This window comes from Onychomys torridus, chromosome 10 (genome assembly GCF_903995425.1).
Source record: "Onychomys torridus chromosome 10, mOncTor1.1, whole genome shotgun sequence".
Taxonomy (NCBI): domain Eukaryota; kingdom Metazoa; phylum Chordata; class Mammalia; order Rodentia; family Cricetidae; genus Onychomys; species Onychomys torridus.
Window position 1 is genome coordinate 33055317 of NC_050452.1, and position 72089 is coordinate 33127405.

Sequence of the window (72089 nt, forward strand, 5' to 3'; positions counted from 1 at the left end):
GAAACCACCTAGATGCCCTTCAACTGAAGAATGGATAAAGCAAATGTGGTACATATACACAATGGAGTACTACTCAGCAGAAAAAACAATGACATCATGAGGTTTGCAGGCAAATGGATGGATCTAGAAAAAATCATCCTGAGTGAGGTAACCTGCCGAGACCACGTTGACCAGCAAGGAAGAAGCAACACCGAGCTCTTCTTTCAGCAGTTTACTCAGGAACCTTGAACAATCTTCTGACTTCTGACCCGGGGGAAACCCGCTCACAGCCTTAAGTAATCACTGAGTAGCTAACCCTGATACGCCACGTGGGCACTACCAATAGGTCCAGGTGCGCGGAAGCAAGCCAGATTCTCAGCCTTAGCCAATTAAGGAGTTGTTTATCACAGAGAGAGCTCACCTTCTGGAAGGTGGAAGGCGGAAGCCGGCGCCATCTTTCGAGGCACGGCTGTATGCAGCTCTCTATAGTAACCCAGACTCAAAAAGACAAACATGGTATGTACTCACTCATAGGAGGATACTAGATGTAAAACAAAGATGACTAGACTGCTACTCACAACTCCAGGGAGGCTACCTAGAAAACAGGACCCTAAGAAAGACACAGGGATAGCCCAATGACAAAGAAATGGATGACATCTATATGAACAACCTGGATGACAGTGGGAGTAATGAAGGGCAAGGTTTGAGGGGAAGAGAGCTTAGGGGAGCAGGAGATCCCAGCTGGATCAAGAACAGAAAGGGAAAACAAGGAATAACAGACCATGATAAATGATGACCACATAAGAACAGGAATAGGCAGAGTGCTAGAGAGGTCCTCAGAAATCCATAATGATACCTCCACTGTAGACTACTGGCAATGGTCGAGAGAAAGCCTGATCTGACCTAGTATGGTGATCAGATGACTAAACACCCTAACTGTCATGCTGGAACTCTCATCCAATAACTGATGGAAAGTGGATGCAGACATCCTCGGCCAGGCCCCAGGTAGAGCTCCAGGTGTCCAATTGTCGAGAAAGAGGAGGGACTGTAAGTGTGTGAATTGTTGAGACCAAGATTGGAAAAAACACAGGGACAAATAGCCAATCGAATGGAAACACATGAATTATGAACCAAAAGCTGTGGAGTCCCCAAGTGGATCAGACCCTTTGGATAAGTGAGACAATTGAATAGCTTGAACTGTTTGGGAGGCACCCAGGCAGTGGGACCTGGACCTGTCCTTAGTGCATGAGCTGGCTGTTTGGAACCTGGAGCTTATGAGGGGACACTTAGCTCATCCTGGGAGGAGGAGACTGGACCTGCCTGTACTGAATCTACAAGGTTGAGCTGAATCCCCAGGGAAGTCTTTGCCCTGAAGGAGATGGGGATGGGGAGGAGGGGATGGGGGGGAAGGTGGGGGCAGGAGGGGGGAGGACAGTGGAACCCATGGCTGATATGTAAAATTAAAGCACTAATATCCGTATAAAAATAAAATTTGAAATAAAATTTTTAAAAATGAAAGAAAGGGCTGGAGAGATGGCTCAGAGGTTAAGAGCACTGACTGCTCTTCCAGAGGTCCTGAGTTCAACTCCCAGCAACCACATGGTGGCTCACAACCTTCTGTAATGAGATCTGGCGCCCTCTTCTGGCCTGTGGGGATGTGTGCAGACAGAACACTGTATACATAATAAATCAATTAATCTTTAAAAAAAATGAAAGAAAGAAAAGTGATCATCAAAAGTACCCAGTAATGAACCCTGTGAAGTGCAATAATGACAGACCCAGAAGTACATGGTGCAATAGAGGCATACAGATAGCACGAATTTCTAAAATGTCTTACTAATAAAAACAAACCTGGAGCCAGATACTGGGATGAATGCTGCATGATCAGAACAACAGAACAAGTTATATCCAACCTGACCTTGCCAATTCCTTAGCTGATCTTGTTTCCTCAGACTGAAAGCCTCTGAATCCTCATCCAAATGAACTACTGCTAAAAGCTAAAAGCTTAAAAAGCCTATATAGTTCCTGGTCCTCACGCCTTATATACCATTCTGCTTCCTGCTATCACTTCCTGGGATTAAAGGTGTGTATCACCATGCCTGGCTGTTTCCAGTGTGGCTTTGAACTCACAGAGATCCAGAATGCTAGGACTAAAGGCATGTGCTACCACTGCCTAAACCTGTGTTTAATATAGTGGCTGTTCTGTTCTTTGACCTCCAGATAAGTTTATTGGGGTGCATGATATACCAATCAACCACACATGTCCAACCACTTTTTTGATTGGATTTAAATTCCACTGCACAAGATAAAAACCATACCTGGCACTATCACTAGTTTAAAAAACTATGGTTAAAAATAGTCATAGATGCTAGGGGAGAACCTGTTAACATTATTCAGATAATTGAACTAAGAATTAAATGAACAGAAATGGCTTATCCACACATCAATGCATCTCTCATCTTTCAGTTGAGAAGCTTCTGTTTACAATATATGGTTATTAACACAGTGACATGCAACGGATCAAGATATATAGAAAAAGCGACTTCAGAATTTTTTTTTCAGCCTGAGAGATAACATAGATTTATTTTTCCCATTCCAAGGCTCAGGGATCATTTTGGAAGAGGAAGCAGAAAGAATGTAAGGCCTAAGGTGGTGGATTGCTATAAGAAAACTGACTGTTGGACACAACAAGGCAGCTGCATATATGAATTCAAAGTGCTTACAATAGCATGCACAAAACCTATGCAAAGTCAATCCAGAGGATATCCCAGGCACAAAGGCTGGAGATAGACACACAAACCCTCCCCAAGCTGTGGAACTATTGGAAATTGTTAGCTTCTGGTAGAAAGAGAGGCAGTTTTCTTTTTTGTTTGTTTGTTTGTTTGTTTGTTTGTTTGTTCTGGGGCTGAGGACCAAACTCAGAGCCTTAGGGCTTGCTAGGCAAGCACTCTACCACTGAGCCAAATCCCTAACCGGTTTTCTTTAATAGTGTAGTCCTTGGTAAGTCAACCACTTTTCAGTGGAAGACCACATATCCAAGAATGTTTGGATGGCACAAATTAGTCTTGAAGTACTTAAAAAATAAAGATAGTTTGGTGGGTAAGGAAGGGGTGAATTTGGAAAAATAAAATAAGATTTACAAAAGAAACATAATACAAGGAAATACTATAGAATGTTCACAGGATAATATAATGAAATAGTTGAAAAGTCCATAAAGATCAACATACACTGGGATTGTAGCATCAATAAAGTATTTCTCTTAGAAGCATGAGGACCAAAATTTTGATTCCCAGACCCTACATAAAAGTGCTAAGTATGGCAGTACAAACATATAATCTCATCTCCAGGAAGACAGAGACAAGTGGATTCCTGGGAGTCACTGTTAGGACAGCATATTTTCCTTCATGAGTGTCAGGTCAATGAGATTCCTTGTGTCACAAACACAAAACAAAGATAGATGTCACCTGGAGAATGACACCCAATCTTGTCTTCTGCCCTGTGCACATGTGCACATACAGAGAGAAAGAGACAGAGACATAGACAGAGAGAGACAGAGAGAGAAAGAGAGAGAGAGAGAGATCAACATAAGTTGGCATGGCTTCTAACACAGGCCACCTAATTTTTATTTCAGTATTATCTAAGAATTTACAGGTAGTCTTTACTTGTTAATTAGGTTATAGCAACCCAATTCAGAGAGATGGCAAGAGCAAGTAAATAATAAGAATAATTTGACAACACAACCATTAAGTAAAATAGCAATAGCAAGTACCTTAGGGTTTATGACTACCCTAAATATGGGCTTTTATCCAGAATTGCAGTACTGGGTCTGAAACCCTCTACTGTGAAACAGGCCTTAATTCCAATCAGAGAGTAGCTAGTTACTCAATAACAGCTTTGCTACTATTCCATCAGTGTGCATACTTTGCCTGGCATGTCATTAATGCATCATTCTGAGTTCAGTGCTGGGTAAGACCATTGATGACATTTCTCCCCCAGCAGCTTATATAATAATTTCTGGTACCATGGCAGCTAGTCAGCAGGGAAGAACTTTCCATGTTGGTATGGGATTTATTTCCCCATGTCCTGCAACCAAAATATGTGGTATCTTAGGTAAGAGGGTCTTACTATAAAGTTCTGGGAGATAACCAAGGGCATTTACATTAGCCCACCCTATTTTGGAGAGCTTTGGGGCCTCCCTCATCAGGAAGTCACAGGGAACAATCTGATGATTTGCACTGAGATTTCCCTTTAATAACTACTGCATTTGAGGATGGTATCGAACCCAAATGTAGGGTAATTCTCTTCCAGTTCTGTTTATTTTAAAGTAGTATTTTAAAATTAGCACACTGACTTAAGGTTTCCACAAAGCTTTTTCATATATCCTTAAGTTCGGCTAATGGACCTTCTAGCTCTTCCTTTCTCCCATCCCCCATACCATTCTCACTCAAACTTTTAATCTCCCAATATTCCTTACTGTGTTCCATTTTTCCTGTATTATATATTTTTACTTTTCAATATTGTTTTTGCCTTTGGCTTATACCTTTCCTCATAAATATTGTGGTAACCGTCTACATCTACAAAAATCTTTAGTAGTGTTGATAGTAGTTTCATTAAGATACTCTATCATTCTTGCAAGTGTATGTTTTTTACATATGTGCATATTGTCTATATACATTCTAACATTCTAAATCTAATCTGTATATGTCTCAAAGTATATATCCAAATACATATGCACATGTACTTTTCATATCCATATATACACATATGTATTTGCAGTGGTTTGTCTTGCTTAATGCCTGCAATAAGACAATATTTTAGTGCACTACATTGTGTTTCTCTCTTAGATTCCAAGCTCTCCTTCTTGTGGTGATATTTTATTTGTGTACCCCAATAAAGCTTATGTGGGGATCAGAGTACAGAGCCAGCCACCATATTAAACATAGAGATTAGGCAGTGGTAGGGCATGCCATTAATCCTAGCATTCGGGGGTGGGAGGTAGACATTCATCTGGAGCTCTGTGAATTCAAGGCCATACTGGGAACAGAGCCAGGCATGGTGGCTCAGGCCTTTAATCCCAGCATTGGTTAACCGTAAAGGTCTGGAAGTCTGTACAGACAGACAGGAAGTGATAAAGGTAGGTAGAAAGAGGAAGTGATGTAGCTGGGTAGAGAGAGGAAGTAAGATGGCAGGGCACAGAAAAGTATATAGGTGTGAGTATGCAGGAAGTAGTTCTCTCTTGGGCTGAGGATTTCCTAGCGGTAAGAACTTGTGGCTTGGCTTGTTCTATTCCTGTGATCTCTCAGTCTTCACCCCAATATTTGGTTCTATTTTTTTTAATTAATAAGACCATTTAGCAATTTGTCTTATACCTTCTTTACCAATAAACACTGGCAGACACAATAATCTTTTTGGCTATCCTACAACTTCTCCCAAATGCACCCACCCAAATGTGTGTCCTTTATTTTTTTTAAACATCAAGATCAGTTTATCATGTCTGCATGTTCTGGGATGTATGGCCTTCTACTGGAAAATGGTTATCCTACTAGAGGCCTTAGTCTTAAAGATAACTGATTCTTCCTCTCCCAGCAGCTGTCAATTGCCAATAGTTCCTTATCTAGCCATTGGACTTTATGCCCACCTCTTCTCTCCATGCTGGGATCTGTTCTGACTTGAGATTTTTCAGGTATTATGTATGCTATCACAAACTGCTATGAGTTTGTATGTACAACTTCTCTTCTGTACCCTGAAAACACTATTTCCTTATATTTATCAAATGTTTCTCACTCTTTATATAAATCTTTATGCTTCATCTTCTCTGATGATACATGAACCTGGAAAGGGAGGCATGCTATATAGATTTCATATGTACTCTGCACTTTCTTTTTCTCTGCATTGACAAGTTATATGTCACTGTTTTAATCTCCATGCTCTGCAAGCAGAAGCTTCTCTGTTGAGGGAGAGGAGATGTACTAATCTGAGTGTAGTGATTAAGTCATTAAGAGTTTGCTTGATACTGTGGCCATTTAGCAGTTAAATAGATGCAATACCAGGTATGTTTTTCATGCTGTGGAACTGAGCTTGAACCCAATCAGAAAGTGGTTGGTTACTTCTGTGATGTTTGTTCCACTATTGCACCAGTAAACAGGTCTTTTCAAACACGTTTCTATTGTAGTCTGTAGGGCTTAAAGCTGGATAAAACTGTTTACTTTTGTCTGCTGGTAGCCAGCATAGTACTTTCCTGCACCATGAGAACCAATCTGTAAGAATGAAGCTTCCGTATTTGTACCAACCAATCTCTCCTTGTTCTGAACTAAGATAGGTAGTTTCTTCAGCAAGAGGATCTTACACCAAATTCTAGAAGATAAATGTGATACTTGTCAATTAGATTACTTCTGGAATCAACTAAAACCCAAATATTTGGAAACGTCTGTGAAGGATTTTCTTGACTGGATCATTTGAGGTGAGAAGACCTGACCTAAATCTCAGCTACAGTTTCTGGTAGCAGTCTACATAAAAGGACATGGAAGAAGAAAGATTTTTACTTTGTGCTTGCTTTCTCTCACGCTCATTGGCAAGTTCATCTCTCCTGGTGCTGACATGGCTTCACTGCATTAGAACCTACGTCTTCAGGATTCCAACATAGACTGAAGACCAGTTGTGACATCCAACTTCATGGGCTGGTTTATTGACCTTTCCATCAGAAGGCAGTCATTATTGAATTGGCTAGACCATAGCATGTAAAACCACTCTACTAAATCCCATATTTATATATTAACTGATTCCAGGCATCGGGCTTTTCATTTACTGGCATGAGGTGTTTAATTGTGTGTTTTCTCCATGTTGTATTGTAACTCCATTCATACTCTTTCCTATGTGTGTGTTTATATATTGTAGGAAGATTCTACAGGAATAGGTTTCCCTATGTCTTTTTCCAAATGTTCAACATTATTCATCCTTTCCAGTATTACTTCTAATATGCTGTCCTCTCTTCTCCACCCCATTTAATAGATACTGCTCTTTTATTTCCTTTTTTAAACTGTAGGTACTGCTTTATTTGAGCTATACATGTATACATATATGTAAAATGGTAGAATATATGTATAATTTATACACATATATGTAGACAAATCTCAAAAGGTATTATTAATTAAAAAAAACCCTTGATGCCAGGTATTGAGGTGAATGCTAAGAGATCAGAGAAACAGAACAAGCCTCACCTTGCCAATTCCTCAGCTGATCTTGTTTCCTCAGACTGAAAGCCTCCGAGTCCCCATCCAAATGGATCTCAGCTGAACTGCTACTAAAAGCTAAAAGCTTAAAAAGCCTCTAGTTCCTGGTCCTCACTCCTTATATACCTTTCTGTTTCCTGCCATCAATTTCTGGGATCTCATGTGTCTTTCCCAAGCACATGAGATTAAAGGTATATGCCACCATGCCCGACTATTTCCAGTGTGGCCTTGAACTCACAGTGATCCAGATGGATTTCTGCCTCAGAATGCTAGGATTAAAGGCATGTACTACCACTGCCTAACCTCTATATTTAATATAGTGACTCTTCTGTTCTCTGACCCCCAGATAAGTTTATTGGGGTGCACAATATATCAACCACATTTCCCTTTTTTTGTTTAAAATAAAAAATATAACTAGTGTAAGAAAAAGTATATACAATATATATAGTCAAGTATTACATTAACAATGTCTAGTCCATTAACTCAGAGATCCACCTGCCTCTGCCTCCCCAGTACTGGGGTTAAAGGTGTATGCAACCACTGCCCAGCTGCAATTTTTTTGTGTGTGTGTGTGAATATATTTCAGGGGGGATTTTGAAATGGGGTTTCTCTGTGTAGACTTGGCTGTCCTAAAACTATCTCTCTAGACTAGGCTGGTTTCAAACTCCAGAGATCCATCTGCCTCTGATTTCCAAGTGCTGTGATTCAAGGCATGTGCTACCATCACCCAAAACAAAATTCTTAATAAATCTATTTTCTCATGTTAAATTTTCAGAAGAAGAAATGGTAACTAATCAAAAGTCAATTGCAGTTATACAACTTCTGTGAAACACTAAATATAAACAAAATAAATTTGTTTAACTGCACATATAGAGAACACATACTGTGATTATTGAGAGCATTTACATGCAACAACTATATAGATATTGTCAGAATTTAAAACAGAACCCCTTATGCCCATCCACTGAAATTTTATTGAAGGAATTCTGTTGTCCAAATTATGTATGCATGTTAATTTTCAAGATAAAAGTCCCATATTGTAAAGAACACTATAATTGCAATCAAAAGAGAGACATCAATTCTGCATCAACAATAGTATAAAAAACTATTAATTTCAATTTCCTGAACTTAGAAATTTGATTTAACTAAGCTTGTCCACTTCCAAACCTTAATTTAAAATCAAGAATATAGGCTGGGCAGTGGTGGCACATGCCTTTAGTCCCAGCACTTAGGAGGCAGAGGCAGGTGGGTCTCGGTGAGTTCAAAGCCAGCCTGGTCTCCAAAGCGAGTTCCAGGAAAGGCACAAAGCTACACAGAAAAACCCTGTCTCAAAAAACCCAAAAATAATAAATAAATAAATAAATAAATAAATAAATAAATAAATAAATAAAAAAAATCAAGAATATGTCAAAAATACATATCACTAGTATAAACAGTAGTTCATGGTGAGACATAGAAATACCTAAAGAATTTGAAATTTTCTATATTATTAGGTTCAATAGATTCATTCTATAATTCAAAACTAACCTTGATTTGCTAGATGTTAGGCACAGAGTGAACTGTCTTCTAATTTGGTATTTTGGCCTTAAAAGGATTTCATTGATTTCCCTCACCTCCCCCACCCCCACTCCACAATATGGGATTTTGCATCCATCTCTCTCTCACACCAATCATTTGACTGTTGACATTATATATGAAAAAAAAATTAAAGAGGTTCAGGATATCTTCAGATGAATGTGTTTGCTATATTTTATATTTGGTGATGGTGACCCAATACAAGGGGTTATTATTTTTATACTTTTCATTGATTGAGGATTTCATACAAGCATAAAATATATTTTGCTCAAGTCTAACCCCTATTCCTCACATCCAGTCCTCCCCTATCTCCATCACCACTATCTTACTCCATAATTTCATAGCTTTTCCTCCTATTGTTATTAACCCACAGGCTCTATATTACGTTGCCCTTATGGACATGTGTGCAGAGCCCTCTGCTGTAGCATGGGTAGCCTCTCAAGGGCCTTGTTCCTGAAGAAAACTAACTTCTTTTCCAGCTGTCACAAGCTGCAAAGAGCTGACAGCTGAAGATGAGAATTCATGACCTTTCCCTCAAGGATTTTGAGATGGTATTTGGCTTGATCTTAGGTAGATCTTTTACATGCTATCACAGATGGTGTCAGTTCTTTTACTGTTAATAATTAATTTTCCCAGCCTGATCACGGTTTTTTCTTTCTTCTCCCAGTCCCTCTAGCAACCTCCCGCTTCCCCCTCATCCACTCCTCCTTTCTCTTCAGAAAACTGCAATTCTCCCATGTAGAGTATCAGTTCTTATGTGCAACTACCCAGTAATGTTGAGAAACCAGTTTTACTACAGTCATGCACTGATTTTGGCTCTTCTCTGATGATGTCTGAGGGAAGAGGCTGCCTTCAGGGATGAGCACACTGGTTTTCTCAATCTCTGGGTCATGTCTTAATCCCCATTTACCAAAAAAAGGAACTTTCATAATGAGCAAGAGAGACACTAATACATGAGGTATAAAGACAAGTACTTAGAGTTTAATACTACATCAATTTAGCAGAATAAAAGTGATAGATTATAGCCGGGCTGTGGTGGTGCACGCCTTTAATCCCAGCACTGGGAGGCAGAGCCAGGTGGATCTCTGTGAGTTCAAGGCCAGCCTGGGCTACCAAGGGAGTTCCAGGAAAGGGGCAAAGCTACACAGGGAAACCCTGTCTCAAAAAAACCAAAAAAAAAAAAAAAAAAAAAAAAAAAAAGATAAGATTTTCCACTAGGGCCTATGACCTATCCTGCAATAGATTCTTGATCCTGTTAACAACGCAGACATGAATAGTTCCATCTGGAATAGTTTACTATTCAAGAAGCCAATTAGAAAGTGCTTTTTATCACCACGGATAGCATTTGTGTCACTATCACATCAGTGGGTATATCTTGACAAGCCCTTCATTATTTTAGATTGCAGAGTTCATAGATGGAAGAGACACCTGGTGAGTTTACTTCCTCGATAGCTTGTAAAGCATTTTCTAGCACTCTGAAATCTATCCAATGGCGATGAAGCTTCTAGGCTGGTGTCAATTATTTATCTTCAAGTCTTTTGTCTCAAGCATGTATTTAAGATGAGTCTACAGCAATAGGTTTCAATTTGGCTTTCTCAAAATGCTTTAGTGTTAGTTATCTTCCCCACACACCTTCTCCAACTCTGCCCTCCCATTCTACCCAGTCAACCTTTGCTTCATTTTTCTCCATTCTTCCTTCATACTACCCTGTTCTGTCTTGCTTCTATTGAACTCTTTTCTTATCCCTTACTGGTTTTCTGACCTCTATCTACAATTCAATTTAAATTCATATATGATTCAAAATTAGCTTTACCATACAAAAGAGAAAATGCTGTCTTTCTGGGTCTTGGTTACCTTACTCAATCTGATTGTTTGTAGATCCATACAGTTACCTGCGAGTTTGTTTTTCATAAAACCTGACTAATATTCCATTGTGTAAATGTGCCACCTCTGGACTTTCAATTTATCAGTTAATGAACTTCTAGGCTGTTTCCATTTCCTGGCTATTGTGAATAAAGCATCAGTGAATATAGATAGGTGTATCTACTTCTAGCATTTGAGAACACTCTGTGCTGGTTAGTTTTTACAACCTAGCACAAACAAAAGCCACTTGGGAATAGGTAATCTTAAGGGAGGAATTGCCTTCATCAGCTTGGCCTGTGGGCATGACTATGGAGCATTTCCTTAATTTTATCTGACATAGGAGGACCCAGGCCACTGTGGACATTGTCATCCCTAGGCAGATGTGTTTGGGCTGCACAGGAAAAGTATCTGAGCAGGCCAGAAAACGTAATGCAATAATCAAGGTTCCTCCATGGGAATTGTTTCAGTTCCTTCCTCTACATTCCTGCTATCCGGTTTTTCCTTATCTTCCCTTGATGGACTATACCTGTAAATAAATCCTTTCCTCATGAAGTTGTTTTTGCTTAGTGTTTTGTCACAGGGATAGGGAAGCAACATATGACAGAATTTGTTACCAGAGAGTGGGATAGAGCTGTAATGTATCTGAATATGTTGTTTTGGTGGAAGACTGTAGATGAGTTTTGGAGCTTTGGGCTAGAAAAGGGCATTGAATTCTTAGAGCATAATGAGCTATTATGGGAGCTCAGAATGTAAGGACCTTGAGAGAGGTTTATACAATGTGAAGTTTCAGAGGGACACAAAGAATAGTGGGCAAATAATCTGTGGAAGTGAAACATTCTGTACTTTACTGTGAAATGGATGCTCATTAAATGCAGCTAAAGAATCTACTTTGATTAATGGAATCAGCATCATTTAGGTGAAATACGCTGGGAAATATTTCCTCAGGGTCAGTATACAGAAGCTATGGTCCAGAGGGGGACAAAGCTTGGAAATACTGTTTTCGACAAATACTCCAAACTTACGGGAGAACTTTGCAATGTGTAAAAATCTCTCATGTAGTACTGATTTTGAATGCATGAGTGGATAATGGGTCAGTACCTGAGGCTTGGCATGGTGAGAGGGCAGGAGCATCTGTTAGTGAAGGTGAAACCTCGGTTGCAGTGGAGATTCTAGGACTGAGGGTGTCATAAAGAGAAGCTGAGACTTGGCACCATGATGCAGCCTCAGTTGCAGAGAAGAACAGAGCATATTTGGATGTCAGGAACACGGGATGACCACAAAGGACCACAGCACCTGAATAATTGATTCTGCCTGAGCCCATGAGACTAGCTGTATGTGTTGGTTTGCACACGTTTTCTGCCTTGGGTTCCAGTTTTGGCTTTCCTAGATAATGGACTATAAGCTAAATAAACCCCTTACTCCCAAAGTTGTTTTTAGTCAGTGTACTAGCTAGTTTTGTGTGTCAAATTGACACAAGCTAGAGTCATCAGAGAAAGGAGATCCATAAGATCCAGCTGTAAAGCATTTTCTCATTTAGTGATCAAAGGGGGAGGGCCCAGTCCACAGTGGGAGGTGCCATTCCTGGGATGGGTTCTATAAAAAAGCAGGCTGAGCAAGCCATGGGAAGCAAGTCAGTAAGCAGCTCCCCTCCATGGCCTCTGTCTGCATCATCTCCTGCCTCTATGATCCTTATCTGTTTGAGTTCCTGTCCTGACTTCCTTCAGTGATGAGCAGCCATGCTGATGTGTCAGCCAAATAAACCCTTTCCTCCTCAGCTTTCTTTTTGGTCATAGTGTCTTGACATAGCAATAGAAACCTTAACTAACACAGTCAGTGTTTCATCACAGAACACAGAAGAAAACAATTTCAAACCTCCATTCTGATTTCCATACTCCTGCACCAGTTTGCACTCCCTTAAAGGACGGGTGTGTGTTGCCTTTCACTGTATCGTGCCACCATATTCTTTCCCTTTTGACGTTAGCTATTCTAACTTGGATAAGATGAAATCTTAAAATAGTATTAATGGCATCTCTCTGATGGCTAAGGATTTTGAACATCTTTTTAAACACTTCTCATCCGTTTGTGTTTCTATTTTCTTTCTTTCCTATGTTGAGAACTCTATTTAGTTCCATTTCCCAATTTTTAATGATGTTATTTCCTTTGTGTTTAGTTTTGTAAGTTATTTGTATTATAGATAATAACTGTCACATTTATGCCTGGTAAAGATTTCTTTCCTATTTTGTATTCTCTCTCCACCCCAGTGATAGTCCCTTACTCTACAGAAGCTTTTAAGTTTCATGATGTCCCATTTGCCAATTTTTGATACTAATGCCTGTGCTACCAAGGTTAAGAAAATCGTTTCCTGTGCCTTTAAGTTGAATTATATTTCTTGTTTCTTCTCTAGTAGTTTCAGGGTATTTGACTTCATGTTGGTATACATTATCCATTTGGAACTGAGTTTCTTACAGGTTGAGAGACATGAACCTAGTCACATTCTTGAGCATGTAACTATCCAGTTTCACAAGCATTATTGGTTGTCGATGCTATCTTTTCTTCAATGTGTATTTTAGGCAGTCTTGTAAAAATCAGGAGTGTTGGAGCATGGACTTGTATCAACTTACTCAACATCAACTTACTCAACTTTATTCCATTGATTGGTATATCTGTTTTAATAATATTACCTGTTGTTTTTTTTACTATTATATGAATTGGTAGTATAACTTGATACCAGACAGACAGACAGACAGACAGATAGATAGATAGATAGTGTGTGTGTGTGTGTGTGTGTGTGTGTGTGTGTGTGTGTGTGAATGAATATGGGTAAATATCACCCTTTTACTATATCCATGCCTTCTTGTCTTATTTGGCTTTTAATCTCAGTCATTCTAGCTGGCATAACTGCCACCATGGCACCTTTAGGAATATTGTAGCATGCTGGTTATTGATTCAGTTCATAAGCATCACGTCTGATTAGGGTTATTGATTTCAACCCTCACTTCAAGGCTTGCATGGCACCTTCTACTACCATAAAAGCTAGTCCTCAGGGAGGAGGATTTCAGGTCAGATCCAGTTCAGGGATCTCTGAGTCCTGTGACTGAAGTACATGGTGTCTTCAGCAATAAGGTCTTCTTAAACCCAACATCTGAGAGGCAAGCAAGGGCAACAACAATAGCCTATACATTTTGGCAATTTCTTGGGCAACAACTCAACAGAGAATTTTCCCTGCCTGCAATTGGGGGCTTTTTTAGACTAGCTCAGGCTCTTGTAGGGAACATTGTCAGTCAGAATGTGAAACTGTTTTTGTTTGTACCATAAATGTGTATATAAACACAGACTAATATATATTACATAGTAATTATAGGTAGAGAGACAGTATGATTCATTATGACTTTTTCAAACATCCTCACTGTTATTTTTATGGAATAATTGAGTATTGGTATTAGTTACTATTTGAAGGCCTTGTAGAATACTGCACCAAAAAAAATAACCAAACAAACAACAACAACAAAAATACTGGCCATAGGCTTTGATTTTTAAGTTAGAAAAAATGAAATAAACCCTATCTTATTTGTTTTTACAGGTGTGTTTCAATTATTTACTTCATTTTAATTTAACTTGGGTAGATCATATGCATATAGAAAATCATGCTTTTCTTTCAGATTTTCCAGTTTAGTGTGTATATATATATATATATATATATATATATATATATATATATGTCATTATGATTCTCTGAATTTTCTCACTGTTGATTATAATGTCTCCACTTTCCTGTCTCATTAATTTATTTCTTCTTTAGCCTGGAGGTAGCGCACACCTTTAAGCCTAGCACCCAGCACTTGGGAGGCAGAGGTAGGCAAATCTCCGCCTTTGAGGCCATCCTGTGTGTACTCAACTCACAGACTGCGTTCCAGGATAGTCAGGGCTGCACAGAGACACCTTTCCTCAAAAAAATTATTTATTTCTTTTTGAGGGTAATTTGGCCAAAAGTTCTCAATCTTGTTAATCCTTTCAAAGAACAAAATTTTCATTAGATTGATTCTTGGTGTTAAATGTTTCTCATTTCTATTAAGTGAATTTCAACTCTGATTTTTATGATCTCTTTCTGCTTATAAACTTTATTGTTTCTTTACATCTTCCAAAAGCCATCAAGTGAATTCTTGTATTATAATTTGAGATAGTTCAAATTATTTTTTGTAGATATGTATTTCTATAAACATTCCTCTTAGAGCTGTGTCAATTGTGTCCAACAGATTTAGATATGAAGTGTTTTAATTTTAAATCAAGTCTGGGAAATTTTAATTTTATTTCTTCATTTCTTCTTAGACCCATTTATCTTTCAGTAGTATGGTTTAGGTTCCATTAATTTGTGTATTTTCTGTAGATTCTATTGCTGTTTTTATATGGTTTTATTCCACTAATGTTAGACCGAATTCAGGGTGATATTATTATTTTACTATGTTTCTTGAGGCTTTCTTGAAGTCTTACCACATGGTTGATTTAAGAGAAGGTTTCCTGGGCAGCTAAGAAGATTGTGTATTCTTTATTGTTTGGGTAGAATGTTCTGTGGATGTCTGATAGGTCCATTTGGTTTATGACATCATTTAATACTGGTGATTTTTTTTTTTTTCTAACTAACATTCCTATTAATGAGAGTGGGATATTGAAGTAAACAACTATCACTGTGTCATGGTTAGTCTGTGGATTTAGGTTTAATTGGTTTCCTTTATGAAATTTAGTGTACCTGTGACTGGTGTGTACATATTTAGCATTATAATATCCCATTAGTGGAGTTTTTCTTAATGAGTATGAAATAACCCTCCTGAATACTTCCTACTCTTTTTTATTTGATTTAAAGTTTATTTTGTCCAATATGAGGGTAGCCACATGTGATATTTTTTTAGTTCCATTTGCTTGGAATACCTTTGCCCATACTTTCACCTAAATGCAGTGTCTATCATGGATAGTGATATGTGTTAATTAGAACCTAAAAAAGGTACATCTTATTTCTTAATCCAATCTGATAGCTTGGATGTTTTATTGGTGAATTGATTTTTTTAATATTAAAAGTTATTTTGAAATACATATGTTTGTAAATGTATGCAAATATAATATAGATGCACAGATAAATGGTAGATAGATAGATAGATAGATAGATAGATAGATAGATAGATAGATTTCTGTCATTTTGATGATTTTATGGTGTTTTTTTAGACCTCTTAAAATAGTTCTGGCAGTATTTTGTCCCTGTTCCCCCTTGGTTGTCTTTATCCTTCTCTATAGACTAAAGAATTCCTTCTAGTATCCTCTGTGAATCTTCTCTAAAGGTCTTAACTTCAATTAATTTATTTGTACCATGGAAATTTTAAAGTTCTCTTTCAATTTTAATGGACACTTTTACTAGGAATAATATCCTGGGTTTACAATTGCCATCACTGAGGACTTACAACACACCTTTCCATGCCTTTATGACTATAATCATTTTTGTTGAAATATCGGGTGTCATTTTTGTGGACTTGCTTTAACAAGGAACATGACCATTTTCTCTTGAAGCTTTCAGTACACTTTCTTTAAACCTTTTGTTCATGCTTTAACTCTAATATATGTGGTAGAAATCCAGTTTTTCTTTAAACCTGGATATTTTGTGTTTTGCAAGACCCTTGAACTTGTATGGGTTTCTCATTTTGTAAGTTTGGCAATTTTATAACGTGATTCAATTTAATATGTTCTCTGTGTTTTCACTGTGGTATTCTTCTTCTTCTATGCCCATAATCTTAGGTCTTCTCATGGTGTCCTAACTCTCTCTCTCATGTTGTTTGTATTTTTTTTCACTTCTCTTTAAACTTTACTGAGGGGTATGATTTCTCTACTATGTCTTCTAACTCCAAATCTGTTTTCCATGCAATCCATTTTGTTGATTGAGATTTTCCAGTTTTTTGTTTTGTTTTGTTTTTTTCTAGAAAAGAAGCGCGTTGGGGGCATCACTGATTTTTTCTGGCCTCTTTTCACTTTGGCTTTTTTCATCAATTCCATCAATTCCATCAACGTTTATTGAATTCAATTTTCATGTCTTTCAATTTTTGCTTGATTAAACTATTTTTGTCTTTGAATTATTTGACTTTCTTCTGAATTATTTATCTGTACCATCATTGGGATCATTCTTGTTGGTGTTCACTACTACAGCATTTGTAAGTTTTGAGATGTCTTGATTTTTTTCATAATAGTTTTGTTTGTGCAATGGGACTTAGGTATATTATTCAGTAGGGAATTAAGTTGTAAGAGTGTAAAGATATGTTTTCTTTTTTGACTGTTTTCTTTTTGTTTCGTTTCTTTGTTTTGAGGATTACAGGTTCTGGCTCTGGCTTTTTGGAAGTCTGCTCTTAGTAGTCTGCCTGAACTGAAGCTATCCAAGGGTAAGCATTACCTCATTGGTCCTATCCTCTGCTGCCTTCATTTGTGGTTCTCCAAGTCTAATTGCTCTGTTATATAAAATCTGAACACCCCAAGGATGGGAAGAGCATATATTAAAAAACCAGGTTTGCAGTAAAGATGTTTGTTGAAGGTATGTGACTGAATGTTTCCTGAATATATAAGTTACTAGGGATGAGCATTCAGTATTGGGTAACTAATATGGGTGCTCATCCCTATGGAAGATTTATCCTCTTTCTTTCAGTAGGTATTAGTTTCCTATAACTCTGTATCTTGTGGTAGGGAAATTTGATATTTCTCCCATCTTTCCTCTAGTAAGAAAAATAGAAAATTTATGAAATGTTTAGTTTGTATGAACTGAATCTAAATTTATATACAGTGATATAGTTGAACATATACAGACTCTTTAAATTCTGTTCTTGTAAATCCAGTAGATAAGTGACACATTTTAGTAATTATTTTCATATATTCAAGGAAATATAGAAAATTATCCTTTGTTATTATACTTAATAAAATTCACACTGACTAAAGGATATATTTCATATTTACCTTTCCATAACATTTCCTCAAAGTCAGTTGAAAAGATTTCTAATTAAAATAGATTCACAAATGCAGATGTTGGTCTGCTCTGGTTGTGAGAGTTCACTGGGTAAAGCTTTATTACTATGCAGCGTCATAGTTTGAATGCTTCCCTCCTTAATGGTGCCTGGAAAATATATTTAGAACATAAGCTGCTTTCACCATTTTTCCTGAGGCATTATGATCTATATTATCAGGAAAAGAAGTGGCAAAGATTGCTAGTTTTTATGGTTGACAAAAAGAAGTACCAGAGAATAGAATTAAACACAAACATATCTTACCTACAGACAAAATAGTGTGAAGAAAAATTTCATGACCGTTTTTGACTACACAATGTGAGAAGCTTACAAACAGGTGAAATATTCCCCTACTATTTTAAGAAATCTTGTTGAGCAAGTCACTTTGCTTAGAAAACATGAGTTTCTGTATCAGATATACTTACACATTTTAAGGAATTTAGAAAGTAAGAGATCATGCGGTACCCATGTGGCTTAAGACAGAATTCCCATTCTGCATTTTTGTTTGCCCTTAGGGTTTCATTAGAATTTATTTCAAAATGAATTCATTTAATTCTAAGGGTGACAACTTAAAAAAATGAAGAGAAATCACTTATGTGGTTCAAAACCAAGAAGTACCATCAATGAATCTAAATATCATTTCCCTTTCTTTATAGCCATGACATTTGACATATAAATCAGTTATATTGTCATCTCTGATTTGCATTAAGTAAACCAATAGTCAATCATACCCAGTGTTGTAGTGGGTAGGAAACATCATCACAACATTGAAAAGATGAGTGACCAAGAAAAATGAGGGTTTTCTTTAGTTATTAAAAGAGGACACACCAAATTATAAAGAATTTAAATTTGTTTGGTAACTACTAAGAGTACATAGTGGCAGAAAATACAAATAGAGACTAACTTCAGCCACTTATATAATAATTACACATGAATGAAAGATATAATTATGAATATCATGAAATATTATGGTCATATAAATATTAAAAGTTATATGACTATTTCAGAAGATGCATTTTTTTATTCCCAGTGGTAAGAATTGTTTAAACCCAGAGGCCTATACTCCACCACTGAGATAGATCTCTGAACCGTGTATCTGAGAATATTTTTAAACATGACATTTGCTTTTAAGTTGTGGGAATATTCATATGTAGCACTATAAAGAAAAAGAGGACTTGTGCAGCCAGACAAAAATTGCTACAGCCATAAATGAAAATAGAATTGATTTCATAAATAGTTCCATGTTGCAAAACACGGCACAATTCTCACCAAGATAAATGGTAATTGGATATAGAATGATGACAGCACACAGAGGATTTTCACTATAACTATCAGTTGCAATACACAATGACAAATATCTACAATATATCATGAATTAAACAACCTCATGGAAAATAGGGAGAATATATATAAGCAATTCATAGTAGAGGAGATGAAGACAGTAAATACATAAAAATGTTAAATAGCTCTAATATTAAGCAGGGAAAATAAAAGTATAAAATCATTTACATACCAGGCTGGTAAAAGCATCAAATTATTGACATAAAAGGATAGACTAATGCAAAACTGAATAGATTTAAATAATAACTCCATTACTGGGTAGCTGACTTACCCTGGGCCAGTCAACAAAACTATATGCCTTACTTAATGTCTTTATGTATAAAAAGTAAAAATGCTGTTTCTTATATTGCAAGATTATTTTTATGTTGACTATATCATTATAAACGATTTGGGAATATAGTATGGCCTATGTGTCAGCTACTATTATTACTATCATGATTATTAACAATGTTGATAGGATAATATTTCTCCATATATTTTGAAAGTCATTGAGGTATTTTAAATTTTAATTCCCTTTGATCTATTAGTGCCACATTCCAGAATATATCTGTAGTAAAATTGACCTCTTAGAATATTCCTTGACTATAGGATTTACTTCTGTGTACTTTGTCAGATTTGGAGTTCCATGAGATCCTGGGCTACATCAAGGGACTGTCTCAAAAATGAAACAAATATGAAAATGAATTTTAAAAAAACAAGAATTCCTGTGGTATTTGTGAAGTGAATTCAAATTAGTTCTCTTAAAAGATTTGAGATAACAACATCATATGTTTATAAATCACAAGTGGTTATTTATGAATACTGTTTTTAACCAGGAAATGTACAGAGTAAAATATATGTAGGTTTTACAATATAAATTCATGGGGTAGGTGTATATGGTAAAGATGAACAAGAATCTATGGGTTTTAATTTAGATATGTGGACATTTACATCTCAAATATCAGTTACACGAGAGCAACACATTTTGTGTTATTCACTGCTATGTTTTAATACCACAATATATTTTGTATTGAGTAAAGAATCATGTTTTGACTGTTATAGAGGTGTACATAAGTTTTGTAATATAAGTTCTCCTTTCTTATTTCATAATCCAGATGGAATGAAAATAAATATGCTATCAAACCTATAAGATTTATACTACTGTAGCTGAGCGGTGTTGACGCACGCCTTTAGTCCCAGCACTCAGGAGGCAGAGGCAGGCGGATCTCTGTGAGTTTGAGGCCAGCCTGGACTACAGAGTGAGATCCACAAAAGGTGCAAAGCTACACAGAGAAACTCTGTCTTGAAAAAAAAAAAAAAAAAAAAAAAAAGATTTATACTATTATAATTTAATCTGCCTTTATAAATGGAAAGGCTGAAAATTTGAAAATGTGAAAAATGTTGTACTCAAAGCCTCAATTTCTCCAACTGTTCTCAAAAGTGTAGTTTAGTGGGTCATCAGTGAAACTTCTTGTCTATTGTAATTTCCTGTTTAGAAGGCCTTGAAATGATGTGTTGTTTGTAACATAATATGATTTAGCAATGCTTTTTTTTTACTTTGTTTTGTTAAAATAGAGTAAAATAAAACTAGCAGGCAGCAATCTGACATCAATTTAAATAAGTCATGGAAGCAGGAACAGCACAGAATGGTGGTGCTGACTTCATTCCTGTAGAAACATCAAAAAGTGAAAGTCTTTGCAATACAGTTATGGTTAATGCAATTCAAAATATATTTTCACAAGGGGATTTTTCTCATACCATGACATAAAACTCTGTTCATCAAATATTTGTTCTATTACAGAGAGAGTCTGTGACCATTCATGTAAGTCAGAACAGTGTATTAAATATCTGTTTACACAGCTGTTGAATAAAACTAAAAAGAATCACAACCTCTAGGCACTGGGAACCACATACATTTTCAACACATTCAGTGTTCTCTACTTGTTACATCTGCCTTTCCCGTTTTCAGACAAAGGGGTACCTGAAAGAAGATTGTCTTTACTTCCTGGAAATATAACAATACCTGAATAACATAGGTAACAGACATCACTGCCAAGTATTTCAAAAGTTCTGATTATACCTAAAGCTATGTTCTGTTTCATAACAATGACAATAACTATCTGGGATGTGGGGGGATATTTTATTCTTTTTAGATATTTGAAATTAGCATTGAAGATGGAATTTATTATATAGAACTTCCTGACACACATGCACTCATACACAAATACACACTTATGTACACATCAAAGCATGTATGTGCACAAAGTCATATATGCACACATTTTTTTATAGGGAAGGAAGGAGAGATTGAAAGAATTAACTTTTACTATCAAGTTAAGATTTAGACATCAAAATGAAACACTTTAGCAGTTTAACTCAATATAGCTTTTAAATAAATAAAAAGGAATAACCACATTTTTCAAAGAGTTAACTATATGTTTCTGTGTCCGGGACTCACAGTTGAGACATACAGATCAATGTGAATAATACCTCTAATGTTATGATTTCTCACCATACAAAAGCATCTATATTTAAATGAGGAATTAAATAATCAAATATTCCTTAGTCATTTTTAAGTGAGGTTTACAGAAACTTTATATTTTCTTTTTATGTATTTAAACACCTTTCATTTTGACATGCATGTTACTTAGAGTTAAATTAATCAGAAACTTACATTTCATATTATATGTGAAATATGATTACAGGCTTTATATTCATTAAGATAACCCCAAAGGCTTTGAAACTATCCACACCACTACAAAAACTCATTTTGTTATGGTTATGAGCAGATTTTCAGACGGAATACGTACTTTTTTCAGTCGTTGTCATTTCCAAGTTTTGCATGTGTACATGTGTTTAAAGGACGCTTGGGAAAGATAAAGCACATAAACATTATTTCACTCCTTTTCAGGAGACAGGAAGATGTCTAGCTACTTTACTGGAAAGAGAAATAGGGGAAGTCCAGCAGAACTACCGTTATGTGACATGTGAAGAGGTTTACATTCATGTTAGTTCATGTTTGCATCTCAATTGCTTTCTGGGCTTTGAATGTTTTCAGGTAATTTCAGGAGAGCAATTAAATCTTCCAAGTTGTTCAATGACAACTGTCTAAGACTCTTTTATCTCAATCTCAGATAGATGACTTAATGTAACTCCCTTTAAAATTTAAGTGTTGAAACATATTTTGTTTCACATATATGTTTCTAGGGTTATGGAAAACACATGGTATTGTGATTTGAGTGTACTGGCAATTTATTAATCATGATAGTGTTGAGATATTTGGCAAGTGTAGGATTGAGGCACAATTTGGTCTTCTGAGATGTGGGGTAGAACTACTTACTGCATGGTCTATCAGAGATCATCCTAAAAATAGCCAGGGAAGCATAACAGAAAACAATGTGAAATAAGAATCAGTTTTTGGAATGAAATTCTTACTGTACCATTTATAATCAAGGTAGCCTTGAAGAATTTATTAGATCTTCATTCTTTCAGATTTCTCACATTTATAACATAAAACGTAAGTGTCTCATAGAGAATCACCTCCCCTGTGTCCAAAGCCCTTGCTTGATTCACAATATCATGCTGGTATAAATTATACGAAAGTCATTGGTTTGGACAGATTAATAAGAATCAAAACTGTTTGCATTTGCATTATGACTAAACTATTTGTAATCAGAATAGTGAATAAATAAATCATTGTTAAAGAGCATTTAAAAATACATCTTGTGGGGTTGGGAATTTAGCTCAGTGGTAGAGAGCTTGCCAAGGCCCTGAGTTTTTGATCCTCAGCTCCACATACAGAAAAACAAAAACAAAAACAAAAAAAAACTTGTCACACAACTAAGATGATTCAGCACTTTCAAAAGAGCTCTTGTTTAAAACTTCTGTTTAAACCTGAAAAACAAAAGTGAGTGTCTGTCAAATCATGGCAGGCAGAAAATGCCAAAGACGTTGACCTTCCCCTGGAAACACATGGCTTCCATCGTTGGCAGTGCAAATCTGGAAACCTGTATAGGAAGGACATGTGAGTATCTTAGCTATCATGAGGCTCCATAAGTATCCAGGTTTAAATCATCTGACACTTCACAGAGGACTCCTTATTTGCAAGATTGCTCAAGTAAATTATAAAGCGATTAAACATTTGTTTCTAGTATTTGATCTACATACTGAGGTTACAAGGAGGTCTGTGCAAAAATAATAAAGTTTAATTTCAGAAGATCTATTTTTCCTGTCAAATAAGTGAGGAAAATACTCTTGAAACTTTGAGGAAAGACTTGCTCTTTATGAAACATGATGGTAACTTTTTATCAGAGTAAGCAAAAACTGAACCCACAATCTAGGACAAGTATCAGATCAATGGGGGTGCTAGGTGCTTCAAGCAGTCCTCCATCTAACCTGATAAGACACCTAATTCACCTTCCTCTTTGGCCAGTCTCCTAGGTGATCTCATTCATTTTCTGTTTTGTTTTGTTTTAAATAGCTGTAGGTTCAAGATATCCAACCATGTGGGTGTAGCCTCAGTCCCCACTTATTACTGTATGAATTTTCCTGGCTTGCTGGGAACCTTCCTTATTGCCAGAGAGCTTGCCAAGTACCACGGACAGAGCACAAGGCTGAGATGCTAACAGAAAATCCTGATCAAATTAGATACACAGGAAATAGGAAAGGAAAAACCCAAATGCCACGAAAGAGCCAGGCCCAAGTCAGCAAGCTTTGCACTCAACCCCTCCCTCCCTGAAAGCGTCCTGACTGCTGGGATTACCTCGCCCCACAAATCTGTGACTGTTCATGACCTCGTTTACTTGGAATTCAATCTGTGACTGTTAATGACTTCATTTACTTGGAATTCAAATAACCTTAGAAACCCAACTGTCTATCTGGCTCCTTTGTTGGGTTTTGTTTTTCAAGACAGGGTTTCTCTGTGTAACAGCTCTGGCTGTCCTGGAACACTCTGTTAGACCAGGATAGCCTCGACTCAGAGATGGGTCTGCCTCTGCCATTAAAGGAGTGCACCACCTCCTGGCTATCTGGTTTGTTTAAATGACTGGTTCTACTTTTATAGCACTCATCCAGATTCCTGGCCCTTGAAACATCTTAGTTCCACTAAGGAAAAAAAAAAAAAAAAAAAATCATTGTACTTGACTTCTAATGAGGACTCATCAAGAGGTCATGAATTCATCTGTAAGTAACCAGTATCTAACATTCCTTTAACCATTATCTACCATTCTTTCTTTCTCATGATTTGGGGTCTCAGATTACTAACTGCGTTGAGACATTTTTCTTTTCCTTGATACATTTTTCTTTTCCTTGATACTTTACAAAATCGTGTTTCTCCACTCATTCCCCTCTCTAAACTACAAAAACCTAAGCCCTGTTTAACACGTGGCTCCACTGCTCACATGGGAGTGGCAAACCTCACTCACAGAACTGAATACTAACCTTTGCAGCCCTATTAAATACAGTGGGAACTCATCCTCCCTTCAGGAAACCGTTTAACAGCCAACCAAAATCCGCTCGTCTCAGGCCCAGCTACTAGAAAAGGATACGCACACTTCAGGCTAATTAAACTGTGTGGAAAGAAACCACTGAGTAAAACTGACTTGTTAGTTTCTGTGGGGGTCCACAGAGACTCCATAGTGAGACCTTATTCCATCTTTACTCCGAGTCAGAGTCCCAGTTTCCTCTGCCCCACAAGGCTGCGTAATAGGATGTTTTGGCCAAAGGTGTGGTTACAGGTGTCTTATATACTTAAAAGGCCTAAATACAAGATGCTTTGTTATAAGGCTTGGTTACCAGGTGTTTTGATAATTAAGGGTCTACACTTGTTTGTACCTTGACCTTGAAAGGGGGAGGTCTTTTGCCTCTCCCCTAGCTGGTGTATAAAAAGCCCATGAGGAATAAACAATGGCGACTGTGGTATTGACCCAGAACTATCTTGTGTCTTTTTCTTTGTCTACATCTATATTTTCCGTATCTATTACTTCTCAACCCACACTCCCCATGCAAAGGTCGGGCTGGACCTGTCAAGTTTCTCCCCAACCTCTACCTCTTCCAAGATAACACACTTGAAGAGAAGCCTTGGGATGCTACCCACTGCACAGCAATGCCATCCCTGCTGAAGGAGAAAAATCAAGCAGCTTAATGGTATAAAGAATATTAAGTCACACAATAGCTAGCATCGTTGAAGCAGCACTGCCTGGGGTGGGCAGTTCAAAGAAGGTGACTGCTTCCAAGTATCCCTTAGGCTCTATTCTCTTAAGGGGGCCTGACTCTACCAGGCAGCTGAGGAGCCGAAGCTGGCTGACAGTCACTCATTAAGCCTCGTACCTCTGGGCTACCCAGAAAAAAAACAGTCCTGGTCTGTCTCCAGATTAACTGTGACAATATGTATACATTGTAAATTTCCTCCATTTATCCAAAAACCAAACTCCCGGTTTCTGTCTCTGTAAAACATGTTTAATTGCTCTAAGTGTCTGGGACCTTAAGAGATCTGCAGATGAGAAAGCATGTGTAAAATTTATAGCTTGCCAGGCGGTGGTGGCGCAAGCCTTTAATCCCAGCACTCAGGAGGCAGAGGCAGGCAGATCTCTGAAAGTTTGAGGCCAGCCTGGTCTACAGAGCAAGTTCCAGGACAGCCTCCAAAGCTAAAGAGAAACCCTGTCTCGAAGGAAAAACAAAAATAAAAAAAAAAAAAAACCTGTTATAGCTCAAACATCAACTGTGTGTCTGTTCAGGGTCAGTTCTCTCAGCCAGTCTGCACTGGCATTAGGAGCACTTCCTTTATTAAGCTCTCTCTCACTGTGAAGGTTTCATACCATAACACTAACACTCAGTGTCACTCCCAACCCCCAACCATGAATATCCATGCTATCCACTAACTACCCACTACCATCCTCACAGCTAACCTTAGAAATTTTAGATACACTGCTGGAGACAAAGCTCAGTGACAGAGCCTACAACACACAAGATCTGGGTTTGATCCTCAGCACTGGGGGGGGGGGGGGGGGAGACACACTCAAGGTATAATTTACTCACAGTTACAGAAAAACGTTGATCTTGGTTTCTTTAATACACCAATAATAAACAAAGGCCTGGTGCTTTTTAGAACTTTATTTCAATGTAACTATATGCATAAGAAATACACTCATATTGGTTAATAGAATGCAATTATGCTTAACTTATCCTACACAATCTTGACCAGAAACTTGGTACATGGTTTAAATTTTCAAAAAAAAGAAAAACAAAAACTGCAATCTGGTTTATTTCTATCTATTACAAATGTATAAAAGATCCTCCATCAATGCTGCTGCAGCAGCAGAACCTTGAGAAATACACCTTTGGTTTGCCTCAGAAAGGAACACATATTGCACTGTAAAGTTTATAAAATTGGCGCAAAACATGGTGGTAATGTTACAATACCAGTTTTAAGAGTTCAGTAACCAATGGGGAGCCTATGGGATACATGCAGAACTGTAAAAGCTATCTCACTTAGCTAGCTGTACGCTGTAAATCTACATTCAGATCATTCTGAACTAAGACTATCAGCTCAGTTTATCTGGTGAGGTCAACCAGGAAACCCTAGAATATACCTTGATTTTTGCAAAAGCAAAAATGGGGGAGGGGTTTCTTCAGCATTTCAGTCTACGAGTAACAGTATACTAACAGGCAAAGTGTTCTTTCACTGTCAACATAGAATGAACTGCTCAAGGTCAACTTGGGCTTGAATTTGCATTAGCACTTACATGCATGCTAGTCCAAGTTGTTGACCTCATGACTTTAAAAAGTAACTCTAAAAAAGTAACATGGCCCTTCTTGGAAGACTAGAGAAAGACATCAGACTAGAGAAAGACATCCAGCCACAGTTGTAAAAAGTCTCATCAAAACAATGTACCCTTCTATGAATTACGCCTCAATTTAAAAAGTAGCCCCAAATAAGAAGCAGCTCTGAAAAAGAAAATATAACTTAAGATATTTGAAAAAAACAAGGTGAATACAGGTTCAAAAACATTTAAGATACATTTTCCTAAGGCTACCTAGAACTAGGCTTTAAAGAATGCTACCATTTCAAGTTTACCACTAGTTACTAGATACCAATTTACAAACAAGATGTTCACTTTTTTTGATCCTTTATCAGGAGAAAAATCTACCTTCCGACTATGAGGGTGGTGATGGGGAGGTACTAGAAAACAAGACCCAAACAATCCCATGCAAATATCACATTTTTCAAATGGAAGAACTCCTGACTGCACTAGAAGTCCCAACCACTAAGACACTTTCCATTGCAATGATTTAAGTACAAATACAAGCCACCAAAGGTTTAGGCCTAATATAGGCCTAACAACCAAGTCCTTGTTTTCTGGAAGAAAGGCCTCAAAAGTCCCACTCAATTCCATGTAACAATGCTTCAAAGATCAAGTAGGTTTTAATTTCCTTTATATTTTTGTTTTTTACTTCTAATCTTAAAGACTAGATTAAAACTTAGCTCAATTCCCAGAAGGCATTGCTTTCCTCTGCTCTGTGAAAGAGTCCACAAAGTCCTCTTCCTCAAAACCAGCTAGCCCCCAGCCTCCAGCCTGTGCTTGTGATGCGTCTTTCTCAACATCTTGGCAAGGTAATGTAGGTAAAATATGCTCATGAACATTAAAACTAGTTGTTAGAAAGACGTAACTAGCTTTATAATTTAAGTTTTAAAACATAAATACTTGCAGCTTGATCTGCACTGACAATGATTGTCGGAGCCTAGAATTCAACATTTACAAATTCTCATTCACACACACACAAAACACACTATCATCACACAACTTGTGTCTTGAGAGAATCTTCTGCTTTTTAAATCTTTGGCCTCCCAGTCAATCCCAAGTTCAACCAACTTTAACTAAAACTTCACTCAGAATTTCAGCAAGCTTTTCACCCACACATTAATGCTTGTCGGATCTTTCGTCAACTGTCAAAATCTGAAGCCTGCTCAGAGATCGCCAGGTAAAAGAAAATAAATGAACATGACCATCACAACGTCACAATTCCCGATTGGGATCATACTTTGTTTACTACCAGCAAGAGAAATCCCACGTTGGACTATTTCACACTCCGGTGTTGGCCAAAGGACACAGAGAGCTGGTTCTGGAGCATGCGGTTTCTCACACAGGAACACAAGTCACTTGCAGCCTCTCCCGTACAGAGGCTGTCTCACAGGGGCAGCGAGGACACCCACTAGTTTGTGGAGATCCCTGAGAAAGTACAATTCTTGAAATCTGGACTGCACGTAATGCACATGAGCCCTGTTCAGGTACTCATTGGAAGAAAGATGTGGCTGTTACCAGAACTCAGCACTCCACTCTAGATTAGCCATGTGGCCATGATGGCTTTCTCACAATTGATATTCTCTAGTTTAAAGGATAATTACGTTGGGCTACAGATTTGCTGTTTCCAAGGATGACTTGGAGTTAGTCAGTCACTCATCACTTGATTTGAGTAACCATCCCAACATTAACCATCTATTGAAAAAAGAAACTCTTCAAAGAATGACTTCTCACTCTCTAAGAAATAAGCTAGAAACAGCAAAATAACAAACTCTAATGGCTGATATCTGAGATTAAATTTTGTTCAGTATGGGATCTATTGGCTTACTGCAAAAACCAGACCTGGAGAGCTGTGGAATTACACATATGCTCGCCATTCAAAATAACTTACATGAAACTGCTTCTGGTATAGATAAGAGGTGAAAATTAAAAAAATAAAAATAAAAATAAAAGACAATGGATTGAACCTGCATGTTCCATTGCTCATAAACTTGCACACTATTGTTCTGCAAAAAAAGACAATTGCAGCAAAGAAAAACGGCCCTTTTGCAAACAAGCCTAAAAGTACCCCCCAAAAAGAAAAAAAATAACATGCATATATGTATAAAGTGTTACTATTAAACACAATGCTATTTCTAGGGGGGGAATTAACTGCATAGGTTAAAAAACAAAAACAAAAACCATGTGCAACATCTTAAGCCAGTAAAGCACCAAAATAAAAAAAAAATTAAAAAAAAACACCAAAAATCACTTTTTATAATGATTAACATAGAAGCACAAAATATTGACCATAAGTCAGGAAGCAATTACCTGGACAGATACAATGTCCACTGTTGAAAGAATTTTTCTTCAATTTAAATGTCTTTTCTCATCTCTAAAGAAACCTTAAAGTGCTAACTTTACTTATATAAAGCAGGCAAATTCTTCAAGTAATTTGCTACGCCAATTTTTATCAACCTAAACAAGGAACTAAAAATAGAAACTAAAGTGAAAAGGACAGAAAAACTGACAGGCTGCAGGCAGACATCCAGAGAACGTCATCTACCACCTTGCCTTTCTCTTTTCACTGCACAAGAAAACAGATTTAAGTGTCTGTTTTCTTACATTAACTCCCTAGGATTTGCTAAGAATTTTGCAAGTCACTAGGTAAGATATACAATCCTAAGAAAACAATGTCACTTAAAAATCAGCACTGGACACTAATTAAAGCAGGCTTGTGTGCGTCTACTGCCTTAAACTAAAAGTGAGGCATGCTTACAAACAAACTATGGTGAACAGCACCCCACCGGCTCACTACTCCTGCCCCTCAGCTGCTTTTTCAAGGAAGTAGACGTTAACCAAATGGCGATTGAGGTGCTTGCTGTAATCCTTTTCCTTTCCGAAAGACCGATCACAGAAAATACAAACAAACTCTCCCCCCTCAGTTATTTTAACTGCCAACCCCTCCTTTCCACTTTTTGAACTTGCTTCTTGTGGCATTGGCCGAGCCCCATGCAGTCCAGAATCATCACTGCCCTCTGACATATTATCACTCAGGTCACTTCCATCGTGGCTATGGATGCCTTCATCTTCATCAATTTCCGGAGACTCGTTTTCAGGCAAAGTGAGAGGAGGCGAGGCCGTTACAGTTGGTGATGGAACAGGAGGCAATGGTGCCACCGGTTCAGCTGCTGAGGCTTTCACAGGGACACTGTCTGTGTTCTGCTCTGTGTCCACTTCCATCTCACAAACCCCAGCTGAATCAGTCTGACACTGAGCATGTAATGTTTCACCATCTGACACATTTGAGTTCTGTTCCGAGGATAAGACACTAGTAGATTCCTTGGGAGCAGGAAGCGTAGCTAGACTCTCACCAGCTCCCTCTGTTCCTACTTTCTTGAGAGGGGCTATTTTATTTCCTTCCCCATCAGAGCCAATTTCTTGGTCCTTGGGTGTCTTGTCTCTTCTGGAGTTTCCCTTTGGCAATGCTGATGATGGGGCTGGAAGATCCTGTGCACTCTGGCTTCCGTTCAAAAGCTGGCCATCTCTAACAGGCACTAAGCCAACTCCAATAAGGACTTGCTCCTGCCGCACCACCTCACTCTGCGTGCTCAACTTCTCCTTTGTACTCTCTTTTCGGGGAGATGACCTTTTGGTGACTGGTTTGACTTGAAGAGGTGGCTCCATGACAGCAGGAAGCTCCCTCTGAACAGGTCCCATGTGAGGAGGCCCTGTCTGAGCAACTTCCACCTGAGCATGGTCCAAAGAACAAAGCAGCTTCTGCTGACAATGTCCCCGCTGAGACTCCATGGGAGGAGGCGGCTCCATCTTTGGAGACTCCATGGGAGGAGGCGGCTCCCTCTGAGGAAGATCCATGGGAGGAGGAGGAGGCTCCCTCTGAGGAAGATCCATGGGAGGAGGAGGCTCCCTCTGAGGAAGATCCATGGGAGGAGGAGGCTCCCTCTGAGGAAGATCCAGGGGAGGAGGAGGAGGCTCACTCTGAGGAAGATCCAGGGGCGAAGGCAGCTCCCTCTGAGGAAGCTCCACGGGCAGAGGCGGCTCCCTCTGAGCAGGCCCTGTCTGAGCAATATCCATGGGTGAAGGAAGCCCGGGCTGAGAAGAACCTGTAGGGGTCACCACCCCCTGAGTGAGCGCAGGAACAGAAGAGACCTCCCCCTCCGTGGAAGGAGGCTCTGCCGGAGCAGTGTCCTTCTGCGTCTCCTGAGCAGCTCTGCTGCCTTTCTTACTTGATTTACCTTTCGGAGCTTTCTTCTTTGCACCTTGCTTTTTACTGCCCCGCTTCGTCCCCTCCGTCTTGCTGTCATCTTTTGGCACCTCGGTACTATTTTGGGGCTTGCTTTCTGCAATCTTTCTTTTCTTTTTTGTCACTGGTTCCTCATTCACAGGCTCATCTGAGGGGTGGGCTTCAGCATCCACCTTTCTTTTGTTTTTCTTGGCTTTACTGACTTTTTCTTTGTTGTTTCCTGTTTGCACATCGGTGGGTTTTGGCTCTGCTGCCTGAGTCTCTGTCGCTGACTTCCGAGTTCTGGTAGTTACCTGGCCCACTGAGACATTGCCACAAGACTTCTTCTCTTTTGAAACATCCTTTTTCTCTGCTTTCACAGGCTTCTCGTTTTTCTTGGCAGACAGCTCTCCCTTTGTTTTTGTTTGCTCGGTCTCTGTCTTTTCACTGGTGCTGTTACTATGCGAGTCAGCCTCTCTCTTCTTGATTTTCTTTAGCTTCACTTTGGAGACATCCATCATCTTACTAGGACACGTAGGGTGCTTGGATTTGAAATGATACTGGAGATTACACTTCTTGGAGGCTGCATAGTCACACACGGGGCAGTTGAACTGCCGTGGGTTAACGTGCAGCTCTACGTGCTTTTTGAAGTTGCTTCTATCTGCCGTTTTGTAGTCACAGTGAGGGCAATTAAGAGGTTTAGGCCCGTTGTGAACCTGTCTTGCATGTCGGGTCACTTCGTGCTGGTTTGAAGCCACATAACTGCACTGATCACATTTAAATGGCTTCTCACCTAAAGGTGAAGAGGAGATGTTACCAAAAATAGATGACACAAATCCAACATTAAAATATCCTTAGGATTGTACATGTAAAATAACCACAAAGACCGTTGGTTGGAAGACTTGATCATGCACCTTACATTTTCCATATGTATTTGTATAACATTTCTCTATCTGGGACAGAGGCTTGATTCTCAAAGTACATTGGAGAAATAATCAACTGAGTCAAGCATTATGTTCAAAACAGTTTATGTTAGCTCTTGGCACTGTTAAAGTGCAGGCTCCGCCCGGAAGCACACACCTGCTGGCACAGGCCGAGAGCCTCTGGGTGCCAGTCTGGGACAAAGCCACTCCAAGAGAAAAATGGTTTTAATTTTCTGCTCTTCACCCTCCAGAATTCTTTTAAGCTAAAATACACTATAACCCAGTATAAAAAGCATCTATAAGGTTAGGTCTGGAGCGGAATCTCTCAGTTTGAGCTCCAGCCCCCAGACTTGTCTGCCTACATTTTAAGGCTCTGCTTTAGCCTGGGGAGTAAATTAACCCTTTCCTCATCACTCAAGAGGTGAGTAAAGCTATACTCAGAGTTTCTATAATACCAGAGTATTATACTGTTTGAAAGCAAAAATAAGATTGACGCCAACTGGAAACCTTAAAGTGATTTTTTTCTATCTCAACTTCTCATAAAAGGGGCAAAAAAACTAAATGAGGCTGGTATACAAATAGATACGGTATACAACACAGACAGTCATAACCACAGAGCCCACCCACCCCAAAATTAAAAGCAAAAAACATTCTACCTGAATACATACCCAACTAGATCACACTCTAGTAAATATTACCAATTGGTATCCATACCCCACCGGTCCAATGGAATGCATAGTAGAGAAATGGAAATTGACATTTATGAAAATTAATCTTTCAAACATCCACATTCATTATTATCTAAGTTTTCCATAAGCAAAATTAGAGGTGAAGCTTAACTATAACAATATTAAAGATTACATCATTAGAAATGTCTGTTGACAGAATCCTAAATCTCCCCCAAAACCTACTCAAGTATATCAAATCAGATACGTGGGTAATAAATGGCAACTCTTTTGATGGTAAAAATTCAAGAGTTTCAGCCAGGCATGGTAGCGATACCTGTAATCCCTGCTACTCAAGAAGCCATGGCAAGAGGACCCCATATTGGAGGCCAATATGGGGAATTTAGCAAGAGCCTATCTCAAAACGTGAAAAAATATATATATTCAAGTCCAAGAATGGGGAAGTCAATGGGAAAGGACTTGCCTGGTGAGCACAGGGCCTGGGCTTGAGCCATCTGCAGAAAGGGGGCGGGGGACAGGAAGAGTCTCTACAGCACATACATTCCTCTACCCTTGGCTCTACTGTCAGGGTTAGCAATGCTCAAGGTCAAGGTGACCTGCAGCCAATTAAAGAGGCCAGCCTGAGCTACATGAGACCCTGTCCCCAAACAAAACACCTAGCCCTAGATTCAATTCCACATAAAACCTGGCATGGTGGCACACAGGCCTCTAATCCCAACACTCTTGAATAACAATTCTCAAAAAGAGAGAGAGAGACTGCAAGATGGCTCTTCGGTTAAGGTACTTCTTACCAAGCCTAAGTAAGAAGCTTGGAGAAAAGACCCACAGGAAAAGCAGAGAGGCAACTCTCACAAGCTGTCCTTGTGTGGTCTCTACATACAGCCATGAACATGTCCACACATACAACAAATTAATTTATTAATTAGTGTGATCTTAAAAATTGGTACTGCAGTTCCAGGATGGCCAGGACTACACAAAAAAATGCTGTCTCAAAAAACAACAACGGGGCTGGAGAGATGGCTCAGTGGTTAAGAGCACCAACTACTCTTCCAGAGGTCCTGAGTTCAATTCCCAGGGACCACATGGTGGCTCACAACCACTTGTAATGAGAGCTGGTGCCCTCTTCTGACACATGCAGACAGAATTCTATATACATAATAAGTAAATCTTTAAAACAACAATAACAACAACAGGGTTGGGGATTTAGCTCAGTGGTAGAGCACTTGCCTAGCAAGTGCAAGGCCCTGGGTTCAGTCCTCAAGTCCGGAAAGAAAAAAAGAAGGGAAAAAAAAGAAAAACAACAACAAAACAAAACAAAACAAAACTTGGTGCTGTAAGCCTGATCGGGAGAGGGGGGCGGTCAGAGGCCCTGGGTGTGAACTTATTACTACCGTTTCACAACAATCATGTCACCAGATCACTTTCCAAACATTCCTGTCCATCCACAGCCACAGTCAGAGAAGACTCTCAGTGCTACCACAGGAGGTGGGTTCAGAGACTTGGCACAGGTCCAAGTGATGGTGGAATGCTCGGCCCTAAATAAGACATCTGTGTTCCCTATCCAAAGCTCAGGATATCACAGAGCAAACAGGGGAAAGACAGAAGAACCCAAGCGCCAGATGGAGGATGTACAGCAGCAGCATCTGGGCACAGCAGGACAATTACATTCGTGCACTCGTTTTGGCTGTGACTACCTGCACATCTAAGATGGAACTCATGAATATTCCAGATGGATGGAGGAAGTGTACAAGGCCCCACTCTTTCCTGAGCAGTTAAAAGGGTTGCTAGGGATGCGAAGTCATAGCCCCCAGTAGTACAGCCAAGCTAAGGTGCCCTTATTCAGTAACTCACTACCCATGCTTATGAAAGCAATCGTAATTAACTCAATGGGCCAAGGAAGGAGGGGCTTGGAAGGAGGGAACCTGAAGAGGGATAAGAAGGTGGGGAGCTGTGCCTGCGACAGAACCTCAGGACCCACCTAGTCAAAGGACCAACTCCTGTACGGCATCCTCCAACCTTCACATGTATGACTGACACGGCATACGTACCCCCACACACATGCACACACAGAGAAATTGTAATTGGAAAAAAAAAAAAAAAAAAGTCCAGCTCCCATCCAGGCCATCAGGCTTTGGAGCAGAAGCCTCTACTAGCCGAGCTGTCTCTGATAGGGTCTCATCTATCTCAGGCTGGCCCTGAACTCACTATATAGGCACAGATGTGGATGGGAAAAAAAAGGGTCTCGAATGAAAGGAAAATGTATGGCAGTCTCACCCTCCTCCCCAGCAAAACATAAAAAGCTACCTACATAAGCTCCCAAAGTGCCACAATTATGTCTTTGATCTATTTCCAATTCAGTCAGAATTGGAAAAAAAAAAAAAAAAAAAAGCTGGGTGGTGGTGGTGGTGGCAGCGGCGCTCGCCTTTTGTCCCAGTACTTGGGAGGCAGAGGCAGGCAGATCTCTGTGAGTTAAAAGCCAGCCTGGTCTATAGAAAGCTAGTATCAGGACTGCCAGAGCTCCCCAGAGAAACCCTGTCTGGAGAGGAAAAAAAGAAAAAAAAAAAAAAGAATATACGTTTAAAAAAAAAAAAGCCATGTTATTGTGTGGGAGCCATGTAGATATGATAATGATGTATGTGCTGGGAGCAGTGGTGCACACTGTCTACAGGATCAGACTCCCAGGACATATATCACTGTTACCTGAGCACCTCACACCCCACTCCCTTTATTTTGAGGCAGGTTCTTACATAACGCAGGCTGGTCTCAAGCTCACTATGCAGCTAAAAATGGCCATGAACTTCCAAGCCTCCTGCTTCTACTTCCCAGCACTGGGACTGCAAATATGTACCACAATGCTGTTTTAGGAAGAGCTGAGGACCAAAGAACCCACACAGACACCTCTGAGCACTCTGCCAATTGAGCTACACCCGAAGTCCCATCAACTACAATTTTCTTTAGATATGGTTGACAAAGAAAGAGGTTGGGAATTAAATCCTAACTTCTCATTTTGAGAGACTCTCATCCTTTTTTATCCTCCCTAAGTAAGCAAATGCCCCTCATCTGTGATCTAAGACTGGTATCTTCACATGAACAAGATTATAATTGCAGTACCCTGTATGCATACAATAATCAATAGGTATTAAAAAATACTTACCACAGTATAATTACTGATAACCTTTGAAACACAGCAAGCAAAACTCTAGACATTTAACAAACCCAAAAAAAAGCAAAGATTATCAACTAGGGTACAACACCACAGAAAACATTGAACACTTCAGTCAATACATACATATATATGAAAGGAATCCTTCTAAACCAGTGATCCATCACCATAAATAATGGATGATGTAATAATACATGTGACTTCAAATCAGCTACATCACAGGGTAAATATCAAGCATTTAGATTTAATTTCTAGTTGACCAGTAATAAAAGGGACATGAAAGAAATCTAAATGACATGAAAGCAAACATTCAGAAAGGGAGACACACTACAGAGGAAAATAGCTGTATGTTTCAAATGCTTAGAACTTACTACACATGCCAATTAAAAGACAAAAACAAAAAACAAAAAAGTTAACTGGAAATGCTTTTTTCCCTTGTCCAGTGCTGGGGATTGACTCCAGCTCTTGTACATGATGCAAAACCACATTACACTTCTACTGTGGTCACTGTGTTTGGAGCCCAGGCTGGCCTAGAAGAGTTTCCACCAGCCTCTGCCTCCCAAGTGCTGGGATTAAAGGTTCTCCTCAAAGTTTTATTCAAGAACTAAGTAAAGCCCTCTGCGGAATATTAATCCCTCTCCCACCCCAAAACCCAACACCCATAACTGCCTTTGGACAATCAATCAGGAAGTACCCAATAGTAACATTTTGGGGTTCTGGAGCTTTTGTTGTTTTCCTGAGACAGGGTTTCTCTGTGTAGCCTTGGCTGTCCTGGAACTCACTCTGTAGACCAGGCTGGCCTCAAACTCAGAAATCAATTTGCCTCTGCCTCCTGAGTGCTGGGTGGGATTAAAGGCTGAGCTACCACTACATTTTTATTTAAGTAGCCCAATGTAATAGCACAGGAGGACACTCAAAGGAGATCAACATAGCAAGCATGTGAGATCAAGAAAGCCTGGCAAGGCTGGGTGTGGTAGAGCGGGCTTTAGTCCTAGGTCTTGGGAAGCAGAGCAGGAACTGCGCTAGCATAGTGAGTGAGCTCCAGGCCAGCCAGAGAAGAAAGCCTGACAAGATACTGAGAGCCTGGACGTGAAGCTCACTTGTTAAGCTAAAGCTTAGCAGATGCCAGCACTTTAACACACGAGCCAAGTCAGCATCTATAATATAACAAAGTTTATAAGACATAACTTAGTAATGCAACTAAGTTTCCTAAGTCACATTACTAAGGTAAAACATGGGGAAGATGTGGGCTGGAGGCTGTATCAGAGTTCAGAGTTCGATCCTGGCACCCATATCAGGTAGCTCATGAACACACTCCAGCTCCAAGGGATCCAGCACCCACTTGCAGCCTCTGTGTGCATCCACATACAATCACAAATACACACTAATAAAAGTGATAAACAAAAGGAGGTTAAACCAGAGAGAAAGAAAGAATATAAAGATGAGTGAGAGGCCTCAAGAGCCAGGCATACCACTCTTGAGCATATACCCAAGGAATGCTCAATCATACCACAAGGACACATGCTCAACTATGTTCACAGCACCATTATTTGTAATAGCCAGAACCTGGAAACAACCTAGATGCCCGTCAACTGAAAATGGATTAAGAAAACGTGGTACATATACACAATGGAGTACTACTCAGCAGAGAAAAACAATGACAGCATGAAATCTGCAGGCAAATGGATGGAACTAGAAAAAAATCATCCTGAGTAAGGTAACCCAAACCCAGGACAAACATGGTATGTATTCACTCATAAGTGGATTCTAGATATAAAGCAAAGAACAATCAGACTGCAACACACAGAACCATAAGGCTATATATGTGGCATGGGGGACCCTAGCATGACTGTAGCTTATAAGATCCGGTTTTACCCCAATTACTGAGCAACCCTCAATGAAACATTACACTATTAAGATAAGAATTTATACTGTATCAAGCTGATAATAGAAAAATTAATTAATTAATCTAAAAATATAAAAGAAGGGGCTGGGGATTTAGCTCAGTGGTAGAGTGCTTGCCCAGCAAGCACAAGGTCCTGGGTTCGGTCCTCAGCTCTGGAAAAAAAATAAAATATTAAAAAAAGAAAGAAAGAAAAGAAAATTTTGAACTATTAAAAAAAAAAAATAAGGAGTGGCAGGCAGTGGTGGCACACGCCTTTAATCCCAGCACTCAGGAGGCAGAGCCAGGCAGATCTCTGTGAGTTCGAGGCCAGCCTGGGCTACCAAGTGAGTTCCAGGAGAGGCACAAAGCTAGAGAAACCCTGTCTCAAAAAATCAAAAGAAAACAAAGGGGGGAGGGGCGGCAGGGGGGATTTAGCTCAGTGGTAGAGTGCTTGCCTAGCAAGGCCCTGGGCTCCAAAAAAAAAAAAAAAAATGAGAGGGATCCAGGAGGTATCACAGGGGAAGAAAAAGGTGATCAATTATACTCTACGACAAAAACTAGGGGTCACATCAAAATGTCTTGCTTGTTACTGGGGTTAACCTCCTGCCTCAGTGCAAACTACAGCATATGCCACCAGGCCCAGCTCTATAATACTCTGGGGTTTTTTGTTTTGTTTTTGTTTTTGTTTTGTTTTTTTTGAGGCAGGGTGTTGCTGTGGAACCCTGGCTGGTCTGGAACTTGCTATATAGATCCAACAATCATTTTCTCTCACACATAGAATCAAAAAAATGGGATAAACCTGTGGTCTGTGCATAATTTAATTGGAGTATTAGAACTGTTCTGAGCTCTAACAAACACTAAGAGCCGTCATCTTGGGCTGGAGAGATGGCTCAGCAGTTGAGAGCAATTTCTGCCTGTGCAGAGGACCCAAGTTTAGTTCCCAGGACCCATAAAGTAGCTCCTATCCATCTGTAACTCCAGTTCCAGGGGCCCTGACACACCCTTTTGGCCTGCTCAGGAACTGCACCCACTTTCGGGTAAATTACTCATATACTATTAATAAAACTTCAGAAAGAAAAACAAAGGAAATCCTTCCAGAAAAACATTTACAAACAAATTCACATCTGTACGGTTTCTGGATTTATCCTCCAATTTTGGTTTTGCGTTTTTAAAGCAGAGAGACCTGCCTGGCATAGTGGCACCTGCTTTTAATCCTAACATGTGAGGCAGAGGCAGCTAGCTCTCTGTGAGTTCCAAGCCAGCAGTAGCTACATAGTAAGATCATGTCTAAGAAAAAAAAATGTTTTTAAAGATCTCCAAAAACATGAAGTTCTAAACAACTCAGTTTCAGTTCTAGAATTCTTTACAAAGAAGTTTACAACAGCCAAATGAATAAAAATTATAGTTTACTGAAATGGTAGAAGTTACCATTTCTTACCAACCTGAATGAGTACGCATGTGTCGAGTTAGATGAGTCTTCTGAGAACTTGAGTAAGGACAAAGTTCACATTTATAAGGGCGTTCTCCTGCAAAATTATAATGACAGTGTTTAATATGTAACAGTAAGCCAAAACAACTCTAAGAAGTATAACTAGGCCGGGCGGTGGTGGCACAGGCCTTTAATCCCAGCACTTGGGAGGCAGAGCCAGAGGGATCTCTGTGAGTTTGAGGCCAGCCTGGGCTACAGAGTGAATTCCAGGACAGGCTCCAAAGCTACACAGAGAAACCCTGTCTCAAAACAAAAAAAAGTATAACTATTCCCTCCCACATATTTTTGGGTATTTCACGTTTTTGAATTGGTGTGGCTGGGTTTTGTTTATTTTGGATTTTGAAACAGATTCTCCTAAGTAGTCCTAGCTAGCCCAAACACTCAATCTCCCTGCCCCTGCCTGAGTAGTCCAGGCTAGTCAAACACTCAATCCTCCTGCCCTTGCCTAAGTATGGGTTTATACAACCATGCCAAAAAGGAACTTATCTCCAGCCATCTTTCCATTTTTGGTTTTGAGACAGGGTCTGAAGTGTGCACTTGTCATCACATGTCTCAGTCTTCCACGTCTCTGGTGTCACAGATCTACACCACCTGGACAGGCTTCTGACAGGATATTTTTATTGTTTTTTTAAATTGTTTTGTCTTGTCCAGAGAATAATTAGTTTTGGGGGCAGGGTCTTATGTAGCCCAGGCTTGCATGGATGACCCTAAACTGATCCTCCTCCGTAACCTCCCACGAGCTGGAATTTTAAGGTGTGAGCCATCATCATGACAGCTCGGAACGTTGCCACAGAATGACTCTTCTCCCGTTACTGGCAGACTAAGTGTAAGTTAGATCTAAGTGGCAGTGCACAGTACCTACAACCCTGGCACAAGGGGCGGTGAAGGCAGGAGGGGTGGAGACACTGCCAGCTAAGAGCTGTTGGGCAGCATGACCTACAGAAGAGTCAAAATCCCAACACCAGGCCCAGTAGGAAGATGGCTCGGGCAGGAGCAACTGCTGCTACTGCAGAGTTCCAGTTCAGTGCCCAGGATCCACACACCTCAACCATCCATGACTTCAGTTCGGGTCTGAGGCCCTCTTCTGACATCCTCAGGCACCAGAACAAGCATGTGATATACTACATGCACGCAGACCAAACACTCAGACACTTAAAAACAGTTTTTAAAGATAAAAATAAAAACAAAAAATTCTCAATGTGGTAGAACCTGCCTAGTACATGTAAAGCTGAGTTCAAGTCCTAACACAGGGAAATAGTCAGTTCAGGAAGACTCAAGCATATGGTACCACTAACCTAATGAAGTAACTCTAGCTAAGTGTAGCAGCACACACTTCGAATCCCAGTGCTTAGAGGGGAAGCAAGAGGATCAAGAGTTGGAGGCTAGGGGCTGGAGAGATGGCTTGGAGGTTAAGAGCACTCCAGAGGTCCTGAGTTCAATTCCCAGCACCCACATGGTGGCTCACAACCATCTGTAATGAGCTCTGGTGCCCTCTTCTGGCCTGCAGGCATACATGCAGGCAGAACACTGTATACATAATAAATAAATAAATCTTTAAAAAAAAAAAAAAAAGAGTTGGAGGCTAGCTTGGACCACATGACATCTGTCTACAAAAAAAAAAAAAAAAAAAGAAAAGAAAAGAAAAACACTTCAGTGGAGATGCTGTTACTTTAGGCTAAAAATTCACATGGCGGTGGGGTGGGGCATACATGCCTTTAATCCCAAATTCCAAAGGCAAAGACGGCATTTTAATATCTACATTAAAATTAGTATGTATTTTAAAATCACAGTGATTTAACATTATAAAACAGTCCACAGGTCTTCAATTGTAAGTTGGTTCAGACTGAGGATTTGGAAACTCTGCAGGTGCCAATGTCGGATGCAACACTAACAAACGCATCTTATTTGGAGACAGGGTCTCAGTTAGTTGCCCAGGGTGGCCTTTAACTCATTCTGTGGCCAAGACAGGCCTTGAACTTGTGATCCTCCTGCCTCAGCCTCCCTCCCTGCTCCCCCACAATATATATATACACATACATACAGGCCTGCACTACCAGCCCAGCTATATTAAGAATACTGGGAGGGCTGGAGAGATGGCTCAGCAGTTAAGAGCACTGGTGCTCTCCCAAGGCCCTGAGCTTGAGTCCAGGTACCCATGTCACTCCCACCTACAACTTCAGCTCTAAGGGATCCATACTACGCTCTTCTAGCCTCCACAGGCACCTACACACGTAACACTCACAGAGAACACAAATCAAAAGAAAACTTTTTAGAGGAAGGGGAGCTGGAGAGAGAGCTCTTCAGTTAAGAGCGCACGCTGTTCCTCCTAGAAGTAAGCTCAGTTCCCAGCACTCCCAGCAGGTGGCTCCCAAATGCCTGAACTACAGCTCCAGGGGGTCCACCACCTCTGGCCTGAGGGTACCTGCACTTCCATCCAAACACAAAAATTAAATTTAAAAGAGATGGGCATAATGGAAATCCCAGTACTCCAGAGGTGGAAGTGGAGGCAGAGGCAGGGGGAATCTCTGTGAGTGTGAGGCCAGCCTGGTCTACAAAGAAAGTTCCAGGACACCCAGAGCTGTTACTACACACAGAAACCTTGTCTCCAAAATACAGAAATAAATAAACTATTACTTATTTGCCTTATGTATTTATTTATGTTTGTTTGTTTGTTTATGTTTTCTGAGACAGGATTTCTCTGCATACTCCTGGCTACCCTGGAACTTGCTCGCAGAGATGCCCCTGCCTCTGCCTCCGCTTCCAGAGTGTTAGGGGTAAAAGTGTACACCCCACACCCAGCTAACAAAGTGAAATTTATTGTTGAATATACTCTAGCTCTTTAACAAGTTTCTTGGGTGATTGTTGTTGCTGTTGTTTTTGGTTCTGAGACAAGGCTTCACTGTGTAGCTCAGGCTGCCCTTGAACTAAAGATCCTCTGGCCTCAACTTCTGGAGTTTTGAGATTAAGAAGAGCAAACTATCAGCTCTAAAAGTATAAACACAAACTTGGGTACTAAGTAGTCTGTATGTTGTCTTTCATGGTCTATTAGTATATATTAATGTTTTTATGTGCATACACACACACACACACACACACACACACACACACACACATATATACATATACATATACACACTGCTCATCAGGGGTTAGGATACAAGCAGCTCTCCCTTTATAAACTGTTTCAAAACAACTGGCAACAGTAATGTATTTAATATATAATATAGCCTCAAACTTGCAGCTCTCTACTTGCCTCTGCCTCCAAGTGATGAGCCACCAAGCTGATGTCTTTTTTTAGACAAGGTCTTAATATGTAGGCCTGGCTGGCCTGAAAAGGAACTCAGTATGTTAAGGACAGGTCGGCTCCAGCTGGGCATGATGGCACATGCCTACCTTTAATCACAGCACTCGGGAGGCAGAGATAGGTAGATCTGAGTTCCAGGCCAGCCTGGTCTACAAAGTTCCAAGACAGCCAAGGATACAACACTGAGAAAACCCATCTTAAAAAAAAAAAAAAGACTGGCCGGGTGGTGGTGGCACACGCCTTTAATCCCATCACTCAGGAGGCAGAGCCAGGCAGATCTCTGTGAGTTCGAGGCCAGCCTGGTCTACAGAGCAAGTTCCAGGAAAGGCGCAAAGCTGCAGAGAAACCCTGTCTCGAAAAAACCAAAAAAAAAAAAAAAAAAAAAGACCAGGCTGGCCTCAAACTCAGCTATCTGCCTGCCTGTTTCTGCTGAGATTAAGCCATACTGCTTCCCCATTCCTGGCCACCTTCTTATTGTTAATTGTGTTGAGTGGATGTGTACGTGTCTACAGAGATCAGGCTGCAGGACTGCCTTAGAGCTGGAGCTGCAGGCAGCTGTGAGCCTTGGCTGTGGGGAACTGAATTCAAGTCCTCTACACAAGCAGGACACATTTAAGCTGTGTCCCCTTAGCTATTTTAAATTAGACACTAGAGTTTAACTAAAGTTGTTAAACAGCATGAAGTACATATGGTATCTAGATAAGACAGCAGAGATGAAGTTAGTTTATAGTTTAGGTTAGCAGTTGTCTGATACAAGCTGCTGGCTCATCATGGAGTAAAAAATCCACGCAATTCTCACTTCATACACAGTGGGCTTCAAAACAACTGGCAACAATAAGTTTCTGAAATAAAATTAATTAAAAAAATCTGAACCAGGAATGGTGGCACAAGCCTTTGATCCTAGCACTGGGAGGCAGAGGCAGGCAAATGTCTGTGAATTCCAGGCAGACCTGATTTAGATAGCCCCAGGACAGCCAGGACTACATTATAATGACATGCAATCTGAGGTGTCTCTGACAATTCTCTCTCAGTAGCCCCGGTTCTCAAAGCCCAAAGCACATTGCTGTCTGTGTGTACAGCATTCAGTAAAGCTGCCTCCAATACCCTGGCTCGGGTTGCAGTTAGGAACTGCAGTGTCTTTACTACTGTACATACAAAGTTTCTAGCCTTAAGGAAACATGGTCTCACAAGAGAATCCAAAGCCTTTCAGTAGTTTCTGGCTGCATGTATGTATCCCATTAGTGTGTGCTTAGAGTGGATCAGAATGGTCACTCTAGAAGAGCAGGCTTGAGTTCCCTGTTGCCCCACTCCCATCCCCCTCCCACACAGGGTTCCTGTGTAGCCCCAGCTGTCCTGGAATTAGCCAGGATTCAAGATGTGTGCCACCATGCACACACAGCCAGACTTGAGTTCCAAAATAAAAATAAAAATAAAAATGAATTTTCACCTTGGGATCAGAGCAGAATTTCCAACAATTTCCGAAATAGCCCTAAGCGCACTCCTGCCATTTTGCCGTATGTATGTGTATTCATGTGTGTGTGTATGTGTGTGTGTGTGTGTGTGTGTGTGTGTGTGTGTATGCAAAGTAGCATTCTCAGTGTTGGATGATTCTTTTAAAAATCAACTCTGAAAAATGGTGAAGATGCTCTATGCCCTACACTATCAAACGTTCAGCCAAATACAATTCAAGTAAAACTAATATATCCATCCCATCAGTATGTACATTTGCTTCTCTTGTTCATCAGAAGGCTGAGGCAGGACAGTGAGTTCAAGTTTGGGGGTTTACACCTTTCATCACAGACTTGTTAAACTGAAGCAGGACTGCCAGAATTCAAGGCAGGCCCAGCTACTTACTGAACAAACCTGTGTCGCAGAAAACAAGTCTGGACATGGTGGCACAGGCCTGTAATCTATGCACTCAGGATACAAAGGCAAAAGGATGGTTTGGAATTTGGGGATAGCCTGATACACCTGGAGAATTCAGGCCAGCCAAGGTTATACACACAAATGCCTAACAAAAAAAAGGCATCTCCATGATAAGCTTTTCCCAGCTGACTCTGGTTGGCTCCCTATCACCACAAAATGAGGCAGATAACAAAGGGACTGAGGGAAAACAGGAAAAGACTACCATCCTGATAAGTGTCTTGAGTTGGGGCTTGTGTAACCCCAGGCTGCCTCTAACAGAGAATGAATGACCTTGAGCTCCTGAGCTCCAGTTCTTACTGCAAGTATGAGCTAGGCACTTCTCTGGCTTTTTTGTCTGTCTTGGTTGTTTTTATTTATTGGGGAAGAGGGGTGTTAGTCAAAGCCTGGGGCTTGTGCATGCTTTGTGAGCACTATACATGAGTTATACCACAAACCCAAGTAGAATCTGAAATTCACAAAACTCACTATGTGGTCCAGGCTGGCCTTGAACTTGGAGATGCTCCTGCTCGTCTCCCAAATGCTAGTATAAAGGCATGTGCCACCAACTGCTGTAATTTCTTCCCTGGACTGTCTTCAAAGTACTGTAGTATGGCAGCACTACTTGAAACAGACTAAAAACTACTGTACTCTTAGAACTAATGGTATAATAACCAATAATGTCCCCAAAGAGGTTATTTTTGAAAAACTGACACCGCTGGTACCTCACTCCTATAATCCCCCTAAAGAAGGGCTGCTGAGAATCCAGAGCTAGCCTGGGCTTCAGAGGCCTTCTCATTTATTCCTGTTCCTTGATGAACCCATCTACAACTGCATGTCTGAGCACACACACACCCAGATTATCTGGGGAGCCTCCTTAGCATCTTCACTTCCTCTAAGGGGTGGCTGAAAACAAACACAGCAAAGTTTGAAGGCAGAGTTCCTCTAACAGTGATGCAGTTAAGATTAAAATTACTCAATTAGCCAGATACTTGGCTGGACACCTGAAATCCTGTGGTGAACAGAGAGAATAACTAACATGGACAGGGTGGCTCTGTAATGCTTTTATACATTTAGAGCAAATCAATTTTCTGGGACAATAGGTACTTTTTTTTTTTCTTGAGACAAGGTTTCTCTGTGTAGCTATGGCTGTGCTTGAACACTATGTAAACCAGGCTAGCCTGACTGATACTGATCTGCCTGCCTCTGTCTCTGTCTCTGCCTCCTGGAATCAATGTACCACCATTGACTGCCTGACGTCTACATTTCTATTTTAAGCCCTTTTAATCCCTCACTCACTCCTGACATTACTATTGAGTCTTTTCTTGTTATTGGCCAGACCAAAATTTTCTCCCATTTTTAAAGGAACTGATTTTTTTTTTCATATGTATGTGCCATATGTGTAGATGCAGGCCAGGACGGTGTGGAACCCCTTGGAGCTACAATCCCAGGTTTTGAAACCACCCAAAATGAATGGTGGAAACTGAATACAGATCCTCTGGAAGAGCAGCAAGTACTCTTGACCACTAAGCCATCCCTATAGCAATGTTTCATATTTTAAAGAAAGTATCAGGGAGACTGACACCAGAATTCTGATTAGTCACAACCACAAGTGGGCAACACAGCAAGACCTTGGGTCCTGTCTCAAGTTTTGTTTTTTAACACTTTTTCTTTCCCTTTTTTTTTTTTAAATGATTCATTTTTATGTGCACGGGTGTTTACCTGCATGTATATCTGTGTAAGAGTGTTGGATCTCCTGGAACAGGCATTATAGACAGTTGTGAGCTGCCGTGTGGGTCCTGGGAATTGAACTCGGGACCTCTGGAAGAGCAGCTAGTGCTCTTATCCACTGAGCCATCATCTCTCCAGCCCCTTTAAAACTTCTCCTTTTGATGCTGGAGATGGGAAGCCTAACATGCATGCTCCACTGCTGAGCTACACTTGTGACCTCTCATTATTCCGGACTCCTGGGCCTGAAAGTCCTCATAACCTGCAGGTATCAGGATATGCTGAACAAATGCTGTTTCCGGCTGAAAGTAATTCTCATGGTGTCTGTGCTTACTCTCAGGAAAATGGCTTAAATCTGCAGTGATTTTACTCCTGGCTGGAGAAATGACTCCACAGTAAAGACCACTCACTGGCTACTCTTGCAGAAGACCCAGGGTTCAGCTTTCTGCATCTGTCACTCTCCTTCATTCCAGTTCCAGGAAATCCAATGCTCTCTCCTGGCCTCCAAAGGTACTGCACACATGTGGTGCACTTACATGCATGCAGTCAAACTACTCATACACATAAAGAAAATGAAAAAAGGAAAGAGGGACATATGGCTCAGTAGGCAAATGGTTACCTAGTGTACATGAAACCAAGTATTCCAACCCCATTTCATAAACCAACCATAGTGACACATGTCTGTAATCCAACTGCCTGGAAGGCAGAAGCAAAAATATCACAAGTTAAATATCCTCAGCTACAGATCAGTGAGTTCAAGGCCAATATGGGCTACTTTAGATCCTGTTTCATAAGGAGAAGGGGTGGGGCAGGGTGTATTGGTGAACACCTTTAATCCTGGCAATGTGGAGGAAAACACAGGTGGATAAGGGTTCGAGGCCAACCATGAGTTTCAAAGATAGCCAGAGTTATATGCAGCCTGTTCCAAAAAGATTAAAAAAAAAAAAAAAAAGGTGTAAAGTCTGTTCAACAATCTATATAAGGTTAATCAGTAGGCTTTCTTTTCTATCTAAATCCTCAATTCCTGCCTGATGGTGGTGGTGCACGCCTTTGATCCCAGCACTCGGGAAGCAGAGGCAGGAGGATCACTGTGAGTTGGAGGCCAGCCTGTTCTACAAATGTAGTGAGTTCCAAGACAGAACTGAAACACAAGAGAAACCTTGTCTTGAAAAAACAAAAGTCAAAAAAAAAATCCTCGATTCACCCTGGGAAACTATAGTGTATCTTAGATGTGTTCAGTTTACACAATCCATAAGCTTAATAGAAACCACATTTGGGGAAATTTAGGATCTCTTACCTGTATGAGTTCGAACATGCTGGACATAATTATTTTTTCTGTCTGAAAAATAGTTGCATTTGCTACATGTGTAGACTTTTCTAGGAAAATGGTTCCTCAAGTGTTTCCTCCAGTGGTACTCGCTCACTGTTGTGTATGTGCAAATGATACACTTGTAGACTCGCTCATTATCCCCGGCTCTGGTATGATGCTTGAGGTGAGCAGTGTAGTGATCATACCGGTTGGTATTGTAGCCACAGCGATCACAGCGGATGGGGCCCTTGGAGAAATCCCCCTCCTCGGCCGTACAAGAGCCAGACTCCCTGGCTTTGGCCTGTTTCTCCGCACTTTCTTCCACAAAGAACTTTTTGGCGCTGTGAACCCTGATGTGATGTACGAACTGCTCTTCCGACTCTGCCTCATACTGGCAGGGCTTGCAGCGAAAGGGTTTGGCCTTCAAGTTCTTGCATTTGTCCTCGGTCCCAAGCGTCTCAGGGGGGAGATCTTTATTCGAGTTGTATGTTTCTGGGGCCGCAGATGGTTCGAATACAGGCTGTGGTTCCACGGTGTTTAGCTCCAAGCTTCTCAGCTCCATGTGTACCAGCCCACTGGGGTCGCCTTTTAGCTCAGCAGACTCTTCAAGTCCTTCCCCTTCACTGTCAGAGAAGTTGCTGTCTCCCACGGGCATCAATTCTGCCATCTGCCTTTCTTCCCCAACCAGGTAGTCACAGCAGCTGCCACTGACTTCCCCCGTCAAGGCCACATTTGCTAACATGATGAGCTGAGGTGCAGCCAGTTCGGCTTTGGACAGCTCATGCAAGTCATACATGTCGTTGGGCAAGGCCATGCCCATGTTGCCGCTGTTGCTGAATAAACCTCCTCCTCCAGAAGACTGCCCCATCACCTGGGTGGCCATGACTGCACCCTGAATAAGGTATAACCAAAGAATAAATAAATAAATAAATAAATAAAACTAAAACAAAAACAAAACAAAAAAACAGAAAACAAAACAATCATTTAAATCCAGGCTCATTACCTAAAGCGAGCATTTTTCCAACGTAAGCTTCGTTCACTTCTAACAACAAATTGAAAATGGTTTCCTGCTGGGCATGGTGGGTGCCCGTCTATAACCCCAGAGCTAGGGAGGCTGAGGCAACACTGCTGTTAATTTTCAATTATCTTTGCAGTCAAAAAAGCATACAATTGAGTAACTATTTCCCCCATACCAAAAAAAAAAAAAAAAAGCAACTCTTTCATCCATTAGGTCTACCGCTGGCATGCAAGTGTGTCGACCGTTTTTCTGGCGGTTAACATTTTTAATGTTAACTAAAATGACTGAATTCAAAGCACTGAATAGTAAATTATTGTTCTCTCACTTCTCCCTTTCAACAGCTCAGTGGTCTGAATGAGAACCCCCAAAATCCACAAGCATTTCTATGCACGTAATGAGCACACCAAGAAATCTGGAAGAGTGCAATTTAATTTCTTCCTGGAAATTCAACTTAACTCTAAAAGAATAGACTCAGAAAAAGTAACAGACTTTTAATTTTTTTGATGACTCTTAACTTAAAGGGGTGTTTATGGATCCTTTTTCCCACAAAAGGGGAAGTTTTAAAGTGTTTTTCTGTTTGAAAACTCCCTAACAGCCGTGCAACTAAACACGTCAACCAGCAACTTTGGCGCATTGTGCTTGACTTGGCCTACTTGCCTAGAGGAAGCCATTACAGATCACCTTCTTGAAAACAACTTGAGTTTTCAAATGGCCTCAACCTCTAGCCTCAAAAGGTGCTAGTCTCGAACTCCGTTGTCCCTCTTGCAAATGAGTAAAGGCAAGATATGCAGAAAGTACTAACAGACAAACTTAAACCGGAAGCACAAAATGCACTCCGTTTCACCAAGCGTCTAAACACAAGCTCGCTCAGTTACATGCCCCAACAAAAAGTTGGGACTCGAATGCCATCACAGGAAACAGCGGGCCACAGCTCTTCCCTGGTTTAACAGCCTTACGGATTCCACAACTGACCGCCCCCCCACCCCTTCAACATTCACTTTAAAGCTCCCCACGAACCTCAGCTGCGACACTCCAAGGAATCCCCAGGTTTCCCGGGAAGACCGTGCAAGCAAGCACGGCCCGAGAGCAACGTGTTGCACGGAATTCCTATGTGCTGCTGCCACCAGCGCCGGCCTCGGCGGCGGCATTCCTAACTGAAATAGGCATTCGGCCATTTTCTCAAAATACCAAACACAAAGCAGCTCTTTGCAAACTTGGGCCCTCTTGCTTCCTCTCCGCCACCGAGCCGCGGGCGGTGCCTCCCTCGCGAGCTGCCCACTACCCTAGAGGCGCCACTCGGCCGGCCCCAGCCCCGCAGCCCCCTCCCCCGCCGTCCGCGCTAGCCCAGCACTGGGCGGAAAGTTACCTCGCCGCCGGCGTCCGGGTCGGGCCTGGGCCGGGGCCGGGGCTCGGCGGCGCCCTCCCGAGGTAGCCGGTCTCGGTCTCTCCGAGGGGCCCCGCGCAGGCCGTCGCTGCTGCCGCCCCCGCGCCCGGAAGTTTGCGAACTTCGCTCCCCCACCGCGCAGAGCCAGGCGCGGGCCGCAGAAATCGCTGTCCAGCCCCGCCGGCGGCGCCGCCCGTGCCCCGGGCTGAGTCAAGCGGGGCGGTCGCCTTCCGGCCGGGCCCGGCCTGGGGGGAGGGGGCGACGGGCCTGGGACGGCCGAGGGGCCCCGGAGCGGTGGGCCCTGGGCGAAAGGGAGCGCGAAGGGGAAGTTTCAGGACCGCGGTCACCAGCAGCGCCGCTCCGGCCTCGGCCGTCCCCGGACTCCCGGCGCCGTGCGGAAGGGGCCGCCCCGAGCTCTACTGGGGACCGGTGCCCCCGCCGCTCCCCCACCAGCCCCCGGCCCAGCCCGTGACTCGCTCCGTAACCCGATCCCGCCCCCGTCCGTCCGTCCGTCCGCCCGCCCTCCCGCCGCACCGCGCCGCCCGAGCCACAGTATCTGCAGATCAGCCCTGGACAGCGCCTCGCGCCGCTCCGCGCCTGCCCGCCGCCCTCCCAAGTCCGCGTCGTCCTACCCGCTCGCCTGCGCGCCCACCACGGACCGCCGCCCCCGAGTCGTCGCCGCCGCCGCCGCCGCCGCTCCAACTCCTTTTCTTTGTTGCTGGACTTTCGGGGGAGGGGAGGGAGAGCGGGGAAAAGTTGGGCGCCGAGGCCCGCGAGACCCGCAGTGCGATCGCGGAGCGCGATCAGACCGCCGGCCCTCGCCCTGCTGTCGCAGCGGTCCCCGCCGCCCCGGTCTGGGACCCGCGGCCTCGGCGGCGCTCGGTCTGCTGCTGCGCCGCGAGCTCGCGGGAGCCGCACATTCCAGCACAGGACGCTGCGCCGCGCACCCGGCCCGCGCCGCCGCCGCCGCCGTCGTCCGCCCGCCCGCCCGCCGGACACGCCCCCTCGCCGTCCGTGCGCGCCCGCGGACACGCCCCCTCCCCGCCCGCGCGCGTGGCCGCGGGGCGCGCCCCGCCCCAAAGGCTAGGGGCTTGCTGCAGACTCCTGGCCTGGCTGGGGGCGCGCCTCGAGGGAACCTCACCCTAATCCGCCTGGCCCCCCAACTCCCGCCCTAGGCTCATTAAAGGGGCGGGACCTGCTCCCTTGGCTTCTTTCTTTTATAAACAAATAGCAAAAGTTACCCCTAGCCGTAGCCGAGTTTGCACGAGAATAGGGGTTGTTCAAGAAAGTCGTGCAGGCATTGACCGCCCTCTTGAGAAGTATTGTCACTGGCCTCTCAAGTCTAAAGCCCTAGGAAATACCGGTCAGGCCTGGCGTGTGGGTTCTTTGCTGGTAATCCCAGCATTCAGGATGCTGTTGAGACTGGAGGATCAAGAGTTCAAGGCCGGGGTTCAAGATCAGCCTGGGCTACTTCAGGACACCAGCTTGAGTGTGGCTGCACATGCCTGTAATCTTAAACACTTAAGCACCAGGAAATCAAGGTCATCCACGGCCACTCGGTGATTAGGGGGATTGCTCATGTCTGTAATCAGTCTCAGAACTCTATAGACAGAAGCAGGAGGATTGCTGAGAGTTTGTAGCCATAGTGTGCTGCATAACAAATAGCAGGCCAGCCATAGCTACCTGTCTCAACCAAAGAAACAGACCTGTTAAATCTCAAACTCTAATCGGGGGAAATGCAGTCCTGTGGGAGTTGAGACACAGCCAAGTTGGGCTTAATGCGTGTCATCTTCTAATGAGCACAGGCAGTCTCATGTCCTGTCCCTTCTCACCTGAAGTACCTTCCTAGCCTGCCCTTAATGTCTTCTTTAAAATGTGGGCCTTGCAGCCTGTCCTTTAATTTGTAGGCAGTGAACTACCAGCTCAAGTTTAAAGCTTAGTGGCCTTCTAAGGTTGGCATTACCTGATCTAAACGCATGAACCTATTGTTAGTATTACTACAGAGGGAGCCGCAAGTGGGTGCTACAGGGCTGCAGATGGACCCTAAGAGGATCTAGAAACTTCTTAACAGGAACAAACAAGCAAAAGAATTTCAGGTTTCTCTTTTTTTCTTTGGAGACAGGGTTTCTCTGTGTTGTTTTGGTGCCTGTCATGAAACTTACTGTGTAGATCTGTAGACCAGGCTGGCCTCAGCCTCTGCCTCCCGAGCACTAGGATTAAAGACGTGTGCCACCACCGCCGGCCAGGATTCTCTGACAGAGTTTCCTTGACTTCACTTTCCTGGCATACATCTGTAGAAGCCATTTTTTCCAAAGAACCAAACAATATGTTACTAATTAGCACAAAATGGGATGGAAAGTAGAGTGAAGGCCTTAAGGTTCTAAAGATTTCAGTGAGTTTTTTGTTTGTTTTTTTCTGAGACTCTCCCTGTGTAGCCTAGGCTAGCAATCAAATTGCAGTCTTTCTGCTGTTGGAGTGTTGGTCTTACAGGTATAGGCAGGCCACTGTCCAACAAACTCTTTGCAATTACAAGCTCTACACACTGATTCAGATTTGAAAAGAACTCTTAGTTGAATAAAATTGAGTAAGAATAAATAAATGAAAAACAAACAACAAAAACAATGAACCCTCTTCACTGAACTGGGAAGAAACCTGGGCCTGTCATCCAAATACTTGGGAGTTCCTGGTCATTTTTAGCCACATAGTTTGAGGCCAGTTTAGGAGACATGAGACCTGGACCCTGTCTCAAAAAATGAAGAGAAAGGCAAAATGACCTTGGCCATTTGATCTTTCTGCCTATATCTCCCAAATACTGGGATTAAAGGCATGGATCAACACTCCCAGGTTTATGCAGTGCTGAGAATCGAACTCAGGGAGTCTGGCATGCTAAGCACTCTCCTAATTGACCATATCTCCAATCCAGCTATCCTTTTTCTTTAAACTATAGTGTAACTTGAGGCTAAATTATTTTCTTTGTTTTATAGATTATTTTTCTACAGTGTACTGACTGCATGAATATCTGTGTGAGGGTGCCTGATCCCTTAGAACTGGAGTTACCAACAGTTGTGAGCCACCATGTGGGTGCTGGGAATTAAACCTGAGTCCTCAGAAGAGCAGCCTTGTCTATGCTCTTAAATCCTCAGCTATCTCTGCAGCCCTGGAAGTGATTTTCTTTCTTAATTTTTTTTTCTTTTTTTTGTTTTTGTTTTTGTTTTTGTTTTTTTTTCCCCCGAGACAGAGTTTCTGTGTAGTCCTGGCTGTTCTGGAACTCTGTAGACCAGGCTGGCCTCGAACTCAAACATCCTTCTGCAGATGCCATCACTCCCAGCTCTTAAGTGATTTTCTTATTTATGCATTTATTGGATTTTATTTGTTGTTGTAGTGTGTGTGTGTGTGTGTGTGTGTGTGTGTGTGTGTGTGTGTTTTAACAACCTTAAGTAGCACAGGCTGGCCTTGCAATTCCTGAGTATCTGATGATAAGCTTTCTCTGATCTACCTGCCTGGGAGGCATACACCAAGCCAAGCAAACAGGACTATTTTTTGGATACTTATCTTCTAAATTTGTCAGATATGAGGCCAGGTGTGGCAGCAAGGCACTTTCCTGCAATCCTAACCCTCAGGAAACAGACAAAAAGGATCCCAGGTCTTCAGCCTGCCTAGTCTATGCAAGCAAGTTCTAGGCCTGCTGGAGGTACATAGTGAGACCCAGTTTTCGAACTAGCAAAAGAACAAGACATGAACTATTTCTTTTCTGTCCAAAAGGGCACAAATGAAACACTGCTTTTTACAGCTCCTGCATGAATGTCCTTCATTTCCCCATGGTGAATGCTGACTGGAAATGGTTTATTAATTGTGGATTTAGTCCCTCGTATTGTAATGCAAATAGAGTGATGGTACATGGCAGCTGCATTCATTTAACATTGGCAGAGGCTCTTGTTCCAGGGATGGAATGTTCAAAGTGACCCAAATTATCGTGACATGCAGGCCACAGGTCAAATTCAAAGCCAAATTACAAATCAATAGACTTCCCCATGGCTGAGGGGAACCTAGTCCTATAAACTTGAATTCATTGTTTTTGACAGACTGGAATCTATTTTGCTGTCTCCAGACTTCAAGGTCTACAAAATAAAGACTTTGCTCTGTGAGTGGCTTATTTTCTAAGTGGTCTTTTCCTATGTGTTTAATCCATCAGGGTTTGGTTTTGTTTTGTTTTGTTTTGTTTGTTTTCCCGTTAAGATTATCTTAGGCTCTGAATCATATTCGTCTCCAGAGATATGTTTCAAAGTTTGGTTAAAATATTGTTTCTGAGCTTCTGTATGCTTTTCATTTCTAGCCTTTCATCTTTTCTTTAGAAAAAAAAGATTATTTTAACTGACCCCACATCCGTGTTATATTGAAGTTTAATAATCTGCTTTAAAAGGTCTGTCTGCTTCAAGGCTTATGTCGATCAGAAGTTAGAGTATAATACTTCCATCCCGAGGTTCCAGGTCTGTCTGACCTCTGCATCAGCAATGAAAGGAGAGACGTGGGCTGTGAAGGACTGAGGTGAGCTACCACTCCTTGCTAAGGAGTTCCCAAAGTAAAGATCCAGGGGAAAGAAATAAGAACTCTGAATATTCTTTTTTTTAATTTTGACTTGTTCTCATTTCCAGTGTCTTCTTTATTTTTTAGAAAATGTCCCACTTTGTTGCCCCTGGCTGACCTGGAACTTGTAAGACGGTGGTTCTCAACCTTCCTAATGCTGCAACCTTTTAATATGTAGTTCATGTTGTGGTGCCCCCCAATCATAAAATTATTTCATTGCTACTTCAGAACTGTCATTTTGCTACTGTTATGAATCGTTGGTTGTTTGGTTGTTTGGTTGGTTGGTTGGTTGGTTGGTTGACTGGGAGGTTAGGTGGGTGGGTAGAAACTCAAGGTAGAGTTCTCTGTGTGTCCCTGTCTGTCCTGGAACTTGCTCTGTAGACCAGGCTAGCCTCGAACCCAGAGATCTGCCTGCCTCTGCCTCCCGAGGGCTGGGATTAAAGGCTCCTGCTTAAATCATATTGTAAATATCTGATGTGCAATCCCAAAGGGGTTGAGACCCACAGGTTGACAACTACTGCACTAAGTAGCTATGCTGGCATTGAACTCAGAAATTAGCCTACCTCTGCCTCAGCTAGTACTCGGATTAAGAGCATGCATATTTATTATGTTTGTGTGCTTGTGTGCATGCATGTAGGTTGGGTCAACCTGGAAAACCATCCTCTCCTTCCACCATGTGGGTTCTGTTGCTACATGGCTGCACATGCACTGTCCAGCAGCCAGGCAGGAGGCTTGATCATCCTGGGGCCTATGTCCTACATAATCCCAGAGCACAACGTGATCACAACTTCTGGCACTGGGACTTTATTTAGGCTTGCACCACTATTTAAACAATGAACTATGTCCCCAACCTTCAAAAACATTATTTTAAATTGTGAGATTTGAGTGGGCAGTAGTGGTGCACACCTTTAATTCCAGCACTCAGGAGGCAGCTAGCCCAGTTTACAGGGCTAGTTCCAGGACATCCAGGGCTACACAGAGAAATAGTAAGTAAATGTATATAAATAAGTAAATTATGAAATTTGTTAGTTCATTGATTCAGACAGAGTGTCCTATGTAGCTCTGGCCTAGAACTTACTCTGTAGATCAGACTGGTTTAAAACTTGTATCAATCAATTCTCCTGTTTCTGCCTCCCAAGTGCTAGAAATAGACTTGTAATAATACACTGAGCCTCCAAAGTGTGTATGTGTGTGTATGTGTGTGTGTGTGTGTGTGTGTGTGTGTGGTTTTTGTGTTGTTATGGTTGTTTGGGTTTTTTGAGACAGGGTTTCTCTGTGTATTCCTGGCTGTCCTGGAGCTCAGAGATCCATCTGTCTCTGCCCTCCTGAGTGCTGACATTAAAGGCATACACCACCACCACCTAGCTCAAAGTGTGTTTTTAAGATTTTTTTTTAATTCTATTTTTAACTTTTTAATGAGTATGTTTGTGTTTCTGGGTATGTGCAATTGTGTGTATGTCCTCACAGAAACCAGAAGAGGGTGTCAGGTCTGGAGCTGGAGTTACAGGTGGTTGAGAGATGTCTGTTATGGGTACTAGGGACCAAATCTAGATCCTCTGCAAGGACAGTATACACTTTTACCCCTGAGCCTATCTCTACCCTTAATTTACACTTTTCTTGTATGTATTGGTGTGTGGAAGTATGTGTGTCCGTGTCTATGTATATGGACAACTTTGGGAAGTTGGTTTTCATCCTCCACTTCGTGGAGTCAGGTCCTAGGCTCAGGCCGTCAAGCTTGGTGACAAATACTTTTAAACTTTGAGCCACTTCACCTGCCCCTTAAGTTTTATTTTATTTTATCTCACTCCAGGTTCTGAGAGAGACCCTATGTCAAAAAATAAGGTGGAGAGAAATCAAGGAAGATATCTAGCTCTGCTTGATCTCAGACCTTCATGCACACACACACACACACACACACACAGGCATGCACACATTATACATTCACAATAAATACATAAATGTAATTAAAGTGTAAGTAAAAGCCAGGTGTGGTAGTGCACACCTTTAATCTTAGCACTTGGAGGCAGATGCTAATGGATCTCTGTGAATTCAAGGATAGCCTGGTCTACATAGTGAGTTCCAGGTCAACCAGGGCTACACAGAGAAACCCTGTCTAAAAAAAAAAAAAAAAAAATCTGTAAAGATAAGAAATGGGCAATGTTTGACAATTGGCACTTAGAACCTTACTTGGTCTGGTTTACTGCAGTATCCTTTACCCTACCTTCTACCTACATCCTGCCCTTTGGTTCTGATTCTCATATCTGTAGCACAGTGTCAAGTCCTCCAATGGCATCTCCACCTTCAGGAAGGGAAGTACATGTTCCCTGCATGCTGAGAAGGGACAGAGGCAGCAAGAGAACCTCCTGCCTGCTTAGAACCCCCTTCTTTCCCATTCCCCACATTGGCCTCCTTGAACCATAGCTGCCGATCCAACCCAACGTTCTGCTTTCCAGACCACCCCTCTGCAAGCCCTTCCAGGGCCTCCGTGTCCCTGCTGTGTCCTTTAGAACAAGCACCACTCTCTCAGTAACCACTTTGTTTAGAAAGCTAGCCCTGAGAGCAAGGCATGGTGACACGTACCTTTAATCCCAGCCCTCTGGAGGCAGAGACAGGTGGATCTCTGTGAGTTCAAGGCCAGCCTGGTCTACAGAGTGAGCTACAGGACAGCCAGAGCTGTTATGCAGAGAAACCCTGCCTCAAAGAGCAAACAAACAAAATTCTAGCCCTCTCTCCTTTGCGTCTAATCTATTTACCTTTACCCAAGGATTTCTGTGAGTTCAAGGTGTATGTAGTGAATTCCAGACCAGTCAAGGCCACATAGAGACCCTGTCTCTCAAACGCCAAAAAACAAACAACAAAAACCAATCTGTTTGTACTTTAGGTGTCTGCTCCCTTGCCCCCCACAACACGCGCGCGCGCGCACTTGTGTGTGTGTGTGTGTGTGTGTGTGTGTGTGTGTGTGTGTGTGTGTGTGTGTGTGTGTGTGTGTGTGTGTGTGTGTGTGACTAGGGATTAAACCATGGGTATCCTGCATACCAGAAAAGCACTTTATCAGCAAGTTACATTCCCATATTCCCCAACTCTTTATCTTATATGGAATTTTTTGTTTGTTTTGTTTTGTTTTTTCCAGACAGGGTTTCTCTGTATAACCCTAGCTATCCTGGAACTCATTCTGTAGACCATGCTGGCTTTGAACTCAGAGATCTGCCTGCCTGTGTCTCCTGAATGTTGGGATTAAAGACATGTGCCACCACTGCCCAGCTGCCTCTTTATCTTAACTTTCTACCCCGCCCAGGGTTTCTCTGTGTAGCTTTGCGCCTTTCCTGGAACTCACTCTGTAGCCAAGGCTGGCCTCGAACTCACAGAGATCCACCTGGCTCTGCCTCCCGAATGCTGGGATTAAAAGTGAGCGCCACCACCGCCCGGCTTAACTTCTTTTTTTTTTTTTTTTAAACCAGGTCTCTCAAAATTACCCAAACTGGTCTTGAACTCACTATGTAGTCTAGAAAGGCCATGAACTTGAATCCTTCTGCCTCAGCCTTCCAAACAGGTGGGTGTGGTGGTTTGATGAGAATACCCCACCCTGTAGGCTCATATATTTGAACACTTGGCCCTTAGCTAGTAGAACTATTTGAGAAGGATTAAGAAGTGTGGCCTAGAGCCGGGCGGTGGTGGCGCACGCCTTTAGTCCCACCACTCGGAGGCAGAGCCAGGCGGATCTTTGTGAGTTCGAGGCCAGCCTGGTCTATGGAGCGAGCTTCAGGAAAGGTGCAAAGCTACACAGAGAAACCCTGTCTCGGGGGAAGAGAGAGAGAGAGAGAGAGAGAGAGATCATGACCATGGCAAACTCTTGGAATGCTTTAAATTGGGGTCTTGCTTAAAATTCCAGAGGCTTAGTCCATTATCATCCTGGTGGGAAGCATGGCAGCATGCAATTGGCATAGGAGCAGTAGCTGAGAGCTACTTCCTGATCCACAGGCTGAGAGAGGGAGACTGTACATGGTGTGGGCTTTTTAAACCTCAAAGACAACGCCCAGTGACACACTTCCTCCAACAAGGCCATACCTCCTAATCATTTTCATAAAGCGACACTCTCTGATGACTAAGCATTCGAATGTGTGAGCCTATAGGGGCCGTTCTTATTAAAATCCACTCTCCTTCTCCCCACCTACTGCCTGTTGACTGGGATGTAAGATCTCAGCTACTGTTCCAGAACCATGCCTGCCTGCCTGCCTGCCAGCATGCTCCCTGCTTGATGACCACGACCATGGGCTCTAACACTCAGACCCGGAGTCCCAATAAAACTTTTTTATAAGTTGCCTTCTGTAGTGGTATTTGCTCCATCTATGACCTTGGGCTATAGGGCCCGAAAGGAAGCAGTGCTCTTAAAAGGAAAGGGAGAAGGGTCGGGAGGGTCCTCAGTTATTGGAAGCCATTTGGCTTTCCTAGTGGCTTTATCCAGTAGGTCTGCATAAAAAGGATGATTGGACCTCGGGCCTGAGTACCAGGTGCTTAGAAGGGTCTACACTTGGCTGTTATCTCGCGAGGGGGAGGTCTCTGCTCCTCCCCTTGGCATTGTCATTAAAAGCTCTTTGGAATAAAGTTCTGGGTTGGTAGGTTTAGACCCAAGCCCTCCCGAAGCAATCCTGTGTTTTCTGACGTTCCTCTTGCCTAGGTATCTCCTTCTAGCTCATATTTCTCATTTCTCCCTTCTCAAGAGTACCCTGGAAGAATAAGTGGGAGCTGGTCTCCCTTACTCAGCCTTATAGCCTAAGGTCATGGGCGGAGCAAATACCACTACAGCCTTGATCATTGTATCTCTTCAGAAAAAAGTAACTAAGACACTGGTATTACAGGTTTCTATGTTCAGGCTGAGAGATGGCTGTAGATGTAACAGTCTTGTTAAATAAGAAACACAGAGCCAGTTGCAGAGTTAAAAGCCAAGAGGTCAGAGCAATAGCTGAGAGCTGAAAACCTTACCCTTCACTGCTGCTCTGTCTTTCCTCTCCGTCAGAGGAAACCTTTGGCTGGTTAAGCATTCGGGCTTTCAAGCAGCAGTTCAGCTGAGAGCTATTGGGATGAGGACTCAGAAGCTTCCAGTCTGAGGAAACAAGACCAGCTGAGGAAATGATGAGGTGAGGAAGCTGTGGCCTGTTCTGTCTCTCTGATCTTCCAGCATTCACCACAATAACTGGCCTCAGGTTTGTTCTTATTAATAAGATCTGCTAAGATTCCTGCTAAGGATGCCTCAGCAGTTAAGAGCACTGGCTGCTCTTCCAGAGGTCTTGAGTTCAATTCCCAACAACCACATGGTGGCTCACGGGTCTCTGTGTTTTATAGATGAAAAGAGGCAAGCCGGCCATCTCAGTCAAGGTTTTTATTGCCATGAAGAGACACCATGACCATGGCAACACTTTTTTTTTCTTTTCAGAGCTGAGGACCGAACCCAGGGCCTTGCGCTTGCTAGGAAAGTGCTCTACCACTGAGCTAAATCCCCAACCCCATGGCAACACTTACAAAAAATGTTTCATTGAGGGGGCTCACAGTTTCAGAGGTTCAGTCCATTATCATTATGATGGGGAGCGTGGCGACATGCAGGCAGACATGGTGCTGGAGCAGCTGAGAGCCCTACATCTTGCTAGCAACAGGACACAGTCACACTGAGGGAAGCTTGAGCAAAAGAGACCTCAAAACCCGCCCCCATAGTTGTTTATATTCAGACCCTCTTCTTAGTGCCGCCCTTAGGCCTGACGTAAAAGCCTCATCTTAAGGGAAACTCCTCCCCTTTTCTCTTCCCCCTTTCTCCCACGAGGTGTGCACTCCTCAAACTGCCCCCCCTTTCTCTCTGTCCTTTCTGTCTATCTTTCTAATAAACTCTTTCCACAAGGATACAGCATCTGGGTTGTGAATTACCAGCTGCTGCCACTGCCACCACGCCCACATGGCATGCATCTGTCCAGCCCGCGACTGCATCTTCCCAGCATGCCAGCAACAAGTTTTCCCTCATGCATTAGATACCCTGGTCTGGCCAGCTGAGGGTTCCCCATGTGTGCATAATTCGTAAAAATAGTGACACACTTCCTCCAACAAGGTTCCACCTCCTAATAGCCCCACTCCCTTTGGGAGACATTTTCTTTCAAACTACCATACCTACCCAATACATGGCTTATCCTCTTCAAGGCAATCAACGACGGCAAAGTCAGGAGTCCTCCAGGAATCCACACTTCAAGCCAGTCTGGAGTTCCTCCCGTGGTTCCTGAACTCTTTCTCCAGTCCTCAATCAGCTCTTCCTTTGCAACCAAAAATATCTCCTACTCCCTTGGGCCTCATGGGCCACTGACTGAAGACAATCTGTGTTTGGAGTCAGAGGATACTTTAGCTCCCTGTTTCCTCTTCAACATGAATTATCTTCTGACTGGGGAAGCCCACATTGTCTTCCAAGGTGCTTAAACTAGTTAAGCACAGCTTAAGCACAGTTTTTGGTTTTGGTTTTATTTTGAGAATCCTCTTCTGTAGCTCAGGCTGGCCTTGACCCCACCTGTCTTTCGGATCTTCCTGTCTCCCCCTCCCAAGTGCTGGGATGACAAGCAAGTGTCACCTGGTGTTAGGGATGGAACCCAGGGCCTCACACATGCTAGCCAAGCACTCTCAAGGCTGAGCTACATCTCCAGTTTGGCAATATTTTTTCCTTGGTGCTGTGGTTGGAAGCCAGGGCCCTGTGCATCAAGCACTCTAATGTTTGAGTTACACCCACAGCCTTCAGCATTGGCCTTTTATTTTATTATTATTATTTGTTTGTATACAAGTGTTTTGACTGCATGTATGTATATGCACATACATGCTTAGTGTTGGAGGAGGTCAGAAGAGGATGTTGGATCTCCTGGAGTTACAGATGGTCGTAAACTACCATGTGGATGCTGAGAACTGATCTGCAGGCAATAATGAGTGCTCTTTTTGTTTGTTCGTTTGTTTGTTTGTTTTTTCGAGACAGGGTTTCTCTGTAGCTTTGGAGCCTGTCCTGCACTAGCTCTGTAGATGAGGCTGCCCTCGAACTCACAGAGATCCACCTGCCTCTGCCTCCCGAGTGCTGGGATTTCAGGCATGCACCACCACCGACCGGCAATAGTGAATGCTCTTAATGGCTGAACCATCTTTCCAGCCCTAGCATGGGCAATTTAACCTACAAAGCTAATCAATTTAAAATGAAGGAAGGCTTGACTGAAGAGGCTATGGCAGTCTTGCCCTTCTTCTTAGGGAAAGATACAAAGCCTGTGATGTGAACTCCCAAAGTGCCAGAAGTCTGCTCTTGTACCATGCCCATGCCCCTTTAACCTCTTTCTTGTACAGGGGACAGTACCCAGGGCCTTGCACATACTAGGCAAGCTCTCTAAGGAGCTATATCTCCAGCAGCATCTTACATCTTTCTCACAAGACTGAGAGGGCCTGGAAGTGAGCGCTGTTGTGTGCACTGTGGACTTGCTGATAGTCCTGACACATTTACAAAGTCACATGGCTGACAGTGTTCCAAATCACCCAAAGTTAAAACCATGTACTGTTCCTGCTGATAAATGTTTCCTGCATGACTGAACCTGTGCGTGTTCCTTACTTGTCTTCAAATTATTACTAAACCTAGAATGGCCAAAAGAACAAGAAAACCCAGAAGGACAACCATGGTATGTACTCACTCATAAGTGGATACTAGATATAAAGCAAAGAACAATCAGACTGCAACCCTTGGAACCAGGGAGACTACATAGCAGGGGGAACCCTAGGATGACTGTGGCTTATAATAAGTTTTGGGTTTACTCAATCACTGAGCAAGCCTCAGTGAAACATTTCACTATTAGGATAAGAATTTGTACTGTATCAAGCTGATAATAGAATAAATAAATAAAAATTTTAAAAAAGACAGAATTCAGATTCTAACCCTAAAAAAAGGACAAATACTATATACATGAAATACATAGAATATACAAATTCATAGTGACAGATAGATTAGCTGTTATCTCATGATGGAGAAGAAAGGAATATAGAGCAATGATTTCTTTCTTTCTTTTTTTTCTTCAAGACAGGGTTTCTCCAAAGCTTTGGAGACCAGGCTGGCCTCGAACTCACAGAGATCTGTCTCCCGAGTGCTGGGACTAAAGGTGTGCGCCACCACCGCCCAGCTAGAGCAATGATTTCTTAAGTACAGAATCTCTGTTTGGTTGTGATGGAAAAAAACCCACAAATGGACAGTAGTATCAAGACATAATATCATGAATATAATAAATCAATACAATTAATGAATATCATAAAGATAGTTATTGCATGAATACTGCAAATTTAATCAATGAAAACCACAAATGTAATTAATATCATGAGTGTAATTAATGAATACCATGAGTGTAATTAGAAAAATAAATTTAAAAAAAAGGAAAAAAAAAAGCTGACAATATGAAGTTCCAAGAAGGATGATAGACAGCTGGAATTTGAATATTGTATGTGAGAATGCCTCAATTTGGGACATGCTCAGTTTCTTATAAACATTTAAGGTATAATTCCAACATTTCATTCTTAGATATTACCCCAAAGAAAGAAAACATGGGGTTGGGGATTTAGCTCAGTGGTAGAGTGCTTGCCTAGCAAGTTTAAGGCCCCGAGTTTGATCCTCAGCTCTGGCAAAAAAAAAAAAAAAAAAAAAACCACATTGCCCCACAAAGAACCTATGGTGGAAATTCAAAGCACTAAAATAAGAAAATAAAAATTTGACTGTACCCATATAAGTAAGAAATAAACATTGAGCTAGAAAGATGGCTCCAGGGTTAAGAGCACTGGATGTTCTTCTAGAAGATCGGGTTTTAATCCCCAGCACCCATGGAGGGGGATGGGGGGGGGACACTCACAACTTAATGTAACTCCATTCTCAGGGAATCCACCCTTTTCTGGCCTCTACAGATGCCAGGTATGCATGTGGTGTAGACATAAATGGAAGGTAAAACAATCATACACATTAAAATAAATAAAACATATTTAAAATAATAAATAGCCAGAATTGGTGGCACACGCCTGCCTATAATTCCAGGCAGGTAGAGGCTGGAGAATCAAAAATTCAAGGTCACCTATGGCTCTACAGAAAACTCAAGGTCAGGCTGGGCTACCTGAGATCCAGGTTCAAAAGAAATGAAAAGGGCCAGTAAAATAGCTTAACAGGTAAAGGTGCTTGCTGCCAAACGTGACAATCTGAGTTCAGTCCTCAGGAGCCACGTGTAGTAGAATCCTCTGCTTAACACATAGGTGTCCACTCTAGTCTCTGCCTCCTGGAGAGATGGGATTAAAGTCATGAGCCACCACAGCCCCGCAATAGATTCAATTTTTAAAAATTGAACAAATAATATATTTAAAAATATAACTGGGGGTTGGGGATTTAGCTCAGTGGTAGAGCACTTGCCTAGCAAGCGCAAAGCCCTGGGTTCGATCCTCAGCTCCATAAAAAAATATATATAACTGGACCCATGCAAAGAAATCAAACTGTTGGGCTGGGGAGATGGCTCAGTGGTTAAGAACACTTGTTTTGGCCGGGCGGTGATGGCGTACGACTTTAGTGCCAGCACTTGGGAGACAGAGGCAGGTGGATCTCTGTGAGTTTGAGGCCAGCCTGATCTAAAGAGTGAGTTCCAGGACAGCCAAGGCTATAACACAGAGAAACCTTGTCTTGAAAAAAAAAACAAAAATAAAAGAAAAGAAAAGAAAAGAAACAAAAGAAAAAGGAACACTTGTTCTCTTCCAGATGATCTGAGTTCAGTTCCCACACCCACATGGTGGCTCACAATCATCAGTTCCAAGGAATTTGACACTTTTTTTTTTTTTTTTTTTTTTTTTTTTTTTGGTTTTACGAGACAGGGTTTCTCTGTGTAGCTTTGTGCCTTTTCCTGGAACTCATTTGGTAGCTCAGACTGGCCTTGAACTCACAGAGATCTGACTGGCTCTGCCTCCGCCTCCCCAGTGCTGGGATTAAAGGCGTGTGCCACCACCACCCGGCGAATTTGACACTTTCTGATGCACATATGCACATAGAGATGTGCAGGCAAAATAATCATATACAGGTAAAATAAATATCTAAAAAACATTTTATAAACATGAAAAAAATTATTTGGGTCCTCATTAGGGTACAGCTTAGTAGTACAGTTCCGGCATGCCAGAGACTCTAGGTTTGACCCTCCTTGCTTGTAAGAAGGTGCATGAAGGTGGACACACAGACACACACACACACACACACACACACACACACACACACACACAAAATATTATTAACTCACAGATTACAGAAAGAAGACAAGATTTAATCGTGATTTTTTTTTTCTTTTGATGAAGTCTTATTCTATAGCCTTGTCTGGCCTCAAACACATGGTAATCCTGCCTCAGCTTCCCAAGTGATTATGGGCCTGAATCACCATACTTACTTTATTGTATGATAATGATGATGATGATTTTGCTTGTTTGTTTTTGGAGACAGGGTTTCTCTGTGTTGTTTTGATGCCTGTCCTGGAGCTAGCTGTGTAAACCAGGCTGGCCTTGAACTCATAGTGATCCACTTGCTTAAAATTAAGTTGCTCAGCTCTAGCCTGTAAATGCAGATTAAGGCCACTTTCCTGACATGCTCACAGCCATGGGTCAGATGACCAGCAAAAGGAAATAAAAAACACTGAAAGATGTTCCTTTATTGGAGTTGTTTTGTTTTGTTTTGTGACAGGGTTTCTTTGTGCAGCCTTGACTGGGCACTGAGAGTTCAAGGCCAGCCTGGTCTACAGAGCAAGTTCCAGGACAGGCTCCAAAGTTACACAGGGAAACCTTGTCTAGAAAAAAACAAAATAAATAATAAAATCTTTCTTTAAAATCCATGAAAAAAAATCTTCCCAGGAACCAAAGAAGCCTGGTTCCAGCTCAGAAGAGAGCTAGCTCTAGACCATGCCTAAAAGAAAATCACAAACTATGGGCTGTGGTGGCGCATGCCTTTAAGCCCAGCACTTAGAAGGCAGAGGCAGGTGGGTCTCTGTGATTTCCAGGCCAGTCTGGTCTACAAATCCTCAAACTTAAGAGATCCACCTGCCTCTATATCTTAAGTGCTGGGATTCAAGGTGTGTACCACCATGCCTGGCTCTAAGATAGAAAGTTTACAAAATGCAAAGTAACATCAATAAACCTGGTCCTTCTGCCCCTTTTTATTGAATTGAAATTTAAATTTTTTTGAGTCTTAGAGTGTACAGACTGACCTTGATCTAGCCACGTAATGGGGATGAACTTATTTAACCTCTCTGACCTCCCTCCAACCCTCTTATAAGCTTTTTTTTTGCTACCACTCTTGGTTTTTTTTTTTGTTGTTGTTTGTTTTGTTTTTCAAGACAGGGTGTCTCTGTGTAGCTTTGCACCTTTCCTGGAACTCGCTCTGTAGACCAGGCTGGCCTCGAACTCACAGAGATCTGCCTGCCTCTGCCTCCCTAGTGCTGGGATTAAGGCGTGAGCCACCACCGCCCGGCCACTCTTGGTTTAATGGAGTGCTAAGATTGAACCCAGGACTACATGCATTCTAAACACTTTACCAACTAAGCTACAACTCCAGCTTGAACCTGACTTTTTAAAAATACAATCTTAGGACAGTGAGATGGCTTGGGCTTAAAGGCATTTGCTGCCGTGCATATCTGATGACCTAAGTCTCATTCCCTAGGACCCTCGTGGTGTGGTGGAAGGAAAGAATTGATTTTCACAAGTCATCTTCTGCCTCGTGCACATACAAGTTATACACCCATGCGTAACCACGAACGCGCAGATAAGAAAAATAACCTAAGGGTTGAAGAGACAGCGAATTGGTTAAGAGTACATGTTACTCTTACAAAGGCTCTAGAGTTGGTTCCCAGTACCTGAATGGTGGTTTATAACGATACATAATTCCAGTTCCAGGAGATATGATCCCATTTTCTGACCTCTAAGGACACCAGACACCAGACACTCATATGATCCACATACTTACATGCAGGTAAAACACTCATACACATAAAATAAACAAATAAATAAATGTACACATACACACATATATACATATGATAATACTTTTAATCCCATCTTTCGGGAAGCATAGGCAAGGAGAGCTCTTTTAAGTTTGAGGACAGCCTGGTCTATGCAGATAGCTCCAGACTTGTCAGAGCTATATAATGAATGAAACCTTGTCTCAAAACGAACAAACAAAAAAGCACCTAAAATTTTTGACATCAATGCAAAGACTTTATCTAGTCAAAGTGCTAAGAAAAAAAATGACTGCTAAGTTCTCCACTTTTGGGTAGAACTATATATCAACTCCCTCCTCTCTAACGCCCAGAGAACTTCAGGGGAAGAGGAGGCAGAGAGTAGGTTAAGGGCCAGAGGATGGGTGGAGTGTTACTTAACATGAACTCACTGCAGCTGTGGTTACTGGTCCAGATCAAGTCAACATGCTCAGTCACTATCCCAGCAGTTAACTGAACTCGGTGAGTCACACACACACACACACACACACACACGCACGCACGCACGCACGCACGCACGCACACAAAGGTATAAATGTGGGAAAGGGATGTGCTTGGGGGGTGTCCTCAGGTAAGAGGGAGGCGTTTGGGGTGAGTATGATCAAGATATACAGTATGTATGTAAGAAATTGTCAAAGGATAAATATGATATTAAACAAATAACAAGATCTGTGGGAGGTAATAGGGTAATGGAGAATGAATACGATCAAAACACATTGTATACATTTGTGGGAAGACATGATAAGTTCATTATTATGAGTGAAGATAAGGACATGACCACTCGCTCCTTGGTATGGCTGAGGAGAAGGTTTTTACTAGATATGAGTGAGAGAACAGCCAGAGGCATGGAGAAGGGTCCAGATCAGACATGGACAGCAGAATAGACAGAGCCATGAGAGGAGAGAGAGATGGGGAGAGTGGAGGGAGAAGATAGAGAGAGAGAGAGAGAGAGAGAGAGAGAGAGAGAGAGAGAGAGAGAGAGAGAGAGAACCAAGAATAGAACCGAGAGACTGCATGGCCGCCGAATGGCTGGATTCTATAGGAAAGAGAAACCCGAGGAAGGGAAGCAGAGCTCAAGAACGGAAGAGGTTTAGGGTGGGCAGCAGGGGTGAGAAGTACCCAGAGGCACTAAGACTCCGTAACAGGATCTTGGGATGCTGGGAGAGCCTGACAGCCAGCCTCCGCTTTGAAATGTTCATAGGCACCTTAGTTAGCCATTTGTCCCGAGTTCCTTCTGGACCTAACAAATTATGCATAATGAATATATGCTAGTAAAAAGAAAAAAAAAACTTTGTGCATACTTGTAATCTCAGCCTTTGCGGGACATAGAAGAGCAGGAGTTCAAGGTCATTCTCAGATACTTAGGGAATTCGTGGCAACTCTTGGCTACTGGCCTACAGAAGACTGTCTCAAAAAAAAAAAAAAAAAAAAAAATGCTCAGTGTGGTAACTCACAGACTCACCGGGGAGGCGGCGGCACACAGATCTCTGTGAGGAGGTCGAGGGGCTGGTCTACCTGTGAGTTCCAAGCCAACCAAGGCTGCATGAGCAGTCTTTGTGAAAGCAAAAACAAAACAAAACCGACACCCCCACCCCGCCCCACCCCCCAAAAACACAAACACCAAAAAGAGAAACCAAACGAGCAAACAAATACAAGCAAACAAACTCAAAAAATAAAAATTCTTAAGCAGGGGTCTGTGCGGATTGCCTGTAATACCAGCACTCGGGAGTCTGAGGCAAGAGGATGAGGGGTTAAAGCCAGTAAGAGCTGCATAGGGAGCCCTTGTCTCAAACAAGAAGCCTGACAAGTCAGGCGGCAGGCAGATAAGACCAGTTCTTCTTGGTAGAGGTTATTTCGTTCTTGCGTTAATTTAGCGAAATGTTCAAATCCTCTCACCTCTTACGGGAGTCACACCTGAGAACCAAGCATTTCCTGCAGACATACTCTCTAGTAGCAAGTACCAAAGAGCCACCTTCAGCTTACAGTTTTGGTTTTGGTTTTCCAAGGTTTCTCTGTATAACCCCGGCTATCCTGGAACTTGCTCTGTAGACCAGGCTAGCCTAGAATTCAGAGATCCGCCTGCCTCTGAGTTCTGGTTAAGATTAAAGGCGTGAGTCACCCCACTACCCCCACCTTCACCTTAAGGTTATCTTCTTTATCTGGCAGGAATGTTTTGGGCTGCTCTAGGGCAAGAGGGTGGTGGCGTCAGATGGGAAGACGGTACAGAAGTAGGAAAAGAGTTTTGACCTTCCTGGGTTGAACCCAGGTGAGGAAATGTAACTCGTTGCTTGAGAGCGGGCTGGAGGAGTTTGCACTTCAAAGGAAACACTGCTTCATGCTGGAGGTTGAGCAAGCTGCCCGAGGTAGCTTTTTGTCTTGCCGGAAACTAAGCAGCCTCTAGGCATAGTTTACTAGAGACTTGCTTTGCGCCTGTTCCTAACCTGTCATTCCAGAAAAGATAAAGACCACGAAGCTGGACCCAACTAGGAAAACAGCAGGAGTTGGACCTAACAAAATAAATCTGAAAAGACAGAGCACAGAACCAGGGTGGGGTACAGGACTGAAAAAACAGTTCCTCTCGGCCGGGTGGTGGTGGTGGTGGCGGTGGCGGCAGCGGCGGCGGCGATAGCGCACGCCTTTAATCCCAGCACTGGGGAGGCAGAGCCAGGCGGATCTCTGTGAGTTCAAGGCCAGCCTGGTCTACAGAGCGAGTTCCAGGAAAGGCACAAAGCTACACAGAGAAACCCTGTCTTGGGGAAGGAAAAAAAAAAAAAAAAAGCATGCTGGCCTCAGGGCTCCCCCATTTTGGGAGGGTTACACATTTGAAAGTCCACGCTCTTCTCATCAACTCCCCACCCTATACTGTCCCATTTCACAGCCTTCCCTTCCCCCACAGCTACTCATTTTCCTTATAACCCTGCTTCTTCAGTACACTCTCTCCATTTTCTCTGCTCAGCTCCTGATTCTCTCATGGCCAAGTCCAGTCTACTGGCCATGTTCAGTTTACTACCTTTTCTATTTGTTCTGGGCTCTCCCTCATATCTACAGTAAAAACCTTCCCCTTAGCCATACCATAGAGCAGACACATCACCAGTTTATACACCGGTAACACCGGCTCCAGCGAGGCACTAATAGAGGTAGACTGGGCTTGGTGGTGCACATCTTGCAGTCTTTGAGTTTGGGAGATGGAGGTAGGAGGGTAAGATGTCCAAGGCTGTCCTGAGATTCACAGGAAGTTTAAGGCCAACCTGGGTGATCTCAAAATAAATACAAGCTGAGAACAAGACGGATAGCTCGGTGGTTAAGAGCATTGGCTCCTTTTCCAGAGGACCCGGGTTCAATTCTCAGCACCCTCAGGATGGCTCACAACTGTCTGTGACTCTGGCTCCAAGAGATATGGTGCCTTTTTCTGGCATTATGTTCTGGTGCTCAGGCAAAATAGCTATACTCATAAAATAAAGTAAGATTCAGACTTGGGAGAAAGTTACTTTCAAGATTATAGGTTAGGAGCAAAATTGACTTTTCTGTTTTACCTATTCAGATTTTCCAGGCAGGCCTTTGAACTTTTTGTTTTGTTGTGGTTTTAATTTTTTTTGAGACAGGTTTCTCTGTGTAGCTTTGCGCCTTTCCTGGAACTCACTCTGTAGACCAGGCTGGCCTCGAACTCACAGAGATCCACCTGCCTCTGCCTCCGAGTGTTGAGATTAAAGGCATGCGCTACTACCCCACCATCCCCTCCCCACCCCTGGCTGGCCTTGAACTTTTGATTTGACTTAACCTCACTAGTAGCTAAGATTACAAATCTGTACCATCAGGCCTGGTAACTGTCACTACTTGAAAATGTACTCTTCTTTCTTTGGTTTCTAAAGAATTTTTACATGACTTGTAGAAAACAGAGCATCCAGGGGTGGAGAGATGGCTCAGTGGTTGAGTGCATACTTTCCAGTACATACATCGGGTGGTATACAACTGCCTATAACTCCAACTCCAGGTGATCCTACACTCTTCTGGCCTCCACAGGAACCTGTATTCACAACACACACACACACACACACACACACACACACACACACACACACAAATACATGATTGAAAAAGATAATTAAAAAGGAAAGGAAAGGACATGGCTGCCCCTAGGTATAGTGGAGGAGAAGGTATTGTAGATAAAAGGGAGAGCATAGATAGAGGTAGAGTATCTGGGAGAGTCCACAGTAGATATGACTGACCAAACTGATCTGGGCCATGTGGGGAGAGGGGAGGAAGGGAGAAGGGAGAGAGAAAACCATGTGAAGCAGTCAGGAAGCCAAAGGTACAAAAAGTTAGGTAACTAAAATGTCTGGATTATATAGAGAAGAGCCTCTAGGGGAAAGGCATCCCAGCCCCAGGGCTGGAGAGTTCAGGGTAGGAGGTGAGGCCTTCAAGCCATACCATGTGACAGGTAGAGACTGAGGGATGCTGGGAGAACCTGGAGGCCAGGTCCACTTTGATATGTTCAATCAACACCTTGGCCGTTTCTCCTGGGCTTGAAACTTAGCAATTCACATAATTAAACATAAAGTAAATTTTTTTTTTTTCTTTTTGAGACAGGATTTCACTGTGTGACCTCCCTGCTGCCCTGGCTCTCCTGGAGCTCTCTCTGTAAGAACAGGCCGGCCTTGAAATCACAGAGATCTGCCTGCCTCTGCCTCCTGAGTTTGCGGGGGTTAAAGGCATCTGTCACCACTGCCTGGCCAGTAAATATTATATTGGTGAAATTATTAAGGCCACTCCACGTAGTTAAAAAGGAGGTTTATTTTGTGGGGTAGCTTACAAATGAAGGGATAGGTAGGTTGCAGGGTCTGGGAAAGGCCTGGCGCAGTCCGGCGGTGTTCTCTGGAGAACCCTGCTCGGTCTGCCTCCAGCGTCCTGGGTCCTGGAACCAAGAGAGACCTCTCCTCTCCATCCTGGGTCTTCAGGGTCCTCTCTCAGCCCCACCTTGTAGGCGTGACCATTACCGAAGCCTCAATGGGGGTTGGAACTTCCAGGCCAAGGCTGGAATGGCTACCCACTACAATATTATTATTATTATTATTATTATTATTATTATTATTATTTGGTATTTATTTTTGGTTTTTCAAGACAGGATTTCCTCTGTGTAACATTCCTAGCTGTCCTGGAACTCGCTCTGTAGACAAGGTTGGCTTCTATCTCAGTAAGATCCACCTGCCTCTGCCTCCCAAGTACTGGATTTAAAGACATGTGCCACCACCCGACAGAAAATATTCTTTTTAAAAAGAAAGAAAACAAGCCTATTATTCTCTAGAAAACTTTTTTTTCCAGGCATTCAATAATTTATTTATTTACTGTTTTTTTGAGGGGCGGGTGGTTGTTTTTTGGTTTTGTTGGGTTTTTTTGTTTTTTTTTTGTTTTTTTTGGTGGAGCTGAGGATCGAACTCAGATGTACTAACGCTATAACACATGGCATGTATGGAGCCTGACCTTTGGGAGTTGGTTCTCTCCTTCTACCATGGGATTCAGGACTCAGTTTGACAGGTTTGCAAGTCAAGGGTTTTTACCCACTGAGCCATCTTATTGGTTCACATTCAAGAGTGTAATGATTGGGACTGAGCTTTTTGGTACATACTTTATTTTTATTTACTTATTTATTCATTCATTCATTCATTC

At 42.1% G+C, this 72089-nt stretch overlaps 1 protein-coding gene across 2 annotated transcripts; it reads right to left on the bottom strand.

Annotated features, from left to right (window-relative positions):
- Positions 1-26093: 26093 nt before the first annotated feature.
- Rest (RE1 silencing transcription factor) lies at positions 26094-50483 on the bottom strand. Of its 2 annotated transcripts, none has more exons than XM_036201249.1 (4): positions 50436-50483; positions 47390-48293; positions 39112-39195; positions 26094-31805 (listed from the first exon to the last, which is right to left on the bottom strand). In XM_036201249.1, the coding sequence occupies exons 2-4, from the start codon at positions 48282-48284 to the stop codon at positions 29584-29586; spliced, it is 3201 nt and encodes a 1066-aa protein (XP_036057142.1). In that variant the 5' UTR covers positions 48285-48293; positions 50436-50483; the 3' UTR covers positions 26094-29583. The 2 variants fall into 2 exon arrangements, with proteins under 2 accessions (XP_036057142.1, XP_036057141.1); XM_036201248.1 differs by lacking the exon at positions 50436-50483 and adding an exon at positions 49786-49841.
- Between the last annotated feature and the right edge of the window lie 21606 nt (positions 50484-72089).

What these genes read in the sequence shown, in the direction of transcription:
- Rest (XM_036201249.1), bottom strand. Translation starts at nt 48,284, where the DNA reads ATGGCCACCCAGGTGATGGGGCAGTCTTCTGGAGGAGGAGGTTTATTC. An exon ending in GCATGTTCGAACTCATACAG is followed by an intron (nt 39,196 to 47,389) that starts GTAAGAGATCCT and finishes ATAATTTTGCAG; the next exon opens with GAGAACGCCCTTATAAATGT. An exon ending in ACACATGCGTACTCATTCAG is followed by an intron (nt 31,806 to 39,111) that starts GTTGGTAAGAAA and finishes CTTCACCTTTAG; the next exon opens with GTGAGAAGCCATTTAAATGT.